Below are 72089 nucleotides of genomic sequence, written 5' to 3' on the forward strand. Positions count from 1 at the left end.
TTCTAGTGTTTATTTCACCCCAAATGTGGACTCACAGCTACACTGTATATTATTGCTTTATAATGCCCTCCATACTGCTGCTTTCTAATAAGTGTTTATTTCACCCCAAATCTGGACTCACAGCTACACTGTATATTACTGCTTTATAATGCCCTCCATACTGCTGCTTTCTAGTAAGTGTTTATTTCACCCCAAATCTGGACTCACAGCTACACTGTACAGTACTTCTGTATAATGCCCTCCATACTGCTGATTTCTAGTGTTTATTTCACCCCAAATCTGGACTCACAGCTACACTATGTATTACTGCTGTATAATGCCCTCCATACTGCTGCTTTCTAGTAAGTGTTTATCTCACCCCAAATGTGGACTCACAGCTACACTGTATATTACTGCTTTATAATGCTCTCCATACTGCTGCTTTCTAGTAAGTGTTTCTCACCCCAGATCTGGACTCACAACTACACTGCTCAGTACTGCTGTATAATGCCCTCCATACTGCTGCTTTCTAGTAAGTGTTTATTTCACCCCAAATCTGGACTCACAGCTACACTGTACAGTACTTCTGTATAATGCCCTCCATACTGCTGATTTCTAGTGTTTATTTCACCCCAAATCTGGACTCACAGCTACACTGTATATTACTGCTTTATAATGCTCTCCATACTGCTGCTTTCTAGTAAGTGTGTATCTCACCCCAGATCTGGATTCACAGCAACACTGTACAGTACTGCTGTATAATGTCCTCCATGCTGCTGCTTTCTAGTAAGTGTTTCTCACCCCAGATCTGGACTCACAACTACACTGCTCAGTACTGCTGTATAATGTCCTCCATGCTGCTGCTTTCTAGTAAGTGTTTATCTCACCCTAGGGCCAGATTCACAGCTACACTGTACAGTACTGCTGTATAATGCCCTCCATGCAGCTGCAGGGTTCACTCATCTCTGTGTATAAATATGCCCAGTGCAATATGAGAAAAAAAAACACATTATACACACATGAACTAACTACAGATATTCCACATACATTATATCATCACACACCTTACAATAGCTATAATGATACACATTACACATACGTGTTCTCATTACACGCCCCACACATGTATGATCCTATAATATTTCCGCACGCTGCTGTTTCGCCATCTCATTATTACACCGTGTAGTGGTAATGTCAGCGGCGCCCCCTGCAGACACCTTCATCCTAGATGCAGACCTTCATCCCGGGGTCTCGCTGCAGACTCCAGACCCCCCCCCTGAGATGAAGAGGCGAGATGCAGAGGAGGGTTGTGGCTGGTGAATGCATCCTCCTGACCTTGCAGCTAATGAGGCTGAGACTGAAACAAGACAATTTACATGTGTCTACAATATTAATTATTAATGTCTATAGCGCTGCGAGCCAGCGGGGGGCGCCACGTATCCACAGCCCATACTGTCTCCTCCGGTGCCAGAGCCCACCATTATTACAGCTCCATCACCATTATAACATTCCAAAGTCCTGATAATATCAGTATTATCTCCACTTCACTACATACAGCTGTATATATATAATTTATATACAGGAGATGCCCAGGTTATACCGGCTGTACATATATAATTATATACAGGAGATGCCCAGGTTATACCGGCTGTACATATATAATTATATACAGGAGATGGCCAGGTTATACCAGCTGTACATATATAATTATATACAGGAGATGCCCAGGTTATACCGGCTGTACATATATAATTATATACAGGAGATGCCCAGGTTATACCGGCTGTACATATATAATTATATACAGGAGATGCCCAGGTTATACCGGCTGTACATATATAATTATATACAGGAGATGCCCAGGTTATACCAGCTGTACATATATAATTTATATACAGGAGATGCCCAGGTTATACCGGCTGTACATATATAATTATATACAGGAGATGCCCAGGTTATACCAGCTGTACACATATAATTATATACAGGAGATGCCCAGGTTATACCAGCTGTACATATATAATTATATACAGGAGATGCCCAGGTTATACCAGCTGTACATATATAATTATATACAGGAGATGCCCAGGTTATACCAGCTGTACATATATAATTTATATACAGGAGATGCCCAGGTTATACCAGCTGTACATATATAATTTATATACAGGAGATGCCCAGGTTATACCGGCTGTACATATATAATTATATACAGGAGATGCCCAGGTTATACCGGCTGTACATATATAATTATATACAGGAGATGTCCAGGTTATACCGGCTGTACATATATAATTATATACAGGAGATGTCCAGGTTATACCGGCTGTACATATATAATTATATACAGGAGATGCCCAGGTTATACCGGCTGTACATATATAATTATATACAGGAGATGCCCAGGTTATACCGGCTGTACATATATAATTATATACAGGAGATGCCCAGGTTATACCGGCTGTACATATATAATTATATACAGGAGATGCCCAGGTTATACCGGCTGTACATATATAATTATATACAGGAGATGCCCAGGTTATACCGGCTGTACATATATAATTATATACAGGAGATGCCCAGGTTATACCGGCTGTACATATATAATTATATACAGGAGATGCCCAGGTTATACCAGCTGTACATATATAATTATATACAGGAGATGCCCAGGTTATACCGGCTGTACATATATAATTTATATACAGGAGATACCCAGGTTATACCAGCTGTACATATATAATTATATACAGGAGATACCCAGGTTATACCAGCTGTACATATATGATTATATACAGGAGATGCCCAGGTTATACCAGCTGTACATATATAATTATATACAGGAGATGCCCAGGTTATACCAGCTGTACATATATAATTATATACAGGAGATACCCAGGTTATACCAGCTGTACATATATGATTATATACAGGAGATGCCCAGGTTATACCAGCTGTACATATATAATTATATACAGGAGATGCCCAGGTTATACCATCTGTACATATATAATTATATACAGGAGATGCCCAGGTTATACCAGCTGTACATATATAATTTATATACAGGAGATGCCCAGGTTATACCAGCTGTACATATATAATTTATATACAGGAGATGCCCAGGTTATACCGGCTGTACATATATAATTATATACAGGAGATGCCCAGGTTATACCGGCTGTACATATATAATTATATACAGGAGATGTCCAGGTTATACCGGCTGTACATATATAATTATATACAGGAGATGTCCAGGTTATACCGGCTGTACATATATAATTATATACAGGAGATGCCCAGGTTATACCGGCTGTACATATATAATTATATACAGGAGATGCCCAGGTTATACCGGCTGTACATATATAATTATATACAGGAGATGTCCAGGTTATACCAGCTGTACATATATAATTATATACAGGAGATGCCCAGGTTATACCAGCTGTACATATATAATTTATATACAGGAGATGCCCAGGTTATACCAGCTGTACATATATAATTTATATACAGGAGATGCCCAGGTTATACCGGCTGTACATATATAATTATATACAGGAGATGCCCAGGTTATACCGGCTGTACATATATAATTATATACAGGAGATGTCCAGGTTATACCGGCTGTACATATATAATTATATACAGGAGATGTCCAGGTTATACCGGCTGTACATATATAATTATATACAGGAGATGCCCAGGTTATACCGGCTGTACATATATAATTATATACAGGAGATGCCCAGGTTATACCGGCTGTACATATATAATTATATACAGGAGATGCCCAGGTTATACCGGCTGTACATATATAATTATATACAGGAGATGCCCAGGTTATACCGGCTGTACATATATAATTATATACAGGAGATGCCCAGGTTATACCGGCTGTACATATATAATTATATACAGGAGATGCCCAGGTTATACCGGCTGTACATATATAATTATATACAGGAGATGCCCAGGTTATACCAGCTGTACATATATAATTATATACAGGAGATGCCCAGGTTATACCGGCTGTACATATATAATTTATATACAGGAGATACCCAGGTTATACCAGCTGTACATATATAATTATATACAGGAGATACCCAGGTTATACCAGCTGTACATATATGATTATATACAGGAGATGCCCAGGTTATACCAGCTGTACATATATAATTATATACAGGAGATGCCCAGGTTATACCAGCTGTACATATATAATTATATACAGGAGATACCCAGGTTATACCAGCTGTACATATATGATTATATACAGGAGATGCCCAGGTTATACCAGCTGTACATATATAATTATATACAGGAGATGCCCAGGTTATACCATCTGTACATATATAATTATATACAGGAGATGCCCAGGTTATACCAGCTGTACATATATAATTTATATACAGGAGATGCCCAGGTTATACCAGCTGTACATATATAATTTATATACAGGAGATGCCCAGGTTATACCGGCTGTACATATATAATTATATACAGGAGATGCCCAGGTTATACCGGCTGTACATATATAATTATATACAGGAGATGTCCAGGTTATACCGGCTGTACATATATAATTATATACAGGAGATGTCCAGGTTATACCGGCTGTACATATATAATTATATACAGGAGATGCCCAGGTTATACCGGCTGTACATATATAATTATATACAGGAGATGCCCAGGTTATACCGGCTGTACATATATAATTATATACAGGAGATGCCCAGGTTATACCGGCTGTACATATATAATTATATACAGGAGATGCCCAGGTTATACCGGCTGTACATATATAATTATATACAGGAGATGCCCAGGTTATACCGGCTGTACATATATAATTATATACAGGAGATGCCCAGGTTATACCAGCTGTACATATATAATTATATACAGGAGATGCCCAGGTTATACCGGCTGTACATATATAATTTATATACAGGAGATACCCAGGTTATACCAGCTGTACATATATAATTATATACAGGAGATACCCAGGTTATACCAGCTGTACATATATGATTATATACAGGAGATGCCCAGGTTATACCAGCTGTACATATATAATTATATACAGGAGATACCCAGGTTATACCGGCTGTACATATATAATTATATACAGGAGATGCCCAGGTTATACCGGCTGTACATATATAATTATATACAGGAGATGCCCGGGTTATACCGGCTGCACATATATAATTTATATACAGGAGATACCCAGGTTATACCAGCTGTACATATATAATTATATACAGGAGATGTCCAGGTTATACCAGCTGTACATATATAATTATATACAGGAGATGTCCAGGTTATACCGGCTGTACATATATAATTATATACAGGAAATGCCCAGGTTATACCGGCTGTACATATATAATTATATACAGGAGATGCCCAGGTTATACCGGCTGTACATATATAATTATATACAGGAGATACCCAGGTTATACCGGCTGTACATATATAATTATATACAGGAGATGCCCAGGTTATACCGGCTGTACATATATAATTATATACAGGAGATGCCCAGGTTATACCAGCTGTACATATATAATTATATACAGGAGATGCCCAGGTTATACCGGCTGTACATATATAATTATATACAGGAGATGCCCAGGTTATACCGGCTGTACATATATAATTATATACAGGAGATGCCCAGGTTATACCAGCTGTACATATATAATTATATACAGGAGATGCCCAGGTTATACCGGCTGTACATATATGCACAGTGTACACAGAAAGCTCTCAATCACTAGTGCGGGACGGGGATACTCAGCAAGAGGACTACAGGGCACAAGACAAAATTATCCTGCAATGATATTCTCCTGCTGATAAAACACTGATTATATTGAAACGGTAAGAAGCAGCCCAGTAAGTGACACATCGCTGGAATCAGGGTGTCAGCCCCTACATCATGCTGGTTTCAGATTATATAGCACAATCCTTTCTGCAGGCCGTCTGCTTTCCTTGCATCCCACTCTGGCTGTCACTGAGACATGGCATACTAATGGCGCTGTCGATACTGCGCTGCCAGACCCAAGATTTATGAAGAAACTTCAGCTTTTACTGTTGAGGAAAACAAAACTGATGAAAAACAGCGGCGTTTAAGCAATTCGATACATCACGCAGAGCGCGGATCCGCAGAATGTCAGCGATCAGATCATTTTCTGCAGTTGATTAATCTCCTCTTTTCTGCGCTTGGTAAATTTCCCAGCAAAAGTTCCATAAACGGATGATTGATGGCGCAGACCCGCGGCCGCTGCATCCCCGCGCCGCCTAATAAGTAAATATACGTCTTCCATATTCCGATGCTTCACGGCTCGCTCTGCAGCTCCGGCCCACGTGCAAGTATATATATGTACAGCCGGTATAACCTGGGCATCTCCTGTATATAATTATATATGTACAGCCGGTATAACCTGGGCATCTCCTGTATATAATTATATATGTACAGCCGGTATAACCTGGGCATCTCCTGTATATAATTATATATGTACAGCCGGTATAACCTGGGCATCTCCTGTATATAATTATATATGTACAGCCGGTATAACCTGGGCATCTCCTGTATATAATTATATATGTACAGCCGGTATAACCTGGGCATCTCCTGTATATAATTATATATGTACAGCCGGTATAACCTGGGCATCTCCTGTATATAATTATATATGTACAGCCGGTATAACCTGGGCATCTCCTGTATATAATTATATATGTACAGCTGGTATAACCTGGGCATCTCCTGTATATAATTATACATGTACAGCCGGTATAACCCGGGCATCTCCTGTATATAATTATATATGTACAGCCGGTATAACCCGGGCATCTCCTGTATATAATTATATATGTACAGCCGGTATAACCTGGGCATCTCCTGTATATAATTATATATGTACAGCCGGTATAACCTGGGCATCTCCTGTATATAATTATATATGTACAGCTGGTATAACCTGGGCATCTCCTGTATATAATTATATATGTACAGCTGGTATAACCTGGGCATCTCCTGTATATAATCATATATGTACAGCTGGTATAACCTGGGTATCTCCTGTATATAATTATATATGTACAGCCGGTATAACCTGGGCATCTCCTGTATATAATTATATATGTACAGCTGGTATAACCTGGGCATCTCCTGTATATAATTATATATGTACAGCCGGTATAACCTGGGCATCTCCTGTATATAATTATATATGTACAGCCGGTATAACCCGGACATCTCCTGTATATAATTATATATGTTCAGCCGGTATAACCCGGGCATCTCCTGTATATAATTATACATGTACAGCTGGTATAACCTGGGCATCTCCTGTATATAATTATATATGTACAGCCGGTATAACCTGGGCATCTCCTGTATATAATTATATATGTACAGCCGGTATAACCTGGGCATCTCCTGTATATAATTATATATGTACAGCCGGTATAACCTGGGCATCTCCTGTATATAATTATATATGTACAGCCGGTATAACCTGGGTATCTCCTGTATATAATTATATATGTACAGCTGGTATAACCTGGGCATCTCCTGTATATAATTATATATGTACAGCCGGCATAACCTGGGCATCTCCTGTATATAATTATATATGTACAGCTGGTATAACCTGGGCATCTCCTGTATATAATTATATATGTACAGCTGGTATAACCTGGGCATCTCCTTTATATAATTATATATGTACAGCCGGTATAACCTGGGCATCTCCTGTATATAATTATATATGTACAGCCGGTATAACCCGGGCATCTCCTGTATATAATTATATATGTACAGCCGGTATAACCTGGGCATCTCCTGTATATAATTATATATGTACAGCTGGTATAACCTGGGCATCTCCTGTATATAATTATATATGTACAGCAGGTATAACCTGGGCCTCTCCTGTATATAATTATATATGTACAGCTGGTATAACCTGGCCATCTCCTGTATATAATTATATATGTACAGCTGGTATAACCTGGGCATCGCCTGTATATAATTATATATGTACAGCCGGTATAACCTGGGCATCTCCTGTATATAATTATATATGTACAGCTGGTATAACCTGGGCATCTCCTGTATATAATTATATATGTACAGCCGGTATAACCTGGGCCTCTCCTGTATATAATTATATATGTGCAGCTGGTATAACCTGGGCCTCTCCTGTATATAATTATATATGTACAGCTGGTATAACCTGGGCCTCTCCTGTATATAATTATATATGTGCAGCTGGTATAACCTGGGCATCTCCTGTATATAAATTATATATGTACAGCTGGTATAACCTGGGCATCTCCTGTATATAATTATATATGTACAGCTGGTATAACCCGGGCATCTCCTGTATATAATTATATATGTACAGCCGGTATAACCTGGGCATCTCCCGTATATAATTATATATGTACAGCCGGTATAACCTGGGCATCTCCTGTATAAATTATATATGTACAGCTGGTATAACCTGGGCCTCTCCTGTATATAATTATATATGTGCAGCTGGTATAATCTGGGCCTCTCCTGTATATAATTATATATGTACAGCCGGTATAACCTGGGCCTCTCCTGTATATAATTATATATGTGCAGCTGGTATAACCTGGGCATCTCCTGTATATAATTATATATGTACAGCTGGTATAACCTGGGCATCTCCTGTATATAATTATATATGTATAGCTGGTATAACCTGGGCATCTCCTGTATATAATTATATATGTACAGCCGGTATAACCTGGGCATCTCCTGCATATAATTATATATGTACAGCCGGTATAACCTGGGCATCTCCTGTATATAATTATATATGTACAGTCGGTATAACCTGGGCATCTCCTGTATATAATTATATATATACAGCCGGTATAACCTGGGCATCTCCTGTATATAATTATATATGTACAGCTGGTATAACCTGGCATCTCCTGTATATAATTATATATGTACAGCTGCTATAACCCGGGCATCTCCTGTATATAAATTATATATGTACAGCCGGTATAACCTGGGCATCTCCTGTATATAATTATATATGTACAGCTGGTATAACCTGGGCCTCTCCTGTATATAATTATATATGTGCAGCTGGTATAACCTGGGCATCTCCTGTATATAATTATATATGTCCAGCTGGTATAACCTGGGCATCTCCTGTATATAATTATATATGTATAGCTGGTATAACCTGGGCATCTCCTGTATATAATTATATATGTACAGCTGGTATAACCTGGGCATCTCCTGTATATAATTATATATGTACAGCTGGTATAACCTGGCATCTCCTGTATATAATTATATATGTACAGCCGGTATAACCTGGGAATCTCCTGTATATAAATTATATATGTACAGCCGGTATAACCTGGGCATCTCCTGTATATAATTATATATGTACAGCCGGTATAACCCGGGCATCTCCTGTATATAATTATATATGTACAGCCGGTATAACCTGGGCATCTCCTGTATATAATTATATATGTACAGCCGGTATAACCTGGGCATCTCCTGTATATAATTATATACGTACAGCCGGTATAACCCGGGCATCTCCTGTATATAATTATATATGTACAGCCGGTATAACCCGGGCATCTCCTGTATATAATTATATATGTACAGCCGGTATAACCTCTGCATCTCCTGTATATAATTATATATGTACAGCCGGTATAACCTGGGCATCTCCTGTATATAATTATATATGTACAGCCGGTATAACCCGGGCATCTCCTGTATATAATTATATATGTACAGCCGGTATAACCTGGGCATCTCCTATATATAATTATATATGTACAGCCGGTATAACCTGGGCATCTCCTGTATATAAATATATATGTACAGCCGGTATAACCCGGGCATCTCCTGTATATAATTATATATGTACAGCCGGTATAACCTGGGCATCTCCTGTATATAATTATATATGTACAGCCGGTATAACCTGCGCATCTCCTGTATATAAATATATATGTACAGCCGGTATAACCCGGGCATCTCCTGTATATAATTATATATGTACAGCCGGTATAACCTGGGCATCTCCTGTATATAATTATATATGTACAGCCGGTATAACCTGGCATCTCCTGTATATAATTATATATGTACAGCTGGTATAACCTGGGCATCTCCTGTATATAATTATATATGTACAGCCGGTATAACCTGGGCATCTCCTGTATATAATTATATATGTACAGCCGGTATAACCTGGACATCTCCTGTATATAATTATATATGTACAGCCGGTATAACCTGCGCATCTCCTGTATATAAATATATATGTACAGCCGGTATAACCCGGGCATCTCCTGTATATAATTATATATGTACAGCCGGTATAACCTGGGCATCTCCTGTATATAATTATATATGTACAGCCGGTATAACCTGGCATCTCCTGTATATAATTATATATGTACAGCTGGTATAACCCGGGCATCTCCTGTATATAATTATATATGTACAGCCGGTATAACCTGGCATCTACTGTATATAATTATATATGTACAGCCGGTATAACCTGGCATCTCCTGTATATAATTATATATGTACAGCTGGTATAACCTGGGCATCTCCTGTATATAATTATATATGTACAGCCGGTATAACCTGGGCATCTCCTGTATATAATTATATATGTACAGCCGGTATAACCTGGGCATCTCCTGTATATAATTATATATGTACAGCCGGTATAACCTGGCATCTCCTGTATATAATTATATATGTACAGCTGGTATATCCCGGGCATCTACTGTATATAATTATATATGTACAGCCGGTATAACCCGGGCATCTCCTGTATATAATTATATAGTACCCGGGCTGCTATAACGTGAGCATGTTCCAGTGTTCCCAGTAGCAGACTGCTTTCTGCAGGTATGTAGCGGTATACACTATGTGGCGGTGCTTTTCTCGTTATTTATAGGCTGTGATCATTAGCTTGTTGCTGGATTCGGGAGCAGCGGATGATTAAAGCGCGGTTGAGTTTTGCTTCCGCCATTGACAGATGGATTATGCTGAAAATGCAAAGAGAGGATTTTATCTCAGGCTCCGAAAGCGGGACCCGGAATCCGCCTGCGATCATTAGTCCGGAGCAGCCGCCGCCGTCTTCTCGTTGATGAATCTCGGGGGGTAATTTACGGCGTTTCGGAGCTGATAGATTTGATGAATGACCCCGGTGTGCTGACTTTATTTCGATATCCGCGGATGATTCTCCAAATATCAGGCGCTTGATTAAATCTTCACTTGTTGAGGGTTTTCTTTTGTAAATTACTTCACGTGAAAGGAAAATGAATTTGTGGCGGGCGTCAGGGACTTGAGTGAATTCACGTTATTGATGGTGGTAAATGGGGGAATACGGGAATAAATAATCATAATCAAAGTCTCGGCGCCTGGGGAATGAATACTAATGCACCACTGTGACAGGAAAGGAGCGTACCCGGCTCCCGCCTCCATATCTGACGCTGCAGCCTTCATACAACAAGAACAATTTTGTTTTGCAATAGTAACCTTACAATAGAGCAAACAATCTGAGCGTTACCTTGCTTACAGAGTGATCCGGCTCTTGGTACAGTATCGGCCGTTCTGCGCAATATTCACTAATTTGGGAAGTTTTGGTCATCTCCCACCTCGCTTCTCCATTTTTTTCCTCTTCTGGAGGCAACAATGGGGTCACTATCTCCTTGTCAAGGTGGATTTTACTGCCTGCCCTCATGTTCTTCTCCAGCAAGGAAACACACAATACAATGTAGTTTACAGGAACTATTGTTCCAAAAATACAATCAAGAAGAAAATAGGGATACGTTCCCTGTCTCTTCAAGTTGGAGGACTTGTCACTGTCACAGGTGGGTGACACAGTCCTGTGGTGTCTTTCTGTAGAAGGTCACGGTGTTTTTCACCGCACAAACTGCTTCCTGACCTTCTATCATTTCTGCTTAGTTTTCATCCCTTTCCCTTTAGGACCCTGTGGTGGTCTTCAGTCTGTCTGCTGCTTGTCATCAGTACTTCCCTTGTGTTTTATATACCTTCACTTCCTATTACTCGGTGCTGGTGATATTTCATGTGCCTTTATCAAGTCTTCAAGTGCTAGCGGTCGGCTTGCATACATCTGGAGAAACATGCTGGTTGTTGCAGCTTCTCGTCCTGAGACAACTGGAGATAAGTTGTTTGCTGTTTCCCCTTGTGCGTAATCTCTGTGTCCTTTAGTGCCTAGTGGTTAGCAAATAGCTCATCCCATCCACTCCCTACCTAGGGCCCAGATCAAGGTCAGCCAGGGCCAGGTATCCAGCTCAGCGCATAGGTGCAGAACCTAGCTAAGGCCAGCCAGGGCCAGGTATCCAGCTCAGCGCATAGGTTCTGCACCTATCTAGGGTCAGCCAGGGCTAGGTATCCTGAGCAGCGCATAGGTTCTGCACCTATCTAGGGCCAGCCAGGGCTAGGTATCCAGCTCAGCGCATAGGTTCTGCACCTATCTAGGGCCAGCCAGGGCCAGGTATCCTGCTCAGCGCATAGGTTCTGCTCCTATCTAGGGTCAGCCATGGCTAGGTATCCTGCTCAGCGCATAGGTTCTGCACCTATCTAGGGCCAGCCAGGGCCAGGTATCCTGCTCAGCGCATAGGTTCTGCACCTATCTAGGGCCAGCCAGGGCTAGGTATCCAGCTCAGCGCATAGGTTCTGCACCTATCTAGGGCCAGCCAGGGCCAGGTATCCTGCTCAGCGCATAGGTTCTGCACCTATCTAGGGTCAGCCATGGCTAGGTATCCTGCTCAGCGCATAGGTTCTGCACCTATCTAGGGCCAGCCAGGGCCAGGTATCCTGCTCAGCGCATAGGTTCTGCTCCTATCTAGGGTCAGCCAGGGCTAGGTATCCTGAGCAGCACATAGGTTCTGCACCTATCTAGGGTCAGCCAGGGCTAGGTATCCTGAGCAGCGCATAGGTTCTGCACCTATCTAGGGCCAGCCAGGGCTAGGTATCCTGAGCAGCGCATAGGTTCTGCACCTATCTAGGGTCAGCCAGGGCTAGGTATCCTGAGCAGCGCATAGGTTCTGCACCTATCTAGGGCCAGCCAGGGCTAGGTATCCAGCTCAGCACATAGGTTCTCCACCTATCTAGGGTCAGCCAGGGCCAGGTATCCTGCTCAGCGCATAGGTTCTGCACCTATCTAGGGCCAGCCAGGGCTAGGTATCCAGCTCGGCACATAGGTTCTGCACCTATCTAGGGCCAGCCAGGGCTAGGTATCCAGCTCGGCACATAGGTTCTGCACCTATCTAGGGCCAACCAGGGCTAGGTATCTAGCTCGGCACATAGGTTCTGCACCTATCTAGGGCCAGCCAGGGCTAGGTATCCAGCTCGGCACATAGGTTCTGCACCTATCTAGGGCCAGCCAGGGCTAGGTATCCAGCTCGGCACATAGGTTCTGCACCTATCTAGGGTCAGCCAGGGCTAGGTATCCAGCTCGGTGTATAGATGTAGAACCTATCTTAGGTTCTCCGCCTATGTGCCGAGTCAGATACCTGACCATGGCTTACACTATCTAGGGTGATGATGGAACCCAGGGCTCAGTGGTAGGCTTGGTCAGGGGGTCACCATCTCCCCTTTCCCGAGACACAGGGTCTCCCTTCCTTTTTGCCGTTCGCTTGGTACTTTCCCGTACCTAGTGTGACACCTGCCTCTACAAGGGGGGCCTTGGATTATTTGTGCATCGGCAGCGGTTTCCATGGACCTCGTTATCTCTTGATCATGGGATCATTATCTCACATTTTTGGGAAAAAGAAACCCCCCCCGAAATTGCTACGGACAACTGCCTCGCTTTTTTTTCTTGCAGTCTCCAACATAAACCGACGCAGATGAATCGTTATGAGGTTGATGTCCTTTTTATAGAACAAAGTCTAAGCCGCCCTCCCATATATAAGCCCCCCTCCCATATATAAGCCCCCCTCCCATATATAAGCCCCCCCTCCCATATATAAGCCCCCCTCCCATATATAAGCCGCCCTCCCATATATAAGACCCCCTCCCATATATAAGCCCCCCTCCCATATATAAGCCCCCCTCCCATATATAAGCCCCTCTCCCATATATAAGCCCCCCTCCCATATATAAGCCCCCCTCCCATATATAAGCCCCCCTCCCATATATAAGCCCCTCTCCCATATATAAGCCCCCTCCCATATATAACCCCCCCTCCCATATATAAGCCCCCCTCCCATATATAAGCCCCCCCTCCCATATATAAGCCGCCCTCCCATATATAAGCCCCCCTCCCATATATAAGCCCCCCTCCTATATATAAGCCCCTCTCCCATATATAAGCCCCCCCTCCCATATATAAGCCCCCCTCCCATATATAAGCCCCCCTTCCATATATAAGCCCCCCTCCCATATATAAGCCCCCCTCCCGTATATAAGCCCCCCTCTCGTATATAAGCCCCCCTCTCGTATATAAGCCCCCCTCCCGTATATAAGCCCCCCTCCCATATATAAGCCCCCCTCCCATATATAAGCCCCCCCCTCCCATATATAAGCCCCCCTCCCATATATAAGCCCCACCCCATATATAAGCCCCCCCATATATAAGCCCCTCCCATATATAAGCCCCCCACTCCGCAAAGCTCCAGATTTTAAATTTTTTCAAAAAATCCAAAGTTTATTTTGCAAAAAAAATAAATAAGAATATTCGGCCATAAATGAGAGAAACTGCAGAAAAGCCGCTCCTGATTGTTCCCATCTTTCACTGCCGGTAATTAAAGACGAGACGTCTCGCAAGTTTTTTTTTCAAGTGGACCAGATGGATTCAGCGTAATGGCGGTTTTAATTGCCACTTACAGCTTTAATGGGAGCAGCGCTGACGACCACGGGAAGAAACGGCTCCGAAGACGGGGGCAATGAATAAACTTTACTTCACGGCTAGAACTAAGTAGTCTGCAGATTTGTGTAGGAGGTGGGGGGGTGCAAGGGAGGGGTGGGGAAAGGTGGGGTGGTGCAAGGGAGGGGGGTGGTGCAAGGGAGGGGGGATCCGGATCTCCGCCTGGTAAAATGTGTGTGAACTATAGACTGTAGGTTAAATGTCAAAACAAAGGACCACCTTCCTCTGTCTTGCGTTAGTATTCAACCCCCAAAGTCAGTACTTTGTAGGACCACCTTTCTATGTCTTGCATTTGTATTCAACACCCATAGTTAGTACTTTTTAGAACCACCTTCCTCTGTTTTGCGTTAGTATTCAGCCCCCGGAGTCAGCACTTTGTGGGGCCACCTCTCTCTGTATTTTGGGGTCTCTCCAGCTTTGCACATTTAGAGGTGACATTTTCCCTTCTTGTCTCGCTCAGAGAGAATGGATGGAGATGTTGGTGATCATCAGATTTCTAGTCTTGTCACAGCTTCTCGGTAGATTTGGGTCTGGACTGTGACCGGGCCCGCTCGTGGACTGTGACCGGGCCCGCTCGTGGACTGTGACCGGGCAGCTCGTGGACTGTGACCGGGCCCGCTCGAGGACTGCGACCGGGCCGCTCGAGGACTGTGACCGGGCCGCTCGAGGACTGTGACCGGGCCGCTCGAGGACTGTGACCGGGCCGCTCGCGGACTGTGACCGGGCCGCTCGAGGACTGTGACCGGGCCGCTCGAGGACTGTTACCGGGCCGCTCGTGGACTGTGACCGGACCGCTCACACACAGGAATTTGCTCTGATCTGAACCCTCCATGGTAGCTCTGCAGGATGTTGAGGATCGTTGTCCTGCTGGAAGGGGAACCTACGCCCCGGTCTTCTGCAACCTCTATGAGGTTTCCCTCCAGGATTGCCCTGTATGTAGCTCCATCCATCATCCCATCATCTCTGACAGCTTCCCTGCCCCTGCTGAAGAAAAGCCTCCCCACAGCAGGATATGGCCTCCACCATGTGTGACGGTGGGGATGGGCTTTTCAGGATAATGTGCAGTGTTAGTTTTCCGCCACATATAGTGTTTTTGATTTAGTTCAAAAAGTTCTCCTTTTGGTCTCGTCTGACCAGAGCCCCTTCCTGCACTCCTTGCTGTGGCCCTACTTGACATGTGGAAGATAGTGCTGTGGTCAGATGAAGGGGCAAAAATGTCACCTTTTAGATGTGGAAATCTAGTAGAAACCTCCTCCCGAAAAGACAGAGAAAGGTGGTCTTACAAAAGTATTGACTCGGGGGGGGCTGAATATATATGCATGTCCCAATTTTTTAAATATTTAGAAAACCAGGTATGATTTTCTTTACGCTTCCTTGTACTTAGTGTTGGTGTCACATAAAATCCAATAAAATACATTTCAATTTGTGGGTGTAATGTGAAAGAAAAAAAAAAGAGGAAAAGTTCACAGGGTATGAATACTTTTTCAACGGACTGTAGTACTTTCTGGATTATTTTCGGGGTGAAAGCATCAATACAATTGGCCATCTGTGTGCCCCTGTATATGTCTGTGCAGTCACTTAATGAGATCTTAGACTGGACTTTGAGATTCAGTCTTGATATCACATTGCATCTGCCGTCAGTAAGTGATGTGCGGCTGCGCAATGTGTCTGATAAGTATTCAGCCCCTTAACACAACCTAATATCTACACAACACGGCAGCCATAGAGGGTTATAACTCTACGCTGGTGTATAGGGGGATACATAGGTAGCAGATCCGGCGTAGCAGATACAGCCGAGCCCCGTCCTCAGGGGGTCCAAGGAGAAATCAATACATGGTATGTGGGGTCTTGTTACAAATTTTTGCAGTGGGGTTCAGGAGCTTATTTTGTACACCGATTCAAAGCAGAGGGAGTGTCATGGGTGGTACGGAGACAACTGGGGACCATGGCTCTTACACTGGCCCTCAGGCTAGGGGGGCCCTAATTATCCCTATTCCCAGAGATACTTTTGAAGGTGAGGACATCTGGGCCGCCTTCCTGGCCCTGATCCTGGCCAGCCCTGATCTAAGAGCGGGCCAAGAAAGGAGTGATTAAGCCCACGGAAATAGACAAACAGGCCAAACCAACACTTGATCACACAGAGGTATTAGGCAACAGGTGATAAGGAGGAAAATAAGAGCAGGAAGGAAACAACAAGACAACGGGAGAAGACCATGCACAAAGCAGGACTGGGATACAACAGCACACGGACTGGTGTAACTAAAGCTATAGTCTGCATGGGAAGACAAAGTCCATGTTAAAAAGGCAGGGAGTGACTGTGATAGGTCTCCTACAACATGTGAGCCAAGAGGTAACCAGCAGGCAAGCAGAAATTAATGGAAATAGATGAACAGGGGAAACCAACTCGATCACTTAGCATGCACACACAGAGGTATTAGACAACAAGTGATAAGGAGGAAAATAAGAGCAGGAAGGAAACAAGATGAAGAGAGAATTCCACAACACCCCATGCAGCAGGCATTATAGACGCCAGCAAATTGGGACACAACAGCAAACAGACCGGTGTAGCTAAATCTATAGTCTGCATGGGAAGACAGACTCCTCCATCTTAAAAAGGCAGGGAGCGACTGTGATAGGTCTCCCACAACATATGACCGAAGAGGTAACCAGCAGGCTAATAGAAATTAACAAATAGACAAACAGGTGAAACCAAAACTCCATCACACAGCACACACAGAGGTATTAGACAACAAATAATAAGGAGGAAAATAAGAGCTGGGAGAAAATGAGACAAAGGGAGAATTTCACAACACCCCAAGCAGCAGGCAGTATAAACGCCTGCAAATTGGGACACAACAGTACACAGATTGGTGTAGCTAAAGCTATAGTCTGCATGGGAAGACAGACTCTTCTATCTTAAAAAGGCGGGGAGTAACTGTGATAGGTCTCCCACAGCATGTGACCCAAGAGGTAACCAGCAGGCTAGCAGAAATTAACAGAAATAGACAAACAGGGGAAACCAAAACTCGATCACACAGCACGCACAACAAGTGATAAGGAGGAAAATAAGAGCAGGAAGGAAACGAGATGAAGAGAGAATTCCACTACACCCCAAGCAGCACGCAGTATAAACACAAGGAAAGTGGGACCCAACAGCTCACAGACCAGTTTAGCAGAAGCTGTAGTCGGCATGGGAAGACAGTTTCCATCTTAAACAGGCAGGGAGTAATTGTGATAGGTTTCCCCCAACATGTGAGAAGTAACCAGAGATTTAACTCTTGCTAGCCCAACCATTAATGAGCACACAGCTGGTTCATGCCTGAGCAAGTCAGAAACAGGAGACAAACCATAGTGTGAGGTGTCAGAATCTGCAGTGTGAACAGCGTCTGATGCCGCCATGACAGTCGGTAAGTTTTGAGCCAGGAAGGTGGTCAGCAAATACCCCAAAAAACGGCAACCCACAGTAATCTCCCATGTGCAGACTCTCTGAAGGCTCCTTTCGTTTATTACGTCCCGCTCTGGTAGCACCATATATGATCCTAGAACATTTGTATCAGAAGGTAAACAAATCTCTATATCGTGTAAAAACGTAAAAGGCAAAAAAAAAAACAAAAACAGAAAACAGATACAAAAAAATCAATCATGACGATACTGATCCGTGTGATAGCCCCCTCCTACCCACCCCCCCATCATGGCGGGTGCCGTCCATGGAGACCCCTATTGATACACCGAACCGATACCATGCAGAACGCTCGGGTCCTTTTTTTTTTCCGTGATTTCCGCTCAAAAAATAGAGAGCTTTAATGTACAACTCTGCGGTTCCTGGAATCGTCGCCTCTTAGAAAACGCAGTGATTATCGCAGATCGTCTCAAAAATATATATATATGTATATATCGCTTTAGTAGAAGGAATCGGATTGTATGTATTTAATCTGTGAGGCAATTAGAAGTCAATAGACATGGAGCCCTGAGCGCAGTCCTCTCGGCCGCGGACGTAGATCTCGCAGGGGATCTCCTCCATCACGCGGTCCTCTATGCCTTTGTCGGCGCAGTCGTGGGACTGCTTGAACGCGTAGGTGCTTTTCTTGAAGGTACTGTTAAACGTCTTCATCGGCTGCGGTTGGGCAAAGTCGTTGCGGAACGGGAGGTCCATGGAGCTGAGGTTGGTCCTGCTCTGTTTCAGGGTGGCGGTTTGGGAGCCACAGTGATGGTCGTGGATGCAGCGCGACGTGGCCGACGAACGTCTCGTCTTTTGGTAGCTTTCCAGTTCTTCTGACAAGTCGGCCAAGTCTGCAGAGATCTCTTTATCCCTCAGGGAGAAGAGTTCGTAGTGCGGGGGGTCAAACACCTCCTGGAATCCGGTTTTGTTGAACGTCGTCTTCCTGGCCATGATTTTCTTTCGAGGCTGTTTGACTTGGACCAGGATGGAAATGATGAGCAGGACCAGGACAATCCCAGAGGTGATCCCAATGACGGTCCCATGCGTCTTGGTGATCTGCTCAAATAGCCCCGACTCTTTCCTTTCTGTAAGAGAATACAATGGGGCATGAGTATGCAAAGCCTCAGAGGAGGAAACAATGTATCAAAAGTATCAGAGGAGGAAGCAATGTATCAAAAGTATCAGAGGAGGAAGCAATGTATCAAAAGTATGAGAGGAGGAAGCAATGTATCAAAAGTATCAGAGGATGCAACAATGTATCAAAAGCCGCAGAGGAGGAAACAATGTATCAAAAGCATCAGAGGAGGAAACCATGTATCAACCGACCGCCTCAGAGTAGGAAACCATGTATCAACAGCATCAGAGGGGAAATAAGGTATCGACATAATCAGGGGGAAAACAATGTATCAAAAGCCCCAGAGGAGGAAACAACGTATCAGAAGCCTCAGAGGAGGAAACAATGTTTCAACAGCATCAGAGAAGAAAACAATGTATCACCAGCACCAGAGGAGAAAACAATGTATCACCAGCACCAGAGGAGGAAACAATGTATCACCAGCACCAGAGGAGGAAACAATGTATCAACAGCACCAGAGGAGGAAACAACGTATCAAAAGCATCAGAGGAGAAAACAACGTATCAGAAGCCTCAGAGGAGGAAGCAATGTATCACAAGCATCAGAGAAGAAAACAATGTATCAACAGCACAAGAGGAGGAAACAATGTATCACCAGCACCAGAGGAGGAAACAATGTATCACCAGCACCAGAGGAGGAAACAATGTATCAACAGCACCAGAGGAGGAAACAATGTATCACCAGCACCAGAGGAGGAAACAATGTATCAACAACCTCAGAGGAGGAAACAATGTATCAACAGCACCAGAGGAGGAAACAATGTATCAACAACATCAGAGGAGGAAACAATGTATCAACAGCACCAGAGAAGGAAACAATGTATCAGAAGCCTCAGAGGAGGAAACAATGTATAAGACATGTATGGACGTCTCTCCACATCACTAGATGGGGCACATTGATACATTTGCTGCATTTTACGACTCCTCTGATCCAAAGCCCATTTAGTTGACGATCTACATGTGAGCACTAGGTGGCAGCACAGAGCCGTGTGCAGAGCGTCGCGCCCGTGTAGAAGGATCATGCATCTTGCGGAGCCTTTTGGTGCCGGACAATATATTTGTCATGTTTGTGTATAAACCCTGAGACAAGGCGATCCTTCTTCAGCCCCCTGTGGACGGGCGGTCACTTCCACCGCGTCCGTTACATCGGAGGTTATTTATGAGCCGGAAACACGGAGGATTCTGCAATGGGCAATGTACCATTGATAACACATGTTCTGCACGCTGGGGTCTGCAAGCAGCGGCTCTCCAGTTGTGGTAGAACTACAGCTCCCAGCAGACCCTGGCAGGGGTCGGACACACTTACCTCTACAGTGATTCTCGTCCCAGGGATAGGCACAGTTCTGGATTCCATTGCAGACCAGGGAGTTATTAATGCACATGTTACTGTGGCAGAAGAAGGTGCCGTCTCCGCAGGGAGCTGTGACAAGCAGACAGACATGAATTAGACATAAGTGGCATGTGATGGGATAACCGGGTCCGGGGCTCCTAAACTGGCCCTCAGGCTATCTCTGAGGTACGTCTGATGGTGAAGATGTCTGGGCCGCCTTCCTTACCCTGCTCCTGATCTAATACCCCCTCTCCCTCACCCCAGGGGAGGGTCGGGACAGGAGTGGTGGAACCCACAGATAAGGACAAACAGGGGAAACCAAAACTAAATCACTCAGCACGCTCACACAGGTGTATTAGCCAACAGGCGATAAGGAGGAAAAGAAGAGCAGGGAGGAAACAACAAGACAACAGAAGAACTCCACGCACAAAGCAATACAATCACCAGCAGGACTGGAACACAACTGCACCCGGACTGGTGTAGCTAAAGCTATAGTTGGCATGGGAAGACAGGCTCCTCCACCTTTAAAAAGGCTGGGAATGACTGTGATAGGTCTCCCACAACATGTGATCCTAGAGGTAATCATCAGGCTAGCAGAAATTAACTCCTGCTAGCCCAATCACTAATGATAACCCTAATAACTCACGCTCCACAAACGAAGTAAAGAGCATTCTGAACCGGCTCAGGCGACTCCCTTCATCTGCCCACATCCGGACCACCCCGGTGCCGGTCTGCAGCATGACGTCGTTAGCCACGGTGCTGCAGAACTTGGCCTTCAGGTTTTCTATCGAGCTGCTTCCATCGTACACGGCCACAAAATTCCTCTTGCATTCATTGGAGTGCTCCATCTGATAGTCCAGGAACCGGAAGTAAATCTGGATAAACGGGGATACAATTTACATCATGCTCGGGCGGTCTCTGCCGTTGGTCACCCCACTGGGGCGCAGTAAGTAGCAGGATTAGATAGGCTAAATATGTATTTAGGGGGCAATCAATGTGGCCAACGCACTTTATGATTCCGTCCCCTCTAATGGTCCTGTGCAGCTTTCCTCCTATCTACAGCCACAGTGATCTGCCCTCCATAATACCTTGGATGCTTTCCTCGCGCGGTCATATTTACAACCATCCCCACCACATCCCCACTGACCTTGGCTTTAGGCGTTGCTTTAATGGTCCATATACAGTCCACCGCCTGGCCGGCCTTTAGTTTATCCCCTTGTTCCACTTGGCTGGAGCGGATTATCCCATCCGGACCGGATAACTCAAACTGACAATCTGAGAAGACAAAGGGACATCAGTGGGAGACGGTGGAGGTCCGGAGCCCGATGGCAAAGGGGGACACGGAAGCACGAAAACGTGAAAGCGAGCTCTGACCTGGGATAGGATTGAGAATCCCTCCGAGATAGCTGAAGTCCGGATCTGCAGAGGTAAAGGTAAGGCTTATTACTACTGCAATAAAGTGTGTGTGTGTATAAATATATATATAATATATACGCACACATACACATTATATATATATGTCTTGATCCAAAACATTGACACTTGTTCACATGGGCCAATAAATACACCACTGTTTTTTGCATGAAAGGAGCTATTGAGTGCTGCCCACCTTTTGCCTTTCTATGTATATGTGTGTGTGTATATTATATATATATATATATATATATATATATTACAGTGCCTCAAAAAAGTATTCATACACCATAGACTTGTCCACACTTTTTCACATCACACCCCATACACCAGGTCAAGGATAAAGTGGAGAAGAGTAAAGCAGGGTTAGGTTATAAAAAAAAAATATCCCAAGCTCTGAACATGTCACCGAGCACTGTTCAATCCATCATCCAAAAATGGAAGGCGTACGGCACAACTGCAAACCTACTCTAACCTACCTAAGACGCGGCTATCCATCTAAACCCACATGTTATGTAGAAGCTGCAGTGAGCCTCTGGTCAGATGAGACCAAAGTAGGACTTTTTGGAATAAATCCAAAACACTATGTGTCGGAGACAACTAACCCTGCACATCCCCCTGAAAACACCATCCCCACTGTCACACATGGTGGAGGCCACATCCTGCTGTGGGGAGACTTTTCTTCAGCAGGGACAAGGAAGCTGGTCAGAGTTGATGGGAAGATGGATGGAGATAAATACAGGACAATCCTGGACGAAAACCTCATAGAGGCTGCAGAAGATGTGAGACCGGGGAGTAGGTTCACCTTCCAGCAGGAGAACGACCCTCAACATCCTGCAGAGCTACAATGGAGGGTTCAGAGCATATTCCTGTCTATGAGTGGCCCAGTCACAGTCCACGATCGGCCGGGTCACAGTCCACGGTCGTCCAGGTCACAGTCCACGGTCTGCCCGGTCACAGTCCACGGTCTGCCCGGTCACAGTCCTCGAGCGGGCCCGGTCACAGTCCTCGAGCGGGCCCGGTCACAGTCCTCGATCGGACCCGGTCACAGTCCTCGAGCGGGCCCGTCACAGTCCTCGAGCGGGCCCGGTCACAGTCCTCGAGCGGGCCCGGTCACAGTCCTCGAGCGGGCCCGGTCACAGTCCACGGTCTGCCCGGTCACAGTCCTCGAGCGGGCCCGGTCACAGTCCTCGAGCGGGCCCGGTCACAGTCCTCGAGCGGGCCCGGTCACAGTCCTCGAGCGGACCCGGTCACAGTCCTCGAGCGGACCCGGTCACAGTCCTCGAGCGGGCCCGTCACAGTCCTCGAGCGGGCCCGGTCACAGTCCTCGAGCGGGCCCGGTCACAGTCCACGGTCTGCCCAGTCACAGTCCTCGAGCGGGCCCGGTCACAGTCCTCGAGCGGCCCGGTCACAGTCCACGAGCGGCCCGGTCACAGTCCACGAGCGGCCCGGTCACAGTCCTCGAGCGGCCCGGTCACAGTCCAGACCCAAATTCACCGAGAATCTGTGACAAGACGGGAAAACTGCTGATCAGACGTCTCCATCCAATGTCACTGAGCGTGTGAAGAAGAAAATGTCACCTCTAGATGTCCAAAGCTGCAGAGACCCCAAAAGACAGAGGAAGGTGGTCCTACAAAGTGCTGACTCCAGGGGCTGAATACTAACGCAAAACAGAGAAAGGTGGTTCTCCAAAATGCTAATACAAGAAAGAGCAAGGTGGTCCTAGAAAGTTCTGAATCGGGGGGCTGAATACTAACGCAAGACAGAGCAAGGTAGTCCTACAAAGTTCTGACTCCAGGGTCTGAATACTAACGCAAGACAGCAAGGTAGTCCTACAAAGTACTGATTCAGGGGGCTGAATACTAATGCATGTCACTAAATATTTAGAAAACCAGGTATAATTTCCTTTTACACTTCACAAATACTTGTAGTTAGTGTTGATATCACATAAAACCCCAGGAACAGACCTGTACTTTTGTGGGTGTAATGTGGACAAATTGGAAAATGTAAGGGGTATGAATAGTTTTTCATCCGCCGATCCCAGACCAGATCCCAAGGACCCTTGTCCAAACCCCATAGTGCCGATGTATGGCCGATTCTCCTGGATGTCCATAGGGAGGTTTCGGAGCGGCCTGGCTCTCTGGATACGGTCCATACCTGGGATGAAGGAGTACTTTGCTCTGAAGCCGAGGCCTTCCAGCTCCTCATCCGACGTGAATTTAATCCACATGAATCGGCCGGTGGATCGGATCGGCAGCGGACTCCTGATGCCGCAGTATCGGTCCATCAGCGGGGAGAAGCCAAACGGGCCGTCTCTAACCTCTAAGTGATCGAAGCGGCACTCGAAGGACGGCTCTATGTGATAAGGCTCATCGAAGGTCAGCTCGATTCTCTGGCGAGGAGCAGCTACGGGAAAAAAAATGGCGCAATGCAACAATTACAATAACTCGGAGTACACTTTATAGGCTGTAATGGTGCGAAATCCATCCAGTCCTGCAGAAAATGGGCAATTCTGGAGTCAGGGAAAGTTGGGTGACAACTCCTGAAGAAGCTGAGATGGCGAAACAGCTTGTCCAGTTTTCCTAGAGGACAGATGAGGAAACCCCTAGACTTAGATTTATTCCTAAGAGTGTACACAGCACTGAACCAGACCGCACCGCTGGGGTAAAGGGCCCCTGGAATAAAGGGCCCACCCCAACATGGTCTCATTCCCATTTTATTGCTTGGCGGTGCCCAGCCCAGCCCCCAACCCTCCATGAAATTCTCCACTATTTGTATTCCAGACACATCTGTTCATCTCTAGGAGGGCTGAATACTTTTGCAATACAGGTATATCTGCATAATAATGAAGCATCTCTAGGAAAGGTACAAACCTTCTAAGATGTAGACACATTCCTTGTTAGGGGGGTAGGTGTTAGGATAGTTTGGGGACGCAAAATGCCCCCCATTGCTGGTTCGCACCCAGGTGCCGCACTGGGTCACCGGGATGTGTTTGGCTCCTACGTTTTGTCCATCTGAAATAAAAGGAAAAGAAGATTCAGCTCAAAATCAAACAGATCCACAAGTATCACATCACCGCGGGGTCTGCAGAACTGTGCAATGCCGGAGCCGCGGGTGGTCTCTGGGGTCAATCATCTATCAGCTATAACCCATTCTGCGGAAAGCTGGATAACTAGTCATCAGCGGGCACTCCCATGCTCAGGTGCTCTGTACTGGTAACTAGTGATGTGCGGGCACTACCATGCTCGGGTGCTCTGTACTGGTAACTAGTGATGAGCGGGCACTACCATGCTCGGGTGCTCTGTACTGGTAACTAGTGATGAGCGGGCACTACCATGCTCGGGTGCTCAGTACTGGTAACTAGTGATGAGCGGGCACTACCATGCTCAGGTGCTCTGTACTAGTAACTAGTGATGAGCGGGCACTACCATGCTCAGGTGCTCTGTACTAGTAACTAGTGATGAGCGGGCACTACCATGCTCTGGTGCTCAGTACTGATAACTAGTGATGAGCGGGCACTACCATGCTCAGGTGGTCAGTACTGGTAACTAGTGATGTGCGGGCACTACCATGCTCGGGTGCTCAGTACTGGTAACTAGTGATGAGCGGGCACTACCATGCTCAGGTGCTCAGTACTGGTAACTAGTGATGTGCGGGCACTACCTTGCTCGGGTGCTCGGTACTGGTAACTAGTGATGTGCGGGCACTACCATGCTCGGGTGCTCTGTACTGGTAACTAGTGATGAGCAGGCACTACCATGCTCGGGTGCTCAGTACTGGTAACTAGTGATGAGCGGGCACTACCATGCTCAGGTGCTCTGTACTGGTAACTAGTGATGTGCGGGCACTACCATGCTCGGGTGCTCGGTACTGGTAACTAGTGATGAGCGGGCACTACCATGCTCGGGTGCTCAGTACTGGTAACTAGTGATGAGCGGGCACTACCATGCTCGGGTGCTCAGTACTGGTAACTAGTGATGAGTGGGCACTACCATGCTCGGGTGTTCAGTACTGGTAACTAGTGATGAGCGGGCACTACCATGCTCGGGTGCTCAGTACTGGTAACTAGTGATGAGCGGGCACTACCATGCTCGGGTGCTTGGTACTCGTAACTAGTGATGAGCGAGCACTACCATGCTCAGGTACTCAGTACTCGTAACTAGTGATGAGTGGGCACTACCATGCTCGGGTGCTCAGTACTGGTAACTAGTGATGAGCGGGCACTACCATGCTCGGGTGCTCAGTACTGGTAACTAGTGATGAGCGGGCACTACCATGCTCGGGTGCTCAGTACTGGTAACTAGTGATGAGCGGGCACTACCATGCTCGGGTGCTCAGTACTGGTAACTAGTGATGAGCGGGCACTATCAGTAACAGTACAGAGCAACCGAGCATGGTAGTGCCCGCTCATCACTAGTTACAAGTACAGAGCACCTGAGCATGGTAGTGCCCGCTCATCACTAGTTACCAGTACTGAGCACCCGAGCATGGTAGTGCCCGCTCATCACTAGTTACCAGTACTGAGCACCAGAGCATGGTAGTGCCCACTCATCACTAGTTACCAGTACAGAGCACTCGAGCATGGTAGTGTCCGCTCATCACTAGTTACGAGTACTGAGCACCCGAGCATGGTAGTGCCCGCTCATCACTAGTTACCAGTACTGAGCACCCGAGCATGGTAGTGCCCACTCATCACTAGTTACCAGTACAGAGCACCCGAGCATTGTAGTGCCCGCTCATCACTAGTTACGAATACTGAGCACCCGAGCATGGTAGTGCCCGCTCATCACTAGTTACCAGTACTGAGCACCCGAGCATGGTAGTGCCCGCTCATCACTAGTTACCAGTACTGAGCACCAGAGCATGGTAGTGCCCACTCATCACTAGTTACCAGTACAGAGCACTCGAGCATGGTAGTGTCCGCTCATCACTAGTTACGAGTACTGAGCACCCGAGCATGGTAGTGCCCACTCATCACTAGTTACCAGTACAGAGCACTTGAGCATGGTAGTGTCCGCTCATCACTAGTTACGAGTACTGAGCACCCGAGCATGGTAGTGCCCGCTCATCACTAGTTACCAGTACTGAGCACCCGAGCATGGTAGTGCCCACTCATCACTAGTTACCAGTACAGAGCACCCGAGCATTGTAGTGCCCGCTCATCACTAGTTACGAATACTGAGCACCCGAGCATGGTAGTGCCCGCTCATCACTAGTTACCAGTACTGAGCACCCGAGCATGGTAGTGCCCGCTCATCACTAGCTACCAGTACAGAGCACCTGAGCATGGTAGTGCTCACTCATCACTAGTTACCAGTACAGAGCACCTGAGCATGGTAGTGCCCGCTCATCACTAGTTACCAGTACAGAGCACCTGAGCATGGTAGTGCCCGCTCATCACTAGTTACCAGTACAGAGCACCTGAGCATGGTAGTGCCCGCTCATCACTAGTTACCAGTGCAAAGCACCCGAGCATGGTAGTGCCCGCTCATCACTAGTTACCAGTACTGAGCACCTGAGCATGGTAGTGCCCGCTCATCACTAGTTACCAGTACTGAGCACTCGAGCATGGTAGTGCCCGCTCATCACTAGTTACCAGTACTGAGCACCCGAGCATGATAATGCCCGCTCATCACTAGTTACCAGTACTGAGCACCGGAGCATGGTAGTGCCCGCTCATCACTAGTTACCAGTACAGAGCACCCGAGCATGGTAGTGCCCGCTCATCACTAGTTACCAGTACTGAGCACTCGAGCATGGTAGTGCCCGCTCATCACTAGTTACCAGTACTGAGCACCCGAGCATGGTAGTGCCCGCTCATCACTAGTTACCAGTACTGAGCACCCGAGCATGGTAGTGCCCGCTCATCACTAGTTACCAGTACTGAGCACCCGAGCATGGTAGTGCTGATCGGTCACATGGTGCTCGTTTAGGGCCCTTTTCTATGTTTCTGTGTAACTGTACAGAGACAGAAATATATTGTATATGTGGAATTGTAATATAAGCAATTCCCCTATAGATTCCGCCAATCAGCCGACGTTCTTCTATAGCCCACGCTGGTAATTTTCCATACCAGTAATTGTAGTAAATCAGAGGCCATTCACGTTCCGTCCTCTGTCACCGGCCGCTCGGTGTTCCCGGTAATCACTGCGGCCCGGGCAGCGCAGAACAAGCCGTTATTAGTCAAATCTAATCAGATCTCGCACTGTACGGCATTGGGTGATAAAGTGGCAAATCAATTTTTGCAAAACAGCGGCTGTCAGAAAGAGAGAGCGTCATCCTTACCTTGTGTGCGCTGCGCCACCGCAATCCCCTCCACCACCAGGATGGTAATCAGCAGCACTGTGGGGGAGAAGAGGGACAGGTGAGTATCAATCTGAGGTCAGAGGGAAAGAGAGGAGGTGAGTATCAATCTCAGGTCAGAGGAAAGAGAGGAGCAGGTGAGTATCAATCTGAGATCAGAGGTAAAGAGAGGAGCAGGTGAGTATCAATCTGAGATCAGAGGAAAGAGAGGAGCAGGTGAGTATCAATCTGAGGTCAGAGGAAAGAGAGGAGCAGGTGAGTATCAATCTGAGGTCAGAGGAAAGAGAGGAGCAGGTGAGTATCAATCTGAGGTCAGAGGGAAAGAGAGGTGGTGAGTATCAATCTCAGGTCAGAGGAAAGAGAGGAGCAGGTGAGTATCAATCTGAGATCAGAGGAAAGAGAGGAGCAGGTGAGTATCAATCTGAGGTCAGAGGAAAGAGAGGAGCAGGTGAGTATCAATCTGAGGTCAGAGGGAAAGAGAGGTGGTGAGTATCAATCTCAGGTCAGAGGAAAGAGAGGAGCAGGTGAGTATCAATCTGAGATCAGAGGAAAGAGAGGAGCAGGCAAGTATCAATCTGAGGTCAGAGGTAAAGAGAGGAGCAGGTGAGTATCAATCTGAGGTCAGAGGAAAGAGCGGAGCAGGTGAGTATCAATCTGAGGTCAGAGGAAAAGAGAGGAGCAGGCGAGTATCAATCTGAGGTCAGAGGTAAAGAGAGGAGCAGGCGAGTATCAATCTGAGATTAGAGGTAAAGAGAGGAGCAGGCGAGTCTCAATCTGAGGTCAGAGGAAAAGAGAGGAGCAGGCGAGTATCAATCTGAGGTCAGAGGAAAAGAGAGGAGCAGGTGAGTATCAATCTGAGGTCAAAGGAAGAGGAGCAGGTGAGTATCAATCTGAGATCAGAGGTAAAGAGAGGAGCAGGCGAGTACCAATCTGAGATGAGAGAGAAACAGAGGAGCAGGCGAGTATCAATCTCAGGTCAGAGGTAAAGAGAGGAGCAGCGAGTATCAATCTGAGGTCAGAGGAAAGAGAGGAGCAGGTGAGTATCAATCTGAGGTCAGAGGAAAGAGAGGAGCAGGCGAGTATCAATCTGAGGTCAGAGGTAAAGAGAGGAGCAGGCAAGTATCAATCTGATATCATAGGTAAAGAGAGGAGCAGGCGAGTATCAATCTGAGGTCAGAGGTAAAGAGAGGAGCAGGTGAGTATCAATCTGAGGTCAGAGGAAAGAGCGGAGCAGGTGAGTATCAATCTGAGGTCAGAGGAAAAGAGAGGAGCAGGCGAGTATCAATCTGAGATTAGAGGTAAAGAGAGGAGCAGGCGAGTCTCAATCTGAGGTCAGAGGAAAAGAGAGGAGCAGGCGAGTATCAATCTGAGGTCAGAGGAAAAGAGAGGAGCAGGTGAGTATCAATCTGAGGTCAAAGGAAGAGGAGCAGGCGAGTATCAATCTGAGATCAGAGGTAAAGAGAGGAGCAGGCGAGTACCAATCTGAGATGAGAGAGAAACAGAGGAGCAGGCGAGTATCAATCTCAGGTCAGAGGTAAAGAGAGGAGCAGCGAGTATCAATCTGAGATCAGAGGTAAAGAGAGGAGCAGGCGAGTATCAATCTGAGATCAGCGGTAAAGAGAGGAGCAGGTGAGTATCAATCTGAGATCAGAGGTAAAGAGAGGAGCAGGTGAGTATCAGTCTAAGGTCAGAGGGAAAGAGAGGAGCAGGCGAGTACCAATCTGAGATCAGAGGGAAACAGAGGAGCAGGCGAGTATCAATCTCAGGTCAGAGGTAAAGAGAGGAGCAGGTGAGTATCAGTCTAAGGTCAGAGGGAAAGAGAGGAGCAGGCGAGTATCAATCTGAGGTCAGAGGTAAAGAGAGGAGCAGGTGAGTATCAGTCTAAGGTCAGAGGGAAAGAGCGGAGCAGCCGAGTATCAATCTGAGGTCAGAGGGAAAGAGAGGAGCAGCCGAGTATCAATCTGAGGTCAGAGGGAAAGAGAGGAGCAGGTGAGTATCAATCTGAGGTCAGAGGAAAAGAGGAGCAGGTGAGCATCAATCTGAGGTCAGAGGAAAAGAGAGAGGAGCAGGTGAGTATCAATCTGAGGTCAGAGGGAAAGAGAGGAGCAGCCGAGTATCAATCTGAGGTCAGAGGGAAAGAGAGGAGCAGGTGAGTATCAATCTGAGGTCAGAGGAAAAGAGAGGAGCAGGTGAGCATCAATCTGAGGTCAGAGGGAAAGAGAGGAGCAGGTGAGTATCAATCTGAGGTCAGAGGGAAAGAGAGGAGCAGCCGAGTATCAATCTGAGGTCAGAGGGAAAGAGAGGAGCAGGTGAGTATCAATCTGAGGTCAGAGGAAAAGAGAGGAGCAGGTGAGTATCAATCTGAGGTCAGAGGAAAAGAGAGGAGCAGGTGAGTATCAATCTCAGGTCAGAGGGAAGCTGTGTATCTAATCCTCTCCTGTGTGATACTGTCTGCTGAGCTGTGTATCTAATCCTCTCCTGTGTGATACTCTCGGCTGAGCTGTGTATCTAATCCTCTCCTGTGTGATACTGTCTGCTGAGTTGTGTATCTAATCCTCTCTTGTGTGATACACTGTATCTAAGCATTGCTGTGTGTACTGGGCTGTATTGCCTTCTCCTATATTACAGCCTATCCTCTTTATTGAGTGCTTTCCACCCATTTGTTTTCGGACCCGTCCATTAGGTGAATTGGCTCCGGTCACTTCTATTATTGCTATAGATTCCGGGTGTTTTATGGCTTTTCAGCCATTTCTCGCCGCTCGGGGATAAATCTTGTGTAAAGCTCCGGGGGCCGGTCAGTAAAGATCGGGGAAATTATGGCCAAAGCAATTTCACGGTTTGCCGGCGTCGTGGCACCGCGCTCTGCCGGATCGTTAGCTAATTGTAGTGTTTCTTAATCGTTACACTGTCGTTCTACCGGAGGGTGATTTAGGGGTTTGTGGGCGACGCTGGCGCCGGCACGTCCTCGGGTGACCACAGCCTTCATCAGACGTGGGCAGGTTTTAGGATTCTGGGTACGGCTGGCCACAATCCCACGTGTCCGATCAGTTCAGATTGCAGATTCTGACACTCCACCCAATGGTTTCTCTGGTGTTTGGGATCAACTCAGGCAGACTCGGGCATCAACCTGCTGTGTGCTGATTCATAGGCAGGCTAGCAAGGGTTAATCTCTGCTTGCTCCATTGATCACATGTTGTAGGAAGACCTATCACATATTCTCCCCTACTATTTATGCTGGTGGAATCCTTCCACCCATGCCAGCTATAGTTTGTGTAGGTTGGTCTGTGAGGTGTGGTGCCCCAGACTTACTGGTGAAAGTTGTTCCCTGTGCTTGGTGTTGTGGAGTTTACCCCTATTTTTTTGTTGCTTCCTTCCTGCTCTTGTTTTCCCCCTAATCTCTTATTCTCTTTATCTTTGTATGTGGGTCCCATGTGACAAAGTTTTGTTTTTTTCCCTTGTCTATCTTTATCTGTGGGGTTCATCACACTCCTGTCCCATCCTTCCCTGGGGGGAGGGGAAATCAGATCAGCACTGGTCAGGAGCAGGGCCAGGAAGGAGGCTCAGGCCTCTCCACCATCAAGAGTATCCCTGAGGTTAGGGATAGCATAGGCCCCCCCACTATAATAGTAATCGTGACAGTTCCTTATCATTCATGTGTTAGATGAGAGATCTGTCAGCGGTGGCGCGGTGATTGCTGGGAGTTGTAGTTGTACAGATTACACCCCATTGATTGATGGCTGGAGGTGACATATTGAGTTCTGCCGCTTTGTGCGTCAGTGTCGGCTGCCACACAGGGAAGGGTTAAATCCCGACGCCGGCTCGTGTCACACAGGGACTTATTGATTTCTTCCCTCGGTGATTAGGACTTCGTCTTCATTTATTTTATTACGCGGCAGAAGCGCGGTGAGTGGCGTCTATTTTTCACGAAAAAACAAATTTGGAAAGACAATTGTGGAGGCGGCGACGACGATGGGGAGGGGGGAAATGTCACCGAGTCGCCTGCTGGACCCGCTGCCGGTGATGGAGGGATCCGATGAGCATTACGTGACTGGGATGTAATGTCCACGGTCCGCTGGAGTCACCTCCTTGCAATGGTTCGGAGGGGATTTCACCACCATAAACCGGGTGTGGTGCAGACGTTTCGCCTGTAGGGATCAGACTGTGATGGAGGGATCTGCTGAGCACTACGTGGCTGGGATGTAATGTCCATAGTCCGGACTGGAGCGGAGAACTGGAGTCCCCTCCTTGCAATGGTTCGGAGGGGGTTTCACCACCATAAACTGGGTGTGGTGCAGACGTTTCGCTGTAGGGATCAGATGTGATGGAGGGATCCGCTGAGGATTATGTGGCTGGGATTTAATGTCCATAGTCCGGATCGAAGCGGAGCACCGGAGTCCCCTCCTTGCAATGGTTCATAGGGGATTTCCCCTCCATAAACTGGACGCGGCTCAGACGTTTCGCCTGTAGGGATCAGACGCGATGCACAAGAAGGAGGAGGCGTTCCTCTAAAGACTAGTAGTAGTCAACCTCATCAACTCCATGGCAGTGCCTGGTGCCCCCTGAGTCCGGGCCGGTGACGGCAGCATTTTCCATTTCCACAGGTCCCTTTGTGTGATTTGCCCCCTGAAGGAGCGAGTGGGCGGAACGCGTCGTTTTGTGTTAAGCATTGCAGAATCCATTGCGCAGGTTACTGGGAATTTCCGCCGCCGCTTTACTTCACAGCCGTTAATTGGATTCAAAATTACAATCAATGGAAATTAAAAAAGACAATTTCTAGCGACGTCCCGATATGAAAACGGCAATTATCATCCCGGATCACGTTACCGGCATCAGCCGCACAAATCACATCATTACAGATGGGAAAATACAGAATTAATTACCGGGGAGGCTTCTTACCGTTCCCCCTGAATGGGCTCAGATTTCACAGATTAACCAGCGAGTTATTCTGCTATAATTCCGGATTACATCAGGTCCGATTCTCCAGTCGCCTTCAGAGCTGCCCTCACAATTCTGCTGCTTTCCTAATCTGGAGCACCGGACCTCAGCTTGTAGTTATACCTCACTTAAAGGAGTTTTCCATTGAACATAAGTTATCCCCATAAAGAATGAATGGAGCAGTGGTCGGGCGTGCACGTCTGTGCCCATCGGTGCCGGTCCTATCCGTCCAATTCCCTTGGCTTCAGTGGACAATCCCTTTAAGGCATAATTGATGTGTATAGAGATCCCCCATGTGCCCTATCAGCAGGTGTAGTAAGATGGAGTGGGCATGTTGCATTTCAATATGCCCCATCCTATGTTCTTCCATAATCCACCACCTAACAATGGCTTCACCTTCTGTCCCCAGTGAGACCGTGTGCCCCCTCTACCACCGTGACTGATGGGGGGACCTGGGCTGCACGTATCGACCGAGGATGAGCAGCCGCTGAAGATGGGTGCAGGAATCTCCTGTGCGAGCGCTGGGGAACTACAAGTAGCAGCATGCCCTGCTGATGGTGGATGTGTCACCTGTGGGGCAGTATCCAGCCTCTGGTGTCAAATCTGGTCACCGCAGATACTTCCCTCCTCCAGGCTATGGGGGGCTGTCACCAGACTCGGCCCCACAGCCTGGGAGCCCCGGGGCCGCAGCGGGGTCACGATGGTTGTGGTTATTACAGAATCTTATTATGGAGCTGCTCTTTTTGCATTTTATATGCAAGACGTTAACCCTTTAATATCTTTGTGCTGTTCAGATGATTGCCAGGTATTGTTCGCTGTTATCAGCCATTTCAGGAGGCGGACTGTAGTGTTGTTCAGTGGGAGGAGTCCCTGATCGTATCATGAGGACCCCTATTAGGTGGTCCTCAATGGTTTGCGGACACCGGTATCAGGGGAAGGATTTGGGTCCTCAATGGTTAATTCCGCTTCCGGGGACTTCTCCCTGCTCCCTGTATTTGGCGGCAGGAAGCCGGGGCCGGGGTGCGGGACAAAGGCGTCATTCATGTCCACGGACACATTGTAACACGGCCGCAGCTGCGATAAATCCAAAGATGGAAATGAGATCTGCAGCCGCTGGGACCCCAGAAATGACGGCTTCCATCCCCCCATAGATCTGTATGGAGAGCGGAGTCCGGCTTGTGGGGTCTGTGGAGGTCTAAGCAGTCGGACCCTCAGCTACCTAAATCTGCGCCCCACTTTTTACCCTTCTGGAGGCAGTAAGTCCGGGGTGATCCGGCTCATTTATCCCATAGTCATCCATGGCAGTCTGGAGGCCTCGGGCCGCGGTCACGGTTTCGCTGATCCCCGGATGGAGCCGGCGTGGGACCGGATTCTGGAGCCGGCGTCTCTGCAGATGATGGAGGACATCTGAGCATTAGGGCGAGATCTGCAGGTGGGCACAAAGAAGAAATAATCCCACCTGTACATGGAGCCCGGGGGGCCGCACTGCCAGCCATTCTCTGGGGCACGCTTAGCCGCTTTTGGACTATTCACCCCATAGGAACGAACCCCAAAAAGGGGATTCCCAACGGTGGGGCGTCACGTCTTGTGGTTTGAAACATAAAAAGAGTAAAGCTACAGCAAGAAAACCAAGAGACTGAAGAGGGGGCACTGACGACAGCTTGTACCCCGCAGAGGGGGCACTGACGACAGCTTGTACCCCGCAGAGGGGGGCACTGACGACAGCTTGTACCCCGCAGAGGGGGCACTGACAACAGCTTATACCCCACAGAGGGGGCACTGACGACACCTTGTACCCCGCAGAGGGGGGCACTCACTGCAGCTTATACCCCGCAGAGGGGGCACTGACGACAGCTTGTACCCCGCAGAGGGGGCACTGACGACAGCTTATACCCCGCAGAGGGGGCACTGACGACAGCTTGTACCCCGCAGAGGGGGCACTGACAACACCTTGTACCCCGCAGAGGGGGCACTGACGACAGCTTGTACCCCGCAGAGGGGGGCACTCACTGCAGCTTATACCCCGCAGAGGGGGCACTGACGACAGCTTGTACCCCGCAGAGGGGGCACTGACGACAGCTTGTACCCCGCAGAGGGGGCACTGACGACAGCTTGTACCCCGCAGAGGGGGCACTGACGACAGCTTGTACCCCACAGAGGGGGCACTGACGACAGCTTATACCCCGCAGAGGGGGCACTGACGACACCTTGTACCCCGCAGAGGGGGCACTGACGACAGCTTGTACCCCGCAGAGGGGGCACTGACAACAGCTTATAGCTGACGAGCCCCTATACATCCCGTATAGCTGACGAGCCCCAGTACATCCCCTATAGCTGACGCATGCCTATACATCCCCTATAGCTGACGAGCCCCTATACATCCCCTATAGCTGACGAGCCCCAGTACATCCCCTATAGCTGACGAGCCCCTATACATCCCCTATAGCTGACGAGCCCCTATGCATCTCCTATAGCTGACGAGCCCTTATACATCCCCTATAGCTGACGAGCCCCCTATACATCCCCTATAGCTGACGAGCCCCTATACATCCCCTATAGCTGACGAGCCCCTATACATCCCCTATACCTGACGAGCCCCTATACATCCCCTATAGCTGACGAGCCCCAGTACATCCCCTATAGCTGACGAGCCCCTATACATCCCCTATAGCTGACGAGCCCCTATACATCCCCTATAGCTGACGAGCCCCAGTACATCCCCTATAGCTGACGAGCCCCTATACATCCCCTATACCTGACGAGCCCCTATACATCCCCTATAGCTGACGAGCCCCAGTACATCCCCTATAGCTGACGCATGCCTATACATCCCCTATAGCTGACGAGCCCCTATACATCCCCTATACCTGACGAGCCCCTATACATCCCCTATAGCTGATGCCGCGCTCTCACCGGCTCATTACTCCAATATCCTGAGCAATAAATTCGACACAACACGACCCATTTATACGACCATTGTTCCGAATTTGTGGCGCTGACGCTGGGACGGGGGCTCCTGTATCCTCCGGTGCCACCGCGGTGACGGTAAAGACCCTCTAAGTGCAGACTCAGTCAGGGGCCGGACAGGTGACAATGTATCACACCCCATAGACCCCCGAGGTGACTGGTGACAATGTATCACACCCCATAGACCCCCGAGGTGACTGGTGACAATGTATCACACCCCATTTGACCCCGGATGATGGTGACAATGTATCACACCCCATAGACCCCCGAGGTGACTGGTGACAATGTATCACACCCCATAGACCCCCGAGGTGACTGGTGACAATGTATCACACCCCATAGACCCCCGAGGTGACTGGTGACAATGTATCACACCCCATAGACCCCCGAGGTGACTGGTGACAATGTATCACACCCCATAGACCCCCGAGGTGACTGGTGACAATGTATCACACCCCATAGACCCCCGAGGTGACTGGTGACAATGTATCACACCCCATAGACCCCCGAGGTGACTGGTGACAATGTATCACACCCCATAGACCCCCGAGGTGACTGGTGACAATGTATCACACCCCATAGACCCCCGAGGTGACTGGTGACAATGTATCACACCCCATAGACCCCCGAGGTGACTGGTGACAATGTATCACACCCCATTTGACCCCGGATGATGGTGAATTTTCTACCTTAGGAACATTCACAGAAATATCGGGGAAAGTCGGTGACTACTTTGTGCCCCGGGGGGGGAGGGGTCGCGCATCACTGGATGGAGAACAGGCACCATCCCAATTCTGCATTTAGTAACACGTCAGTAGGAGTGACAGATGCGAGACCCCCACCAGCAGAGTACCCTACCAACGGAGCCCCCAACCAACGGAGCCCCCCACCAGCAGAACCCCCAACCAGCGAAGCCCCCAACCAACGGAGCTCCCAACCAATGGAGCCCCCCACCAGCAGAGTACCTTACCAGCGGAGCCCACCATCTGCCTCACCGTTCAGCAAACCCAGCTGGTGAGACCCTGGGTGCCCAGTACACTGCCGGTAATTGGGTGACCCCCTGTGCCCAGTACACTGCCGGTAATTGGGCGAGCCCCTGTGCCCAGTACACTGCTGGTAATGGGGTGAGCCCCCTGTGCCCAGTACACTGCCGGTAATGGGGTGAGCCCCCTGTGCCCAGTACACTGCTGGTAATGGGGTGAGCCCCCTGTGCCCAGTACACTGCTGGTAATGGGGCGAGCCCCCTGTGCCCAGTACACTGCTGGTAATGGGGCGAGCCCCCTGTGCCCAGTACACTGCTGGTAATGGGGCGAGCCCCCTGTGCCCAGTACACTGCCGGTAATTGGGTGAGCCCCTGTGCCCAGTACACTGCTGGTAATTGGGTGAGCCCCTGTGCCCAGTACACTGCTGGTAATGGGGCGAGCCCCCTGTGCCCGGTATACTGCCGGTAATGGGGCGAGCCCCCTGTGCCCGGTACACTGCTGGTAATGGGGCGAGCCCCTGTGCCCAGTACACTGCTGGTAATTGGGTGAGCCCCTGTGCCCAGTACACTGCTGGTAATTGGGTGAGCCCCTGTGCCCAGTACACTGCCGGTAATTGGGTGAGCCCCCTGTGCCCAGTACACTGCTGGTAATGGGGTGACCCCCTGTGCCCGGTACACTGCTGGTAATGGGGCGAGCCCCTGTGCCCAGTACACTGCTGGTAATGGGGTGAGCCCCCTGTGCCCAGTACACTGCTAGTAATGGGGTGACCCCCTGTGCCCGGTACACTGCTGGTAATGGGGCGAGCCCCTGTGCCCAGTACACTGCTGGTAATGGGGCGAGCCCCCTGTGCCCAGTACACTGCTGGTAATGGGGCGAGCCCCTGTGCCCAGTACACTGCTGGTAATGGGGCGAGCCCCTGTGCCCAGTACACTGCTGGTAATGGGGCGAGCCCCTGTGCCCAGTACACTGCTGGTAATGGGGCGAGCCCCTGTGCCCAGTACACTGCTGGTAATGGGGTGAGCCCCTGTGCCCTGTACACTGCTGGTAATGGGGCGAGCCCCCGGTGCCCGGTACACTGCTGGTAATGGGGCGAGCCCCTGTGCCCAGTACACTGCTGGTAATGGGGTGACCCCCTGTGCCCGCTACACTGCTGGTAATGGGGCGAGCCCCTGTGCCCAGTACACTGCTGGTAATGGGGCGAGCCCCTGTGCCCAGTACACTGCTGGTAATGGGGCGAGCCCCTGTGCCCAGTACACTGCTGGTAATGGGGCGAGCCCCCGGTGCCCGGTACACTGCTGGTAATGGGGCGAGCCCCTGTGCCCAGTACACTGCTGGTAATGGGGTGAGCCCCCTGTGCCCAGTACACTGCTGGTAATGGGGCGAGCCCCTGTGCCCTGTACACTGCTGGTAATGGGGCGAGCCCCCGGTGCCCGGTACACTGCTGGTAATGGGGCGAGCCCCTGTGCCCAGTACACTGCTGGTAATGGGGCGAGCCCCCTGTGCCCGGTATACTGCCGGTAATGGGGCGAGCCCCTTGTGCCCAGTACACTGCTGGTAATGGGGCGAGCCCCCTGTGCCCAGTACACTGCCGGTAATGGGGTGACCCCCTGTGCCCAGTACACTGCTGGTAATGGGGCGAGCCCCTGTGCCCAGTACACTGCTGGTAATGGGGTGAGCCCCCTGTGCCCAGTACACTGCTGGTAATGGGGTGACCCCCTGTGCCCAGTACACTGCCGGTAATGGGGTGAGCCCCCTGTGCCCAGTACACTGCTGGTAATGGGGTGAGCCCCTGTGCCCTGTACACTGCTGGTAATGGGGCGAGCCCCCGGTGCCCGGTACACTGCTGGTAATGGGGCGAGCCCCTGTGCCCAGTACACTGCTGGTAATGGGGTGACCCCCTGTGCCCGGTACACTGCTGGTAATGGGGCGAGCCCCTGTGCCCAGTACACTGCTGGTAATGGGGCGAGCCCCTGTGCCCAGTACACTGCTGGTAATGGGGCGAGCCCCTGTGCCCAGTACACTGCTGGTAATGGGGCGAGCCCCTGTGCCCAGTACACTGCTGGTAATGGGGCGAGCCCCTGTGCCCAGTACACTGCTGGTAATTGGGTGAGCCCCTGTGCCCAGTACACTGCTGGTAATTGGGTGAGCCCCCTGTGCCCAGTACACTGCTGGTAATGGGGTGACCCCCTGTGCCCGGTACACTGCTGGTAATGGGGCGAGCCCCTGTGCCCAGTACACTGCTGGTAATGGGGTGAGCCCCCTGTGCCCAGTACACTGCTAGTAATGGGGTGACCCCCTGTGCCCGGTACACTGCTGGTAATGGGGCGAGCCCCTGTGCCCAGTACACTGCTGGTAATGGGGCGAGCCCCCTGTGCCCAGTACACTGCTGGTAATGGGGCGAGCCCCTGTGCCCAGTACACTGCTGGTAATGGGGCGAGCCCCTGTGCCCAGTACACTGCTGGTAATGGGGCGAGCCCCTGTGCCCAGTACACTGCTGGTAATGGGGCGAGCCCCTGTGCCCAGTACACTGCTGGTAATGGGGTGAGCCCCTGTGCCCTGTACACTGCTGGTAATGGGGCGAGCCCCCGGTGCCCGGTACACTGCTGGTAATGGGGCGAGCCCCTGTGCCCAGTACACTGCTGGTAATGGGGTGACCCCCTGTGCCCGCTACACAGCTGGTAATGGGGCGAGCCCCTGTGCCCAGTACACTGCTGGTAATGGGGCGAGCCCCTGTGCCCAGTACACTGCTGGTAATGGGGCGAGCCCCTGTGCCCAGTACACTGCTGGTAATGGGGCGAGCCCCCGGTGCCCGGTACACTGCTGGTAATGGGGCGAGCCCCTGTGCCCAGTACACTGCTGGTAATGGGGTGAGCCCCCTGTGCCCAGTACACTGCTGGTAATGGGGTGAGCCCCTGTGCCCTGTACACTGCTGGTAATGGGGCGAGCCCCCGGTGCCCGGTACACTGCTGGTAATGGGGCGAGCCCCTGTGCCCAGTACACTGCTGGTAATGGGGCGAGCCCCCTGTGCCCGGTATACTGCCGGTAATGGGGCGAGCCCCTTGTGCCCAGTACACTGCTGGTAATGGGGCGAGCCCCCTGTGCCCAGTACACTGCCGGTAATGGGGTGACCCCCTGTGCCCAGTACACTGCTGGTAATGGGGCGAGCCCCTGTGCCCAGTACACTGCTGGTAATGGGGTGAGCCCCCTGTGCCCAGTACACTGCTGGTAATGGGGTGACCCCCTGTGCCCAGTACACTGCCGGTAATGGGGTGAGCCCCCTGTGCCCAGTACACTGCTGGTAATGGGGTGAGCCCCTGTGCCCTGTACACTGCTGGTAATGGGGCGAGCCCCCGGTGCCCGGTACACTGCTGGTAATGGGGCGAGCCCCTGTGCCCAGTACACTGCTGGTAATGGGGTGACCCCCTGTGCCCGGTACACTGCTGGTAATGGGGCGAGCCCCTGTGCCCAGTACACTGCTGGTAATGGGGCGAGCCCCTGTGCCCAGTACACTGCTGGTAATGGGGCGAGCCCCTGTGCCCAGTACACTGCTGGTAATGGGGCGAGCCCCCGGTGCCCGGTACACTGCTGGTAATGGGGCGAGCCCCTGTGCCCAGTACACTGCTGGTAATGGGGTGAGCCCCCTGTGCCCAGTACACTGCTGGTAATGGGGTGAGCCCCTGTGCCCTGTACACTGCTGGTAATGGGGCGAGCCCCCGGTGCCCGGTACACTGCTGGTAATGGGGCGAGCCCCTGTGCCCAGTACACTGCTGGTAATGGGGCGAGCCCCCTGTGCCCGGTATACTGCCGGTAATGGGGCGAGCCCCTTGTGCCCAGTACACTGCTGGTAATGGGGCGAGCCCCCTGTGCCCAGTACACTGCCGGTAATAGGGTGACCCCCTGTGCCCAGTACACTGCTGGTAATGGGGCGAGCCCCTGTGCCCAGTACACTGCTGGTAATGGGGTGAGCCCCCTGTGCCCAGTACACTGCTGGTAATGGGGTGACCCCCTGTGCCCAGTACACTGCCGGTAATGGGGTGAGCCCCCTGTGCCCAGTACACTGCTGGTAATGGGGTGAGCCCCTGTGCCCAGTACACTGCTGGTAATGGGGCGAGCCCCTGTGCCCAGTACACTGCTGGTAATGGGGCGAGCCCCTGTGCCCAGTACACTGCTGGTAATGGGGCGAGCCCCTGTGCCCAGTACACTGCTGGTAATGGGGCGAGCCCCCGGTGCCCGGTACACTGCTGGTAATGGGGCGAGCCCCCGGTGCCCAGTACACTGCTGGTAATGGGGTGAGCCCCCGGTGCCCGCTACACTGCTGGTAATGGGGTGAGCCCCTGTGCCCAGTATACTGCCGGTAATGGGGCGAGCCCCCTGTGCCCAGTACACTGCCGGTAATGGGGCGAGCCCCCTGTGCCCAGTATACTGCCGGTAATGGGGCGAGCCCCCTGTGCCCAGTATACTGCCGGTAATGGGGAGAGCCCCCTGTGCCCAGTACACTGCCGGTAATGGGGCGAGCCCCCTGTGCCCAGTACACTGCCGGTAATGGGGCGAGCCCCCTGTGCCCAGTACACTGCCGGTAATGGGGCGAGCCCCCTGTGCCCAGTACACTGCTGGTAATGGGGCGAGCCCCTGTATCCAGTACACTGCTGGTAATGGGGCGACCCCCTGTATCCAGTACACTGCTGGTAATGGGGCGACCCCCTGTGCCCAGTACACTGCTGGTAATGGGGCGAGCCCCTTGTGCCCAGTACACTGCCGGTAATGGGGCGAGCCCCTGTGCCCAGTACACTGCCGGTAATGGGGTGACCCCCTGTGCCCAGTACACTGCTGGTAATGGGGTGACCCCCTGTGCCCCAGTACACTGCTGGTAATGGGGTGACCCCCTGTGCCCGGTACACTGCCGGTAATGGGGCGAGCCCCTGTGCCCAGTACACTGCTGGTAATGGGGTGACCCCCTGTGCCCGGTACACTGCTGGTAATGGGGTGAGCCCCTGTGCCCTGTACACTGCTGGTAATGGGGCGAGCCCCCGGTGCCCGGTACACTGCTGGTAATGGGGCGAGCCCCTGTGCCCAGTACACTGCTGGTAATGGGGCGAGCCCCCTGTGCCCGGTATACTGCCGGTAATGGGGCGAGCCCCTTGTGCCCAGTACACTGCTGGTAATGGGGCGAGCCCCCTGTGCCCAGTACACTGCCGGTAATAGGGTGACCCCCTGTGCCCAGTACACTGCTGGTAATGGGGCGAGCCCCTGTGCCCAGTACACTGCTGGTAATGGGGTGAGCCCCCTGTGCCCAGTACACTGCTGGTAATGGGGTGACCCCCTGTGCCCAGTACACTGCCGGTAATGGGGTGAGCCCCCTGTGCCCAGTACACTGCTGGTAATGGGGTGAGCCCCTGTGCCCAGTACACTGCTGGTAATGGGGCGAGCCCCTGTGCCCAGTACACTGCTGGTAATGGGGCGAGCCCCTGTGCCCAGTACACTGCTGGTAATGGGGCGAGCCCCTGTGCCCAGTACACTGCTGGTAATGGGGCGAGCCCCCGGTGCCCGGTACACTGCTGGTAATGGGGCGAGCCCCCGGTGCCCAGTACACTGCTGGTAATGGGGTGAGCCCCCGGTGCCCGCTACACTGCTGGTAATGGGGTGAGCCCCTGTGCCCAGTATACTGCCGGTAATGGGGCGAGCCCCCTGTGCCCAGTACACTGCCGGTAATGGGGCGAGCCCCCTGTGCCCAGTATACTGCCGGTAATGGGGCGAGCCCCTTGTGCCCAGTACACTGCTGGTAATGGGGCGAGCCCCTGTGCCCAGTACACTGCTGGTAATGGGGCGAGCCCCCTGTGCCCAGTATACTGCCGGTAATGGGGAGAGCCCCCTGTGCCCAGTACACTGCCGGTAATGGGGCGAGCCCCCTGTGCCCAGTACACTGCCGGTAATGGGGCGAGCCCCCTGTGCCCAGTACACTGCCGGTAATGGGGCGAGCCCCCTGTGCCCAGTACACTGCTGGTAATGGGGCGAGCCCCTGTATCCAGTACACTGCTGGTAATGGGGCGACCCCCTGTATCCAGTACACTGCTGGTAATGGGGCGACCCCCTGTGCCCAGTACACTGCTGGTAATGGGGCGAGCCCCTTGTGCCCAGTACACTGCCGGTAATGGGGCGAGCCCCTGTGCCCAGTACACTGCCGGTAATGGGGTGACCCCCTGTGCCCAGTACACTGCTGGTAATGGGGTGACCCCCTGTGCCCCAGTACACTGCTGGTAATGGGGTGACCCCCTGTGCCCGGTACACTGCCGGTAATGGGGCGAGCCCCTGTGCCCAGTACACTGCTGGTAATGGGGTGACCCCCTGTGCCCGGTACACTGCCGGTAATGGGGCGAGCCCCTGGTGCCCAGTACACTGCCGGTAATGGGGCGAGCCCCTTGTGCCCAGTACACTGCTGGTAATGGGGCGAGCCCCTGTGCCCAGTATACTGCCGGTAATGGGGCGAGCCCCCTGTGCCCAGTACACTGCTGGTAATGGGGTGACCCCCTGTGCCCGGTACACTGCCGGTAATGGGGCGAGCCCCTGTGCCCAGTACACTGCTGGTAATGGGGTGACCCCCTGTGCCCAGTACACTGCTGGTAATGGGGCGAGCCCCTGTGCCCAGTACACTGCCGGTAATGGGGTGAGCCCCCTGTGCCCAGTACACTGCCGGTAATGGGGTGAGCCCCCTGTGCCCAGTACACTGCCGGTAATGGGGTGAGCCCCCTGTGCCCAGTACACTGCCGGTAATGGGGCGACCCCCTGTGCCCAGTACACTGCCGGTAATGGGGTGAGCCCCCTGTGCCCAGTACACTGCTGGTAATGGGGTGACCTCCTGTGCCCAGTACACTGCTGGTAATGGGCAGAGAGGGCACTAATGACAGCTTGTACCCCGCAGAAGGGGGCACTGACGACACCTTGTACCCCGCAGAGGGGGGCACTCACTGCAGCTTATACCCCGCAGAGGGGGCACTGACGACAGCTTGTACCCCGCAGAGGGGGCACTGACAACAGCTTATACCCCGCAGAGGGGGCACTGACGACAGCTTATACTCCGCAGAGAGGGCAGTGACAACAGCTTATACCCCGCAGAGGGGGCACTCATGGCAGCTTATACCCCGCAGAGGGGGCACTGACGGCAGCTTATACCCCGCAGAGGGGGCACTGATGGCAGCTTATACCCCGCAGAGGGGGCACTGACGGCAGCTTATACCCCGCAGAGGGGGCACTGACGACAGCTTGTACCCCGCAGAGGGGGCACTGACAACAACTTGTACCCCGCAGAGGGGGGCACTCACTGCAGCTTATACCCCGCAGAGGGGGCACTGACGACAGCTTGTACCCCGCAGAGGGGGCACTGACGACAGCTTGTACCCCGCAGAGGGGGCACTGACGACAGCTTATACCCCGCAGAGGGGGCACTGACGACAACTTGCACCCCGCAGAGGGGGCACTGACGACAGCTTGTACCCCGCAGAGGGGGCACTGACGACAGCTTGTACCCCGCAGAGGGGGCACTGACGACAGCTTGTACCCCGCAGAGGGGGCACTGACGACAACTTGTACCCCGCAGAGGGGGCACTGACGACAGCTTGTACCCCGCAGAGAGGGCACTAATGACAGCTTGTACCCCGCAGAGAGGGCACTAATGACAGCTTGTATCCCGCAGAAGGGGGCACTGACAACAGCTTATACCCCGCAGAGGGGGCACTGACAGCAGCTTGTACCCCGCAGAGGGGGTACTAATGACAGCTTGTATCCCGCAGAAGGGGGCACTGATGACAGCTTGTATCCCGCAGAGGGGGCACTGATGACAGCTTGTATCCCGCAGAGGGGGCACTGACGGCAGCTTGTAGCCCGCAGAGGGGGGCACTGAGGGCAGCTTGTACCCCGCAGAGGGGGCACTAATGGCAGCTTGTACCCTGCAGAGGAGGGCACTGATGGCAGCCTGTACCCTGTAGAGGGGGGCACTGATGGCAGCCTGTACCCTGCAGAAGGAGCGGACGGCCATAACCCTGAGATCAGTCCCTGCTTCTGCAATCTCCACATTTCTTGTGCCTGCATAGGGGGTAAAAGACCCTAATGCACCCCCCTAATATACAAGCACAGATTGGCCACAGACACCCCCTTCTCAGGAGCTCCAATGTGTGGCTGCTGGGAGTTGTAGTGCTGCAGTTCTGCCCTATAGAAGGACACGGCTGGGTATTAGGCGGGATGATATCTGCTCGTTGGATCCACAATGTCGTCGTCCCCATCAGTGGAGATGATCGCATTATTCCCTCTCCGGGGGTCTGCAGACGCCGTTGTGTTCCCGGTGGCTGAGAAGATCCCACACGAGCCTTCACAGCCCGAGGCGGAAGCTGACGAGCCCCTATACATCCCCTATAGCTGACGAGCCCCTGTACATCCCCTATAGCTGACGAGCCCCTATACATCCCCTATAGCTGACGAGCCCCTGTACATCCCCTATAGCTGACGAGCCCCTTTACATCCCCTATAGCTGACGAGCCCCTGTACATCCCCTATAGCTGACGAGCCCCTATACATCCCCTATAGCTGACGAGCCCCTATGCATCTCCTATAGCTGACGAGCCCCTATGCATCCCCTATAGCTGACGAGCCCCTACACATCCCCTATAGCTGACGAGCCCCTATACATCCCCTATAGCCGACGAGCCCCTATGCATCCCCTATAGCTGACGAGCCCTTATACATCCCCTATAGCTGACGAGCCCCTGTACATCCCCTATAGCTGACGAGCCCCTATATATTCCCTATAGCTGACGCACCCCTATACATCTCCTTTAACTGACGCACCCCTATACATCCCCTATAGCTGACGAGCCCCTGTACATCCCCTATAGCTGACGAGCCCCTGTACATCCCCTATAGCTGACGAGCCCCTGTACATCCCCTATAGCTGACGAGCCCCTGTAGATCCCCTATAGCTGACGAGCCCCTATGCATCACCTATAGCTGACGAGCCCCTATGCATCCCCTATAGCTGACGAGCCCCTATGCATCCCCTATAATTGACGAGCCCCTGTACATCCCCTATAGCTGACGAACCCCTATACATCCCCTATAGCTGACGATCCCCTATGCATCCCCTATAGCTGAGGAGCCCCTATACATCCCCTATAGCTGACGAGCCCCTATACATCCCCTATAGCTGACGAACCCCTATACATCCCCTATAGCCGACGCGCCCCTGTACATCCCTTATAGCCGACGAGCCCCTATACATCCCCTACAGCTGACGCGTCCCTATACATCCCCTATAGCTGACGAGCCCCTATACATCCCCTATAGCTGACGAGCCCCTATACATCCCGTATAGCTGACGAGCCCCTATACACCCCCTATAGCTGACGCATGCCTATACATCCCCTATAGCTGATGCGCCCCTATACATCCCCTATAGCTGACGAGCCCCTATACATCCCCTATACCTGACGAGCCCCTATACATCCCCTATAGCTGATGCCGCGCTCTCACCGGCTCATTACTCCAATATCCTGAGCAATAAATTCGACACAACACGACCCATTTATACGACCATTGTTCCGAATTTGTGGCGCTGACGCTGGGACGGGGGCTCCTGTATCCTCCGGTGCCACCGCGGTGACGGTAAAGACCCTCTAAGTGCAGACTCAGTCAGGGGCCGGACAAGTGACAATGTATCACACCCCATAGACCCCCGAGGTGACTGGCGACAATGTATCACACCCCATAGACCCCCGAGGTGACTGGTGACAATGTATCACACCCCATAGACCCCCGAGGTGACTGGTGACAATGTATCACACCCCATAGACCCCCGAGGTGACTGGTGACAATGTATCACACCCCATAGACCCCCGAGGTGACTGGTGACAATGTATCACACCCCATAGACCCCCGAGGTGACTGGTGACAATGTATCACACCCCATAGACCCCTGAGGTGACTGGTGACAATGTATCACACCCCATAGACCCCCGAGGTGACTGGTGACAATGTATCACACCCCATAGACCCCCGAGGTGACTGGTGACAATATATCACACCCCATAGACCCCCGAGGTGACTGGTGACAATGTATCACACCCCATTTGACCCCGGATGATGGTGAATTTTCTACCTTAGGAACATTCACAGAAATATCGGGGAAAGTTGGTGACTACTTTGTGCCCCGGGGGGGAGGGGTCGCGCATCACTTGATGGAGAACAGGCACCATCCCAATTCTGCATTTAGTAACACGTCAGTAGGAGTGACAGATGCGAGACCCCCACCAGCAGAGTACCCTACCAACGGAGCCCCCAACCAACGGAGCCCCCCACCAGCAGAACCCCCAACCAGCGAAGCCCCCAACCAACGGAGCTCCCAACCAATGGAGCCCCCCACCAGCAGAGTACCTTACCAGCGGAGCCCACCATCTGCCTCACCGTTCAGCAAACCCAGCTGGTGAGACCCTGGGTGCCCAGTACACTGCCGGTAATTGGGTGACCCCCTGTGCCCAGTACACTGCTGGTAATGGGGCGAGCCCCTGTGCCCAGTACACTGCTGGTAATGGGGTGACCCCCTGTGCCCAGTACACTGCCGGTAATGGGGTGAGCCCCCTGTGCCCAGTACACTGCTGGTAATGGGGTGACCCCCTGTGCCCAGTACACTGCCGGTAATGGGGTGAGCCCCCTGTGCCCAGTACACTGCCGGTAATGGGGTGAGCCCCCTGTGCCCAGTACACTGCTGGTAATGGGGTGACCTCCTGTGCCCAGTACACTGCTGGTAATGGGCAGAGAGGGCACTAATGACAGCTTGTACCCCGCAGAGAGGGCACTAATGACAGCTTGTACCCCGCAGAGAGGGCACTAATGACAGCTTGTATCCCGCAGAAGGGGGCACTGACGACACCTTGTACCCCGCAGAGGGGGCACTGACGACAGCTTGTACCCCGCAGAGGGGGGCACTCACTGCAGCTTATACCCCGCAGAGGGGGCACTGACGACAGCTTGTACCCCGCAGAGGGGGCACTGACAACAGCTTATACCCCGCAGAGGGGGCACTGACGACAGCTTATACCCCGCAGAGGGGGCACTGACGACAGCTTATACTCCGCAGAGAGGGCAGTGACAACAGCTTATACCCCGCAGAGGGGGCACTGATGGCAGCTTATACCCCGCAGAGGGGGCACTGACGGCAGCTTATACCCCGCAGAGGGGGCACTGACGACAGCTTGTACCCCGCAGAGGGGGCACTGACAACAACTTGTACCCCGCAGAGGGGGGCACTCACTGCAGCTTATACCCCGCAGAGGGGGCACTGACGACAGCTTGTACCCCGCAGAGGGGGCACTGACGACAGCTTGTACCCCGCAGAGGGGGCACTGACGACAGCTTATACCCCGCAGAGGGGGCACTGACGACAGCTTGTACCCCGCAGAGGGGGCACTGACGACAACTTGTACCCCGCAGAGGGGGCACTGACGACAGCTTGTACCCCGCAGAGGGGGCACTGACGACAGCTTGTACCCCGCAGAGGGGGCACTGACGACAGCTTGTACCCCGCAGAGGGGGCACTGACGACAACTTGTACCCCGCAGAGGGGGCACTGACGACAGCTTGTACCCCGCAGAGAGGGCACTAATGACAGCTTGTACCCCGCAGAGAGGGCACTAATGACAGCTTGTATCCCGCAGAAGGGGGCACTGACAACAGCTTATACCCCGCAGAGGGGGCACTGACAGCAGCTTGTACCCCGCAGAGGGGGTACTAATGACAGCTTGTATCCCGCAGAAGGGGGCACTGATGACAGCTTGTATCCCGCAGAGGGGGCACTGATGACAGCTTGTATCCCGCAGAGGGGGCACTGACGGCAGCTTGTAGCCCGCAGAGGGGGGCACTGAGGGCAGCTTGTACCCCGCAGAGGGGGCACTAATGGCAGCTTGTACCCTGCAGAGGAGGGCACTGATGGCAGCCTGTACCCTGTAGAGGGGGGCACTGATGGCAGCCTGTACCCTGCAGAAGGAGCGGACGGCCATAACCCTGAGATCAGTCCCTGCTTCTGCAATCTCCACATTTCTTGTGCCTGCATAGGGGGTAAAAGACCCTAATGCACCCCCCTAATATACAAGCACAGATTGGCCACAGACACCCCCTTCTCAGGAGCTCCAATGTGTGGCTGCTGGGAGTTGTAGTGCTGCAGTTCTGCCCTATAGAAGGACACGGCTGGGTATTAGGCGGGATGATATCTGCTCGTTGGATCCACAATGTCGTCGTCCCCATCAGTGGAGATGATCGCATTATTCCCTCTCCGGGGGTCTGCAGACGCCGTTGTGTTCCCGGTGGCTGAGAAGATCCCACACGAGCCTTCACAGCCCGAGGCGGAAGCTGACGAGCCCCTATACATCCCCTATAGCTGACGAGCCCCTGTACATCCCCTATAGCTGACGAGCCCCTATACATCCCCTATAGCTGACGAGCCCCTGTACATCCCCTATAGCTGACGAGCCCCTTTACATCCCCTATAGCTGACGAGCCCCTGTACATCCCCTATAGCTGACGAGCCCCTATACATCCCCTATAGCTGACGAGCCCCTATGCATCTCCTATAGCTGACGAGCCCCTATGCATCCCCTATAGCTGACGAGCCCCTATACATCCCCTATAGCTGACGAGCCCCTATACATCCCCTATAGCCGACGAGCCCCTATGCATCCCCTATAGCTGACGAGCCCTTATACATCCCCTATAGCTGACGAGCCCCTGTACATCCCCTATAGCTGACGAGCCCCTATATATTCCCTATAGCTGACGCACCCCTATACATCTCCTTTAACTGACGCACCCCTATACATCCCCTATAGCTGACGAGCCCCTGTACATCCCCTATAGCTGACGAGCCCCTGTACATCCCCTATAGCTGACGAGCCCCTGTACATCCCCTATAGCTGACGAGCCCCTGTAGATCCCTATAGCTGACGAGCCCCTATGCATCACCTATAGCTGACGAGCCCCTATGCATCCCCTATAGCTGACGAGCCCCTATGCATCCCCTATAATTGACGAGCCCCTGTACATCCCCTATAGCTGACGAACCCCTATACATCCCCTATAGCTGACGATCCCCTATGAATCCCCTACAGCTGAGGAGCCCCTATACATCCCCTATAGCTGACGAGCCCCTATACATCCCCTATAGCTGACGAACCCCTATACATCCCCTATAGCCGACGCGCCCCTGTACATCCCTTATAGCCGACGAGCCCCTATAAATCCCCTACAGCTGACGCGTCCCTATACATCCCCTATAGCTGACGAGCCCCTATACATCCCCTATAGCTGACGAGCCCCTATACATCCCGTATAGCTGACGAGCCCCTATACACCCCCTATAGCTGACGCATGCCTATACATCCCCTATAGCTGATGCGCCCCTATACATCCCCTATAGCTGACGAGCCCCTATACATCCCCTATACCTGACGAGCCCCTATACATCCCCTATAGCTGATGCCGCGCTCTCACCGGCTCATTACTCCAATATCCTGAGCAATAAATTCGACACAACACGACCCATTTATACGACCATTGTTCCGAATTTGTGGCGCTGACGCTGGGACGGGGGCTCCTGTATCCTCCGGTGCCACCGCGGTGACGGTAAAGACCCTCTAAGTGCAGACTCAGTCAGGGGCCGGACAAGTGACAATGTATCACACCCCATAGACCCCCGAGGTGACTGGCGACAATGTATCACACCCCATAGACCCCCGAGGTGACTGGTGACAATGTATCACACCCCATAGACCCCCGAGGTGACTGGTGACAATGTATCACACCCCATAGACCCCCGAGGTGACTGGTGACAATGTATCACACCCCATAGACCCCCGAGGTGACTGGTGACAATGTATCACACCCCATAGACCCCCGAGGTGACTGGTGACAATGTATCACACCCCATAGACCCCCGAGGTGACTGGTGACAATGTATCACACCCCATAGACCCCCGAGGTGACTGGTGACAATGTATCACACCCCATAGACCCCCGAGGTGACTGGTGACAATGTATCACACCCCATAGACCCCCGAGGTGACTGGTGACAATGTATCACACCCCATTTGACCCCGGATGATGGTGAATTTTCTACCTTAGGAACATTCACAGAAATATCGGGGAAAGTCGGTGACTACTTTGTGCCCCGGGGGGGAGGGGTCGCGCATCACTGGATGGAGAACAGGAACCATCCCAATTCTGCTCTTAGTAACACGTCAGTAGGAGTGACAGATGCGAGACCCCCACCAGCAGAGTACCCTACCAACGGAGCCCCCAACCAACGGAGCCCCCCACCAGCAGAACCCCCAACCAGCGAAGCCCCCAACCAACGGAGCTCCCAACCAATGGAGCCCCCCACCAGCAGAGTACCTTACCAGCGGAGCCCACCATCTGCCTCACCGTTCAGCAAACCCAGCTGGTGAGACCCTGGGTGCCCAGTACACTGCCGGTAATTGGGTGAGCCCCTGTGCCCAGTACACTGCCGGTAATGGGGCGAGCCCCTGTGCCCGGTACACTGCTGGTAATGGGGTGAGCCCCCTGTGCCCGGTATACTGCTGGTAATGGGGTGAGCCCCCTGTGCCCAGTACACTGCTGGTAATGGGGTGAGCCCCCTGTGCCCAGTACACTGCTGGTAATGGGGTGAGCCCCCTGTGCCCGGTACACTGCTGGTAATGGGGCGAGCCCCTGTGCCCGGTACACTGCTGGTAATGGGGTGAGCCCCTGTGCCCAGTACACTGCCGGTAATTGGGTGAGCCCCTGTGCCCAGTACACTGCTGGTAATGGGGTGAGCCCCTGTGCCCAGTACACTGCTGGTAATGGGGTGAGCCCCTGTGCCCAGTACACTGCTGGTAATGGGGTGAGCCCCCTGTGCCCAGTACACTGCTGGTAATGGGGTGAGCCCCTGTGCCCAGTACACTGCCGGTAATTGGGTGAGCCCCTGTGCCCAGTACACTGCTGGTAATGGGGCGAGCCCCTGTGCCCAGTACACTGCTGGTAATGGGGCGAGCCCCCTGTGCCCGGTACACTGCTGGTAATGGGGTGAGCCCCTGTGCCCAGTACACTGCTGGTAATGGGGCGAGCCCCTGTGCCCAGTACACTGCTGGTAATGGGGCGAGCCCCCTGTGCCCGGTACACTGCCGGTAATGGGGCGAGCCCCTGTGCCCAGTACACTGCCGGTAATGGGGCGAGCCCCCTGTGCCCGGTATACTGCCGGTAATGGGGCGAGCCCCTTGTGCCCAGTACACTGCTGATAATGGGGCGAGCCCCTGTGCCCAGTACACTGCTGGTAATGGGGCGAGCCCCCTGTGCCCAGTACACTGCTGGTAATGGGGCGAGCCCCCTGTGCCCGGTACACTGCTGGTAATGGGGTGAGCCCCTGTGCCCAGTACACTGCTGGTAATGGGGCGAGCCCCCTGTGCCCAGTACACTGCCGGTAATGGGGCGAGCCCCCTGTGCCCGGTATACTGCCGGTAATGGGGCGAGCCCCTTGTGCCCAGTACACTGCTGGTAATGGGGCGAGCCCCCTGTGCCCAGTACACTGCTGGTAATGGGGCGACCCCCTGTGCCCAGTACACTGCTGGTAATGGGGTGACCCCCTGTGCCCAGTACACTGCTGGTAATGGGGCGAGCCCCTGTGCCCAGTACACTGCTGGTAATGGGGCGACCCCCTGTATCCAGTACACTGCTGGTAATGGGGCGACCCCCTGTATCCAGTACACTGCTGGTAATGGGGCGACCCCCTGTGCCCAGTACACTGCTGGTAATGGGGCGAGCCCCTTGTGCCCAGTACACTGCTGGTAATGGGATGAGCCCCTTGTGCCCAGTACACTGCTGGTAATGGGATGAGCCCCCTGTGCCCAGTACACTGCTGGTAATGGGATGAGCCCCCTGTGCCCAGTACACTGCTGGTAATGGGGCGAGCCCCTTGTGCCCAGTACACTGCTGGTAATGGGATGAGCCCCCTGTGCCCAGTACACTGCTGGTAATGGGGCGAGCCCCTTGTGCCCAGTACACTGCCGGTAATGGGGCGAGCCCCTGTGCCCAGTACACTGCTGGTAATGGGGTGACCCCCTGTGCCCAGTACACTGCTGGTAATGGGGTGACCCCCTGTGCCCAGTACACTGCTGGTAATGGGGTGACCCCCTGTGCCCAGTACACTGTTGGTAATGGGGTGACCCCCTGTGCCCAGTATACTGCCGGTAATGGGGTGAGCCCCCTGTGCCCAGTACACTGCCGGTAATGGGGCGAGCCATGAAGTGACTATCATAAATCTGCACCCCCTCCTAGTGACTGTATGATAAGTCTTCCTTCACCCCCTCCTAGTGACTGTGTGATAAGTCTGCACCCCCTCCTAGTGACTGTATCATAAGTCTGCACCCCCTCCTAGTGACTGTATCATAAGTCTGCACCCCCTCCTAGTGACTGTATCATAAATCTGCACCCCCTCCTAGTGACTGTATGATAAGTCTTCCTTCACCCCCTCCTAGTGACTGTGTGATAAGTCTGCACCCCCTCCTAGTGACTGTATCATAAGTCTGCACCCCCTCCTAGTGACTGTATCATAAGTCTGCACCCCCTCCTAGTGACTGTATCATAAGTCTGCACCCCCTCCTAGTGACTGTGTGATAAGTCTGCACCCCCTCCTGTGTGATAAGTCTTCACACCCCGGGCTCGGGTGAGTGCGGAGCAGGATGGGGCAGTCCCCGCCGCCGCCACCAGAGGTCAGTGTGACACAGGCAGCGGGCGCCGCTTGTTGACAGGGAGTAGTAATAGCGGAATCTGGATGCTCGGGGGTCTCCGGGGCTGGCCCCGGTGGCGCGGTCTCGCCTTCTGCAGCCCCCTGGCTGGTGTGCCCAGTATCGGGGTCTCTGCAGCCCCCTGGCTGGTGTGCCCAGTATCGGGGTCTCGGTATCCCCCTGGCTGGTGTGCCCGGTATCGGGGTCTCGGTATCCCCCTGGCTGGTGTGCCCGGTATCGGGGTCTCGGTATCCCCCTGGCTGGTGTGCCCAGTATCGGGGTCTCGGTATCCCCCTGGCTGGTGTCCCCAGTATCGGGGTCTCGGTATCCCCCTGGCTGGTGTGCCCGGTATCGGGGTCTCGGTATCCCCCTGGCTGGTGTGCCCGGTATCGGGGTCTCGGTATCCCCCTGGCTGGTGTGCCCGGTATCGGGGTCTCGGTATCCCCCTGGCTGGTGTGCCCAGTATCGGGGTCTCGGTATCCCCCTGGCTGGTGTGCCCGGTATCGGGGTCTCGGTATCCCCCTGGCTGGTGTGCCCGGTATCGGGGTCTCGGTATCCCCCTGGCTGGTGTGCCCGGTATCGGGGTCTCGGTATCCCCCTGGCTGGTGTGCCCGGTATCGGGGTCTCGGTATCCCCCTGGCTGGTGTGCCCGGTATCGGGGTCTCGGTATCCCCCTGGCTGGTGTGCCCAGTATCGGGGTCTCGGTATCCCCCTGGCTGGTGTGCCCGGTATCGGGGTCTCGGTATCCCCCTGGCTGGTGTGCCCAGTATCGGGGTCTCGGTATCCCCCTGGCTGGTGTGCCCGGTATCGGGGTCTCGGTATCCCCCTGGCTGGTGTGCCCAGTATCGGGGTCTCGGTATCCCCCTGGCTGGTGTGCCCAGTATTGGGGTCTCCGGGGCTGGGGGTCCTGTGTTGGGGGGCAGAGGGTCTCTGCAGCCCCCTGGCTGGTGTGCCCAGTATCGGGGTCTCGGTATCCCCCTGGCTGGTGTGCCCGGTATCGGGGTCTCGGTATCCCCCTGGCTGGTGTGCCCGGTATCGGGGTCTCGGTATCCCCCTGGCTGGTGTGCCCGGTATCGGGGTCTCGGTATCCCCCTGGCTGGTGTGCCCGGTATCGGGGTCTCGGTATCCCCCTGGCTGGTGTGCCCGGTATCGGGGTCTCGGTATCCCCCTGGCTGGTGTGCCCGGTATCGGGGTCTCCGGGGCTGGGGGTCCTGTGTTGGGGGGCAGAGGGTCTCGGTATCCCCCTGGCTGGTGTGCCCAGTATCGGGGTCTCCGGGGCTGGGGGTCCTGTGTTGGGGGGGCAGAGGGTCTCGGTATCCCCCTGGCTGGTGTGCCCAGTATCGGGGTCTCCGGGGCTGGGGGTCCTGTGTTGGGGGGGCAGAGGGTCTCGGTATCCCCCTGGCTGGTGTGCCCGGTATCGGGGTCTCCGGGGCTGGGGGTCCTGTGTTGGGGGGGCAGAGGGTCTCGGTATCCCCCTGGCTGGTGTGCCCAGTATCGGGGTCTCGCAGCCCCCGGCGCTCACCTTCTAGGATGCAGTAGACTTTCTCCAGGATCATGGTGCTGAGGATGAGGAGGAGGATCCTGACACTGATGAAGCCGCTCACAGATCCGGGGCGCGGGGTCTCCCCATCACATTCCCGAGGAGCAGGTGCGGACCCTCAGCACACGTGTCCCCGGGCAGGCGGGGGTCTCCCGGCGATGTGCAGCTCTGGAGGCAGCGATACACACAGCTGCTCGGCAGCCCCCCAATCCATCAGGAGCGCCACCCCCAAAAGTGGCCGTGCTCCGGGGTCTCAGCTGTGGCCTGGGCTCTGGGGCTCCATGCTGGCGGCAGGACGCTGGTGGGGGGCGCGGCGCGGCAGGGTGGTCGACAGCGCAAATGAAGACTTGCCAACAATGAGGCTTATTTAGGATGAGGCTGAACGAGGAGCCAGTGCGCATGCGCCCCCCCGACTCCCCGGCTCCAGCGCTTTCCCCTTCTCTGACCGTCCTCCGGAGTCCGCGCTGCAGCTGGGGGTGGCGGCGAGGAAGGGGTTAATGTGCTGTCACAGTGGGGAGCAGCACCCCAATACCCGGGGCCGCACTACAGCCCTGCACGACCGGTGCCCCCTGTCCCGAGTGTGCAGACGAGGAAGGGGTTAATATGCTGTTACAGAGGGGAGCGCCTCCATACCTGCAGGGGCACCCCAATACCTGGGGCAGGAGCCAAATACCTAGAGCAGCACCCCGATATCTGAAGCTGCACCCCATCACCTAGGACAACACCCAATATCCGGGGCAGCTCCCCTATACCTTGTAGCTGCAAACCCCAATACCTGGGACAGGAGCTAAATGCCTAGAACAGCCCCCCAATCCTGGAGCGGCACACGCTGATACCTGAAGCCGCACCCCAATACCCCAATACCTAGAACAGCCCCCCAATCCTGGAGCGGCACACGCTGACACCTGAAGCCGCACCCCGATACCTGAAGCCGCACCCCAATACCCCAATACCTAGAACAGCCCCCCAATCCTGGAGCGGCACACGCTGATACCTGAAGCCGCACCCCAATACCCCAATACCTAGAACAGCCCCCCAATCCTGGAGCGGCACACGCTGATACCTGAAGCTGCACCCCAATACCCCAATACCTAGAACAGCCCCCCAATCCTGGAGCGGCACACGCTGACACCTGAAGCCGCACCCCGATACCTGAAGCCGCACCCCAATACCCCAATACCTAGAACAGCCCCCCAATCCTGGAGCGGCACACGCTGATACCTGAAGCCGCACCCCAATACCCCAATACCTAGAACAGCCCCCCAATCCTGGAGCGGCACACGCTGATACCTGAAGCTGCACCCCGATACCTGAAGCCGCACCCCGATACCTGGGACAGGAGCTAAATACCTAGAACAGCCCCCCAATCCTGGAGCGGCACACGCTGACACCTGAAGCCGCACCCCAATACCCCAATACCTAGAACAGCCCCCCAATCCTGGAGCGGCACACGCTGATACCTTGAGCTGCACCCCGATACCTGGGGGAGGAGCCAAACACCTGGAGCTGCACCCCAATACCCGGGTCTCTATGTGGAGGATTGGGGGTGCAGGCTGTAGACACATTTCTTTCTCTGGCAGATTCCTGCCCATTTCTCGGGTCCCCTCCCCCCATCATCTTTTATTGAAGAGGGGTGCAGAGATTTCCTGAAGGTTAACCCCTTGCTCCCCATGTGACTATATATAATGAAGGGCCCAGATCCCAGGCTGCGCACATTAACCCTTCTCCGCCGGACAGATCACTGCACACACATCGCCGCTGCCCCTCCATACAGCAGAGCTGGACCCCAGCGATTAACCCACACACTGCTGCACAAGAGCGGAACACGACAGATCCACACAAGAGAGCAAGGAACATGGGGATCAGGGGGACTCCAGCGCCCGGAGACCAGCTGTGGGCAGAGCATGCAGCAGAGCCCAATGTGATTGCAATGTGAGAGCAGCAGAATAAAAAGATCACACACTCGGCTCTGCTACATCTGGGATCTGCACCAGCATAGGCGGCATTTCAGGGGGAGAGGATATAAATGTGAATATAGCGGTATAGAGAAAATGATCCATCCATTCATCCATCCATCCTCCCTATCCCTCCATCCATCCATCCACCCATCCATCCACCCATCCATCCATCCATCCATCCATCCTCCCTATCCCTCCATCCATCCATCCACCCATCCATCCACCCATCCATCCATCCATCCATCCATCCATCCATTCATCCATCCATTCATCCATCCATCCATCCATTCATCCATCCATTCATCCATCCATCCATCCATCCATCCATCCATCCATCCATCCATCCATCCATCCATCCACCCATCCACCCATCCATTCATCCATCCATCCATCCATCCCCTCCATCCATCCATCCATCCATCCATCCATCCTCCCTATCCCTCCATCCATCCTCCCTATCCCTCCATCCATCCATCCATCCCCTCCATCCATCCCCTCCATCCATCCATTCATCCTCCCTATCCATCCATCCCCTCCATCCATCCATCCCCCCATCCATCCATCCCCCATTCATTCCCTCCATCCACTCATCCCTCCATCCATCCATTCCCCCAGCCATCCATCCATTCCCCCAGCCATCCATCCATTCCCCCAACCATCCATCCATTCCCCCAGCCATCCATCCATTCCCCCAACCATCCATCCATTCCCCCAGCCATCCATCCATTTCCTCCATCCATTCAACCATCCCCCATCCATCCATTTCCTCCAGCCATCCATTCCCCCAGCCATCCATCCATTTCCTCCATCCATCCATCCCATCACCCCATCCATCCATTCATCCCCCATCCAGTCCCTCCATCCATCCCCCCATCCATCCATCCCCCTCCATCCATCCCCCCATCCATCCATCCCCCCTCCATCCATCCATCCATCTCCCATCCATCCATCCCCCCATCCATCCCCCATCCATCCATCAATCCATCCCTCCATCCATCCCTCCCCCCATCCCTCCCCCCATCCATACATCTCCCATCCATGCATCCATTCATTCCCCATCCATCCATCCCTCCCCCCATCCATCCATCTCTCATCCATCCCTCCATCTCCCATCCATCCCCCATCCATCCATCCATCCATCCCCCCATCCATCCATACATCCCCATCCATCCATCCCCCATCCATCCCTCCATCTCCCATCCATCCCCCATCCATCCCTCCATCCATCTCCCATCCATCCCTCCATCCATCTCCCATCCATCCCTCCATCCCCCAGCCATCCATCCATTTCCTCCATCCATCCATTCATCCCCCATTCAGTCCCTCCATCCATCCATCCATCCCCCCATCCATCCATCCCCCCCTCCATCCATCCATCCATCCCCCATCCATCCATCCCCCCATCCATCCATCCCCCCATCCATCCCCCATCCATCCATCTCCCATCCATCCATCTCCCATCCATCCATCCCCCCATCCATCCATCCCCCCATCCATCCATCCCCATCCATCCATCTCCCATCCATCCATCCCCCCATCCATCCATCAATCCATCCCTCCATCCATCTCCCATCCATCCATCCCTCCCCCCATCCATCCATCTCCCATCCATCCATCCCTCCCCCCATCCATCCATCTCCCATCCATCTCCCATCCATCCCCCAGCCATCCATCCATCCATCCCATCACCCCATCCATCCATTCATCCCCCATTCAGTCCCTCCATCCCCCCCATCCATCCATCCATCTCCCATCCATCCCTCCATCCCCCATCCATCCCATCCATTCCCTCCGTCCATCCATCGGAGGAGGACACGGATAGAAGAGACCCCAGTGTAAGGACCGTACACCGGCCATTTGCAGCCCATTAGTTCTGTCTGAGAGGAGCTGGTTTGGAGGAGCCCCCTCTTATTTTTGGGCCCCTGTGTGACTGCACAAGTTGCAGCCATTAGCTCCTCCTAAGTGTGAACAGATGCCAATGGCTGTGACTGCAGTTCACATAGGAGAGCAGCCGCTTCTGGGGCCCAAGATGTCTGCTGCACACTGACTACATGTAATGTAAGCTCCTCACTGCACAGACTGCCCAGGAGAGAGCCTCTGTATGGGGGCACTGCCGCCCACCATTCATAGGGTCAATGTTCACACACATCTTATTGCTTATAGATGCGGCTGCATGTTATCTATCTGGGGCGGAACACTGGCTCAGTGGTTAGCTCCGTACGGTGGCTCAGTGGTTAGCACTGTACGGTGGCTCAGTGGTTAGCTCTTTATGGTGGCTCAGTGGTTAGCACTGTACGGTGGCTCAGTGGTTAGCTCTGTACGGTGGCTCAGTGGTTAGCTCTGTATGGTGGCTCAGTGGTTAGCTCTGTACGGTGGCTCAGTGGTTAGCTCTGTATGGTGGCTCCGTGGTTAGCTCTGTATGGTGGCTCAGTGGTTAGCTCTGTACGGTGGCTCAGTGGTTAGCTCTGTATGGTGGCTCAGTGATTAGCTCTGTACGGTGGCTCAGTGGTTAGCTCTGTATGGTGGCTCAGTGATTAGCTCTGTACGGTGGCTCAGTGGTTAGCACTGCAATCTTGCAGAGCTGGGGTCCTGGGTTTAAATCCCACCAAGGACACCAGCTGCTGGAGTTTGTATGTTCTCCCCGTGTTCTCCTGGTGGATTTTCCACTTTCCTCCCGCACCCCAAAGACTGATAGGGACCTTAAATTGTGAGCCCCGATGGGTACAGTGATGATGATGATGTATGTAAAGTGCTGTGGAATTAGTAGCGCTATATAAAAAAAAATAAAAAAAATTATAATCATCCAGAAAAATGAGATAGAACAGCAACAATCAAAAAGAGCGGGTGCAACAGCGGCCTCCGGCGCATGGGACGCATAAACCTGCAGAGAGTGAGGAATGGCCGCACTCACATTCCACAAAGTGAAAATTTGTATTTATTCTGAGCCCTGGTCACATCACAGCTCCGGCATCGGCTTTTTCCCCAAGAGGTTTATTGCCAGAGCAATGTCGTGTACAAGGGCTGAGGATAAATACAGTTTTAATTTTTTTTAAAAAAAATGGGAGTTCTTCCTTCCCTTTCCTTCCTTCTCTCTTCCCTCTTCTTCCTCCATTCCCTCCTTCTCCTTCCTTCTATCCCTCTCATTCCTTCTCTCTTCATTCCCTCTCCTTGCTTCCTTTCCTCTCCTTCCTTCTTTTCCCCTCTTTGCTTCTTTTCCTCTCTTTGCTTCTTTTCCTCTCCTTCCTTCCTTTCCTTGCTTCTTTTCCTCTCCTTGCTTCTTTTCCTCTCCTTCCTTTCCTTGCTTCTTTTCCTCTCCTTGCTTCTTTTCCTCTCCTTCCTTTCCTTGCTTCTTTTCCTCTCCTTCCTTTCCTTGCTTCTTTTCCTGTCCTTGCTTCTTTTCCTGTCCTTCCTTCATTTCCTTCCTTCCTTTCCTCTCCTTCCTTCCTTTTCTCTCCTTCCTTCCTTTTCTCTCCTTGCTTCTTTTCCTCTTTTTCCTTCCTTTTCTCTCCTTGCTTCTTTTCCTCTCATTCCTTCCTTTCCTTCTTCTTTCCTCTCCTTGCTTCTTTTCCTCTCCTCCCTCTCCTTGCTTCTTTTCCTCTCCTTGCTTCTTTTCCTCTCCTTGCTTCTTTTCCCTCTCCTTCCTTCCTTTCTTTGCTTCCTTTCCTCTCCTTGCTTCCTTTCCTCTCCTTCCTTCTTTTCCCCTCTTTGCTTCCTTTCCTCTCCTTCCTTCTTTTCCTCTCTTTGCTTCTTTTCCTATCCTTACTTTCTTTCCTCTCCTTACTTCCTTTCCTCTCCTTGCTTCTTTTCCTCTTCTTGCTTCTACCCCTCTCCTTCCTTCCTTTCCTTGCTTCTTTTCCTCTCCTTGCTTCTTTTCCTCTCCTTGCTTCTACCCCTCTCCTTGCTTCTTTTCCTCTCCTTCCTTCTTTTCCTCTCCTTCCTTCTTTTCCTCTCTTTGCTTCTTTTCCTATCCTTACTTTCTTTCCTCTCCTTACTTCCTTTCCTCTGCTTGCTTCTTTTCCTCTCCTTGCTTCTACCCCTCTCCTTCCTTTCCTTGCTTCTTTTCCTCTCCTTGCTTCTTTTCCTCTCCTTCTTTCCTCTCCTTCCTTCCTTTCCTCTCCTTCCTTCCTTTTCTCTCCTTGCTTCTTTTCGTCCCCTTCCTTCCTTTCCTTGATTCTTTTCCTCTCCTTCCTTCCTTTCCTTGCTTCCTTTCCTCTCCTTGCTTCTTTTCCTCTCCTTCGTATATTCCATCTCCTTTCTGTTATCCCTTCCTTCCTCTCCTTTCTTATATCTCTCACCTTCCTTTCTTCCCTCTTTCTCTCCTCTATTTCAGTGCAGTCTCGGAGCTGTCCTTTCAGCACCACATTCTACCCGCATTGTTCATGTTATTTTAACATATCTTATCATGGTGAAGTGGGGGTAAAATTGTTTCACTATATATTGGGGTGCACAGAGATATGCACTATTGAGGTGAGGGGGTAAATAGGAGATTAATTGTGACCCTGAACATTGGTTCCTTCCCATCATGCCTCAAGTTTGAGAGCAGATTTCATAAGCATATTACCTAGAAAGGAGATTTCTCTTGTACTGCAAAGTGTCGCCACCTACTGTGTAACTACCGCCCCATATCTGTATGAATATAACTGCTATAATACTGCCCCCTATGTACAAGAATATAACTGCTATAATACTGCCCCTATGTACAAGAATATAACTACTATAATACTGCCCCCATGTACAAGAATATAACTACTATAATACTGCCCCTATGTACAAGAATATAACTACTATAATACTGCTCCTATGTACAAGAATATAACTACTATAATACTGCCCCCATGTACAAGAATATAACTACTATAATACTGCCCCTATGTACAAGAATATAACTACTATAATACTGCCCCCATGTACAAGAATATAACTACTATAATACTGCCCCTATGTACAAGAATATAACTACTATAATACTGCTCCTATATACAAGAATATAATTACTATAATACTGCCCCTATGAACAAGAATATAACTACTATAATACTGCTCCTATGTACAAGAATATAACTACTATAATACTGCCCCTATGTACAAGAATATAACTACTATAATACTGCTCCTATGTACAAGAATATAACTACTATAATACTGCCCCTATGTACAAGAATATAACTACTATAATACTGCCCCTATGTACAAGAATATAACTACTATAATACTGCCCCTATGAACAAGAATATAACTACTATAATACTGCCCCTATGTACAAGAATATAACTACTATAATACTACTCCTATGTACAAGAATATAACTACTATAATACTGCCCCTATGTACAAGAATATAACTACTATAATACTGGCCCCTATGTACAAGAATATAACTACTATAATACTGCCCCTATGTACAAGAATATAACTACTATAATACTGCCCCTATGTACAAGAATATAACTACTATAATACTGCCCCTATGTACAAGAATATAACTACTATAATACTGGCCCCTATGTACAAGAATATAACTACTATAATACTGCCCCTATGTACAAGAATATAACTACTATAATACTGCCCCTATGTACAAGAATATAACTACTATAATACTGCCCCTATGTACAAGAATATAACTACTATAATACTGCCCCTATGTACAAGAATATAACTATAATAGTGCTCCTATGTACAAGAATATAACTACTATAATACTGCTCCTATATACAAGAATATAACTACTATAATACTGCCCCTATGTACAAGAATATAACTACTATAATACTACTCCTATGTACAAGAATATAACTACTATAATACTGCCGCCTATGTACAAGAATATAACTATAATAGTGCTCCTATGTACAAGAATATAACTACTATAATACTGCCCCTATGTACAAGAATATAACTACTATAATACTGCCCCTATATACAGGAATATAACTACTATAATACTGCCCCTATGAACAAGAATATAACTATAATAGTGCTCCTATGTACAAGAATATAACTACTATAATACTGCCCCTATGTACAAGAATATAACTACTATAATACTGCCCCTATGTACAAGAATATAACTACTATAATACTGCCCCTATGTACAAGAATATAACTACTATAATACTGCCCCTATATACAGGAATATAACTACTATAATACTGCCCCTATGAACAAGAATATAACTGCTATAATACTGCCCCTATGTACAAGAATATAACTATAATAGTGCTCCTATGTACAAGAATATAACTACTATAATACTGCTCCTATATACAAGAATATAACTACTATAATACTGCCCCTATGTACAAGAATATAACTACTATAATACTACTCCTATGTACAAGAATATAACTACTATAATACTGCCCCCTATGTACAAGAATATAACTACTATAATACTGCCCCCTATGTACAAGAATATAACTACTATAATACTGCCCCCTATGTACAAGAATATAACTACTATAATACTGCCCCTATGTACAAGAATATAACTACTATAATACTGCCTCTATGTACAAGAATATAACTACTATAATACTACTCCTATGTACAAGAATATAACTACTATAATACTGCCGCCTATGTACAAGAATATAACTACTATAATACTGCCCCTATGTACAAGACTATAACTACTATAATACTGGCCCCTATGTACAAGAATATAACTACTATAATACTGCCCCTATGTACAAGAATATAACTACTATAATACTGCCCCTATGTACAAGAATATAACTATAATACTGCCCCTATGTACAAGAATATAACTACTATAATACTGGCCCCTATGTACAAGAATATAACTACTATAATACTGCCCCTATGTACAAGAATATAACTATAATAGTGCTCCTATGTACAAGAATATAACTACTATAATACTGCCCCTATGTACAAGAATATAACTACTATAATACTGCCCCTATGTACAAGAATATAACTATAATAGTGCTCCTATGTACAAGAATATAACTACTATAATACTGCCCCTATGTACAAGAATATAACTATAATACTGCTCCTATATACAAGAATATAACTACTATAATACTGCCCCTATGTACAAGAATATAACTACTATAATACTACTCCTATGTACAAGAATATAACTACTATAATACTGCCCCCTATGTACAAGAATATAACTACTATAATACTGCCCCCTATGTACAAGAATATAACTACTATAATACTGCCCCCTATGTACAAGAATATAACTACTATAATACTGCCCCCTATGTACAAGAATATAACTACTATAATACTGCCCCTATGTACAAGAATATAACTACTATAATACTACTCCTATGTACAAGAATATAACTACTATAATACTGCCCCTATGTACAAGAATATAACTACTATAATACTGGCCCCTATGTACAAGAATATAACTACTATAATACTGCCCCTATGTACAAGAATATAACTACTATAATACTGCCCCTATGTACAAGAATATAACTATAATACTGCCCCTATGTACAAGAATATAACGACTATAATACTGGCCCCTATGTACAAGAATATAACTACTATAATACTGCCCCTATGTACAAGAATATAACTACTATAATACTGGCCCCTATGTACAAGAATATAACTACTATAATACTGCCCCTATGTACAAGAATATAACTACTATAATACTGCCCCTATGTACAAGAATATAACTACTATAATACTACCCCTATGTACAAGAATATAACTACTATAATACTGCCCCCTATATAAAAGAATATAACTACTATAATACTGCCCCTATATACAAGAATATACCTATTATAATACTGCCCCTATGTACAAGAATATAACTACTATAATACTACCCCTATGTACAAGAATATAACTACTATAATACTACCCCTATGTACAAGAATATAACTACTATAATACTGCCCCTATATACAAGAATATAACTACTATAATACTGCCCCTATATACAAGAATATACCTATTATAATACTGCCCCTATGTACAAGAATATAACTACTATAATACTACCCCTATGTACAAGAATATAACTACTATAATACTGCCCCCTATATACAAGAATATAACTACTATAATACTGCCCCTATATACAAGAATATACCTATTATAATACTGCCCCTATGTACAAGAATATAACTACTATAATACTACCCCTATGTACAAGAATATAACTACTATAATACTACCCCTATGTACAAGAATATAACTACTATAATACTGCCCCTATATACAAGAATATAACTACTATAATACTGCCCCTATATACAAGAATATACCTATTATAATACTGCCCCTATGTACAAGAATATAACTACTATAATACTACCCCTATGTACAAGAATATAACTACTAGAATACTGCCCCTATGTACAAGAATATAACTACTATAATACTGCCCCTATGTACAAGAATATAACTACTATAATACTGCCCCTATGTACAAGAATATAACTACTATAATACTGCCCCTATGTACAAGAATATAACTACTATAATACTGCCCCTATGTACAAGAATATAACTACTATAATACTGCCCCTATGTACAAGAATATAACTACTATAATACTGCTCCCTATGTACAAGAATATAACTACTATAATACTGCCCCTATGTACAAGAATATAACTACTATAATACTGCCCTTATGTACAAGAATATAACTACTATAATACTTCCCCTATGTACAAGAATATAACTACTATAATACTGCCCTCTATATACAAGAATATACCTATTTTAATACTGCCCCCTATGTACAAGAATATAACTACTATAATACTGCCCTCTATATACAAGAATATAACTACTATAATACTGCCCTCTATATACAAGAATATAACTACTATAATACTGCCCCTATGTACAAGAATATAACTACTATAATACTGCCACTATATACAAGAATATAACTACTATAATACTGCCCTCTATATACAAGAATATAACTACTATAATACTGCCCCCTATGTACAAGAATATAACTACTATAATACTGCTCCTATATACAAGAATATAACTACTATAATACTGCCCTCTATATACAAGAATATAACTACTATAATACTGCTCCTATATACAAGAATATAACTACTGTAATACTGCTTCTATGTACAAGAATATAACTACTATAATACTGCCCCTATGTACAGGAATATAACTACTATAATACTGCCCATATAGACAAGAATATAACTACTATAATACTGCCCCTTTGTAGGCTTCAGTTACTTGTACAGATGAGCGGCACAGTAGGCATTATCTGATTTTCCTGCATATACTTCTCCATATAGTGACATGCAGCTGCCTGTTTTCCCTGGGGTCGGGTAATAATGGCGCATTAGAGTTATAATAAATATAACTGATATCACGTTACATATGTAAATATTGTAGAATTCCTCTGCTGCGGAGAATCTGCCTCCTGGGCCTGTCCCTGCCCTCGTTACTGTTGTCTGGGTGCAGTTGGTGTGTATGATGTGGCGGATATGAATGAATATTGAGTAGTGGGTGTCATAATATCGATACCGGTCCCGGCAGGGGCGGAGGTGATTGATCAGCGCGGGGCTATGCTGTGACGCTTTGTGGATGACAATAAATAAGGGCAGATCCATGAATACATCAGCGGATTCACCAGAAAGCTCCGGAGCCGCGGCCTCTTCATGGCTCCTGCAATGTGCGGATACAATTATCACATTATTGATGTGTTAAACAGGCATCAAGTGTCTGTAATACACCCGCCATGTCACCTGTCACCCATTATACATCATCTGCCATAATACCGCACAAGAGTGCGGAACACGCACCCAGCAACCGCCCTGCACCGTCCATAACAACTCCTGTGCGAGACATCAGTGCGAACATCAAGGGCACATATAAGTGAATAGTCAGGAGGCCATGGAAGGTAGTATTATCGCGGTTATATTCCTATACACAGGGGCAGTATTATAGTAGATATAGTCCTATATATAGGGGCAGTATTATAGTAGTTATATTCCTGTACATAGGGGACAGTATTATAGTAGTTATATTCTTGTATATAGGGAGCAGCATTAGAGTAGTTATATTCTTGTACATAGGGGGCAGTATTATAGTTGTTATATTCTTGTATATAGGGAGCAGTATTATAGTAGTTATATTCTTGTACATAGGGGGCAGTATTATAGTAGTTATATTCTTGTACATAAGGTGCAGTATTATAGTTGTTATATTCTTGTATATAGGAGCAGTATTATAGTAGTTATATTCTTGTACATAGGAGCAGTATTATAGTAGTTATATTCTTGTATATAGGGGCAGCATTATAGTAGTTATATTCTTGTACATAGGGGGCAGTATTATAGTAGTTATATTCTTGTACATAGGGGCAGTATTATAGTAGTTATATTCTTGTACATAGGGGACAGTATTATAGTAGTTATATTCTTGTACATAGGGGCAGTATTATAGTAGTTATATTCTTGTATATAGGGAGCAGTATTATAGTAGTTATATTCTTGTATATAGGGAGCAGTATTATAGTAGTTATATTCTTGTACATAGGGGCGGTATTATAGTAGTTATATTCCTGTACATAGGGGGCAGTATTATAGTAGTTATATTATTGTACATAGGGGCAGCATTATAGTAGTTATATTCCTGTACATAGGGGGCAGTATTATAGTTGTTATATTCCTGTACATAGGGGCAGTATTATAGTAGTTATATTCTTGTACATAGGGGCAGTATTATAGTAGTTATATTCTTGTATATAGGGGCCAGTATTATAGTAGTTATATTCTTGTACATAGGGGCAGTATTATAGTAGTTATATTCTTGTACATAGGAGCAGTATTATAGTAGTTATATTCTTGTACATAGGAGCAGTATTATAGTAGTTATATTCTTGTACATAGGGGCAGTATTATAGTAGTTATATTCTTGTACATAGGAGCAGTATTATAGTAGTTATATTCTTGTACATAGGGGCAGTATTATAGTAGTTATATTCTTGTACATAGAGGACAGTATTATAGTAGATATATTCTTGTACATAGTGGGCAGTATTATAGTAGTTATATTCTTGTATATAGGGGCAGTATTATAGCAGTTATATTCTTGTACATAGGGGCAGTATTATAGTAGTTATATTCTTGTACATAGAGGACAGTATTATAGTAGTTATATTCTTGTACATAGTGGGCAGTATTATAGTAGTTATATTCTTGTATATAGAGGGCAGTATTATAGTAGTTATATTCTTGTATATAGGGGGCAGTATTATAGTAGTTATATTCTTGTATATAGGGGCAGTATTATAGTAGTTATATTCTTGTACATAGGGGCAGTATTATAGTAGTTATATTCTTGTACATAGGAGCAGTATTATAGTAGTTATATTCCTGTACATAGGGGGCAGTATTATAGTTGTTATATTCTTGTACATAGGGGCAGTATTATAGTAGATATATTCCTGTACATAGGGGGCAGTATTATAGTAGTTATATTATTGTACATAGGGGCAGCATTATAGTAGTTATATTCCTGTACATAGGGGGCAGTATTATAGTTGTTATATTCCTGTACATAGGGGCAGTATTATAGTAGTTATATTCTTGTACATAGGGGCAGTATTATAGTAGTTATATTCTTGTACATAGGGGCCAGTATTATAGTAGTTATATTCTTGTACATAGTGGGCAGTATTATAGTAGTTATATTCTTGTACATAGTGGGCAGTATTATAGTAGTTATATTCTTGTATATAGAGGGCAGTATTATAGTAGTTATATTCTTGTATATAGGGGCAGTATTATAGTAGTTATATTCTTGTACATAGGGGCAGTATTATAGTAGTTATATTCTTGTACATAGGAGCAGTATTATAGTAGTTATATTCCTGTACATAGGGGGCAGTATTATAGTTGTTATATTCTTGTACATAGGGGCAGTATTATAGTAGATATATTCCTGTACATAGGGGGCAGTATTATAGTAGTTATATTATTGTACATAGGGGCAGCATTATAGTAGTTATATTCCTGTACATAGGGGGCAGTATTATAGTTGTTATATTCCTGTACATAGGGGCAGTATTATAGTAGTTATATTCTTGTACATAGGGGCAGTATTATAGTAGTTATATTCTTGTACATAGGGGCCAGTATTATAGTAGTTATATTCTTGTACATAGGGGCAGTATTATAGTAGTTATATTCTTGTACATAGGAGCAGTATTATAGTAGTTATATTCTTGTACATAGGAGCAGTATTATAGTAGTTATATTCTTGTACATAGGGGCAGTATTATAGTAGTTATATTCTTGTACATAGGAGCAGTATTATAGTAGTTATATTCTTGTACATAGAGGACAGTATTATAGTAGTTATATTCTTGTACATAGTGGGCAGTATTATAGTAGTTATATTCTTGTATATAGAGGGCAGTATTATAGTAGTTATATTCTTGTATATAGGGGGCAGTATTATAGTAGTTATATTCTTGTATATAGAGGGCAGTATTATAGTAGTTATATTCTTGTACATAGGGGGCAGTATTATAGTAGTTATATTCTTGTATATAGGGGCAGTATTATAGTAGTTATATTCTTGTACATAGGGGCAGTATTATAGTAGTTATATTCTTGTACATAGGGGCAGTATTATAGTAGTTATATTCTTGTACATAGGAGCAGTATTATAGTAGTTATATTCTTGTACATAGGGGCAGTATTATAGTAGTTATATTCTTGTACATAGGGGCAGTATTATAGTAGTTATATTCTTGTATATAGGGGCAGTATTATAGTAGTTATATTCTTGTATATAGGGGCAGTATTATAGTAGTTATATTCTTGTATATAGGGGGCAGTATTATAGTAGTTATATTCTTGTATATAGGAGCAGTATTATGGTAGTTATATTCTTGTACATAGGGGCAGTATTATAGTAGTTATATTCTTGTATATAGGGGCAGTATTATGGTAGTTATATTCTTTTACATAGGGGCAGTATTATAGTAGTTATATTCTTGTACATAGGGGCAGTATTATAGTAGTTATATTCTTGTATATAGGGGCAGTATTATAGTAGTTATATTCTTGTATATAGGGGCAGTATTATAGTAGTTATATTCTTGTACATAGGAGCAGTATTATGGTAGTTATATTCTTGTACACAGGGGCAGTATTATAGTAGTTATATTCTTGTACATAGGAGCAGTATTATAGTAGTTATATTCTTGTACATAGGGGCAGTATTATAGTAGTTATATTCTTGTACATAGGGAGCAGTATTATAGTAGTTATATTCTTGTATATAGGGGCAGTATTATAGTAGTTATATTCTTGTACATAGGGTCAGTATTATAGTAGTTATATTCTTGTACATAGGGGCAGTATTATAGTAGTTGTATTCTTGTATATAGGGGGCAGTATTATAGTAGTTATATTCTTGTATATAGGGGCAGTATTATAGTAGTTATATTCTTGTATATAGGGGCAGTATTATAGTAGTTATATATACAGTATATTGGTACCATCACACTGATTGTAGAGGATATCCCTTGCTTCGGCCGCCCCTCCCCCATGGTGCCACTTGCTGTATGTTACACCGGAGATGATTATTAACATTCGGATATTAATGCTCTATGAATCGGTGCAGTTTGCTGGAGATGGCGCGGCCGGGGCAGTGAGGATGGAGCCGTCCCCCGGGGAGCCGGGTTATGGGTGAGTCCATATGTCCCGGATATTTGGCGGCTGCTGCGTGTTTATAACTCTGATTATTGTTTTCTGGTGGATTCATCCAACTTTCTATGAAAATGACCTCGCGCTTTCACCGTCTGCCAGGACCAGGAATAAAGATATTGGCAGCGGGCGGTGATTATCTGCAGATCGCTGCGGTCATTAGCGCGTTGTGCGGTCTTTACAGAATATGAATGTGATGTATCAGGGGTTGTGGAGGGGTAACTACAGTGGGGTCAGGGGTCACAATCACACCCCGAACCTGGGGTAACTACAGTGGGGTCAGGGGTCACAATCACACCCCGAACCTGGGGTAACTACAGTGGGGTCAGGGGTCACAATCACACCCCGAACCTGGGGTAACTACAGTGGGGTCAGGGGTCACAATCACACCCCGAACCTGGGGTAACTACAGCGGGGTCAGGGGTCACAATCACACCCCGAACCTGGGGTAACTACAGTGGGGTCAGGGGTCACAATCACACCCCGAACCTGGGGTAACTACAGTGGGGTCAGGGGTCACAATCACACCCCGAACCTGGGGTAACTACAGTGGGGTCAGGGGTCACAATCACACCCCGAACCTGGGGTAACTACAGCGGGGTCAGGGGTCACAATCACACCCCGAACCTGGGGTAACTACAGTGGGGTCAGGGG

General features: G+C 49.7%; 1 protein-coding gene across 1 annotated transcript; it reads right to left on the reverse strand.

The window, feature by feature from the left end:
* Positions 1-18414: 18414 nt before the first annotated feature.
* Positions 18415-56153, reverse strand: NETO2 (neuropilin and tolloid like 2). The gene is made up of 9 exons (XM_075326180.1): positions 55744-56153; positions 28529-28585; positions 25117-25257; positions 24401-24649; positions 22205-22249; positions 21978-22105; positions 21477-21705; positions 20807-20920; positions 18415-19451 (listed from the first exon to the last, which is right to left on the reverse strand). The coding sequence occupies exons 1-9, from the start codon at positions 55775-55777 to the stop codon at positions 18871-18873; spliced, it is 1578 nt and encodes a 525-aa protein (XP_075182295.1). The 5' UTR covers positions 55778-56153; the 3' UTR covers positions 18415-18870.
* Between the last annotated feature and the right edge of the window lie 15936 nt (positions 56154-72089).

The sequence above is a fragment of the Anomaloglossus baeobatrachus genome, chromosome 10 (genome assembly GCF_048569485.1).
Source record: "Anomaloglossus baeobatrachus isolate aAnoBae1 chromosome 10, aAnoBae1.hap1, whole genome shotgun sequence".
Classification (NCBI taxonomy): Eukaryota; Metazoa; Chordata; class Amphibia; order Anura; family Aromobatidae; genus Anomaloglossus; species Anomaloglossus baeobatrachus.

Bases quoted from the DNA above. Each gene is read 5' to 3' on its own strand.
- NETO2 (XM_075326180.1), bottom strand. From the start codon at position 55,777: ATGATCCTGGAGAAAGTCTACTGCATCCTAGAAG. The intron at 22,106-22,204 runs GTCAGAGCTCGC...TTGTCTTCTCAG, and splicing joins GATTCTCAATCCTATCCCAG to ATTGTCAGTTTGAGTTATCC. The intron at 21,706-21,977 runs GTCAGTGGGGAT...CCGTTTATCCAG, and splicing joins AAGCAACGCCTAAAGCCAAG to ATTTACTTCCGGTTCCTGGA.